This window comes from Humulus lupulus, chromosome 6 (assembly GCF_963169125.1).
Source record: "Humulus lupulus chromosome 6, drHumLupu1.1, whole genome shotgun sequence".
NCBI lineage: Eukaryota > Viridiplantae > Streptophyta > Magnoliopsida > Rosales > Cannabaceae > Humulus > Humulus lupulus.
The window spans coordinates 96,074,674-96,146,762 of record NC_084798.1 but is presented as its reverse complement, the minus strand read 5'-3'; the positions used below and the strand labels follow the sequence as shown (position 1 = coordinate 96,146,762).

The window sequence follows — 72,089 nt, the reverse complement described above, 5'->3', positions numbered from 1 at the left end:
GTGTTGTTACCCACAATAGATTGACACATAATAGAAGGCAAAAGAGTATATCAATTTTCATTAGATCTAAAACCTTCAATCTCACCATTCTTGTTTAAAACAAAACAATTCTCTTTATCAAAGTTAACAGTATAACCTTGATCACAAATTTAACTTATGCTAAGCAAGTTAGTTTTAAGTCCTTCCACAAGTAACACTCTTTTGATTCTAGGTAACCCTTCAAAGTTAAGAGTACTCATTCCAAGAACATTACCTTTAATTCCATTCCCAAAAGTAACAGATCCACAATGCATAGGTTTTATGTCTGTAAGAATAGACCTGTCACCTGTCATATGTCTTGAACAACCACTATCAAAATACCAAAAATATGAAGAAGCAGATCTATCATATTCACTAGTAAAACCAGCACAACAATTATACTTTTTTATCCATATTTTCTTTGATTGAACATTTTCCTTTTTTACTCTTTTGGAATTATCAAAATAATTTAATTTCTCAAAATATTCACTTTTGGAAAAATTCATAAGAGTAAAACACTTAGGTCGAATATGACCCTTCCTACCACAAAAATGACAGATTGGAATGAATTTTTCAAACTTTCCATTGCATTTACATGTTGAATGTGTACTTTCTGTTGGAAGCATCCGAGTACTGGAAGCAACAGATTTCAGTGAAGATGACATAGGAACATTAGACGATAGCATCCCAGCCGAGGTAAAGACAGTTTCCTTTGATTTTTGAGAACTTGAAGCACCAAGTCCCACATGACTTCTGTTATCCCAAAATTTGAAAAGGATGATGTGGCAATAAAATTGACACATGGCATGAATTAGTTGGGTGATCTGGCTTAGCAGTAGCCCAATGTATCAGTGAAAAATTTGGACTACTTGAGAGATGCCATAGTCAAGTCAAATACACCCGAGGAGAATGTTTGGGCTAAGGTGTGCTTGGCTCGGACCCCAATTCGAAGAGCCCAAGTGTTTGGCTCAAGCTCAAGTCCAAGGAGCTTAAAAGATGAGTTTGGACTTTGGCTCGAGGGACAAAAGCAGCAAGTCCGATCAGACCTTAGCATGAGGAGCCTCCCAAGTGTTTGGCTCAGATGTGTCCGAGGTAAGTTTCCTAGGTGGTTGGCTCGGGCGTGTCCGAGGTAGGCTTCCTAGGTGGTTGGCTGAGACCTATCCGAGGTAGGAGGATAAGGAGGAGAAGTCATATGCAAGCCAAAAGATGGACTTAGATTTTGGCCAAGGAAAGGCTACATAAGGTCCGATCGGACATAGTTGGAGGAGCCTAGGGCTTGCCTCGGACCTATCCGAGGTGAGATGCCAAAAGAAGTTGCCTCGGACCTATCCAAGGTGAGATGCCAAAGGAAGATGCCTCGGACTTGTCCGAGGTGAGATGCCAAGGAGGGTGGCTCGGACCACCTTGGTCCGAGGAGAAGGAGAGAGGAGAATGGCTCGGACCACCTTGGTCTGAGGATAAGGCAAGAGGAGAATGGCTCGGACCACCTTGGTCCGAGGAGAAGGCCACACAAGGTCCGATCGGACCTTAGTTGGAGGAGGTTGGCTCGAAGTTATTCGAGGTGAGAGGCCAAGGAAGTTGGCTCGGACCACCTTGGTCCGAGGAGAGCCAAGCATGCATGACCTTCGTCCGAGGAGAGCCATGCATACATCACCTTGAGCCAAGGAAAGCCTAGAGGAGTATAAATGACCAACATGCATGTGTTCAACCAGGAGACTACGTCAAAATCCCCGGAACGACTTCAGCAAGAATCGGTCTGGGCATCCGGGAATCTCTCATTCCTCACTCAAATTGAGGAATCGGTTGTATTTTAAATATTTCTTGTAATTTAAATATAATATGAATAATAAAATATCCCTATCTAAAGGGGATATTAGTTGAGGATCTCAGGCCTATAAATAAAGGGTTGGTGGGATCGTAAAAGGACTTTTGGAAAATTGAGAATTAATCTGTGTTCTAGAGAGAGAAAGTGTGTTTTTCTTGAGAGAATCCCTTTTTTGTATTCTGGAATATTTATACTTAAGAAACTCAGTTGACACTGGTTCATCTGATCTTGAGTGTGAATAGAGTAATAAAATCTCTAAGTGGATTAGGCTATTACCGATTATTGGGGCTGAACCACTATAAAATCTCGTGTTATTTACTGTCATTGATTAAACTGTCTGTTGTCGTTTACATTCTCTTGAAGGCTTGTCGTTATTGATGTTCTCACGTCGTTGGCTAAAAACACAGTCAACAACTTCTTTGACCTGCATTCTGTATATTCTCAAAAACAGTTGAACTGGAGTTAAGCATTCTAACATTTTTCTCAAGAGTATCCAAATCTTTAGATTAATTTCAACATTTTTTGAAATTATTTCTTTTTCAAATTTTTCATTTAAATCAGTAAGTTGTTTAATTTCAAAGGATAAATCTTTATTTTTGCTTACCAATGACCGATTTTCAGAACACACTTTCACCCATGAACCATACATCTTTTTGTAAGATTCACTCAAAGACTCATCATTCAATTCAGATTCATCACTACCAGAATTTTCTTCATCTTTTGAAACATTATTCAACCAAATAATTTTTTCATTTTCAGATTTAGAAAAAGGTAAAATAGAAGTGAAAGCGACATTACCTTCCTCATCTTCACTACTTTCAGAGTCATTATCACTCCAAGTAGCAATCATACATTTTTTGTTCTTTTTCAAGGTGTTTGCACATTCAGACTAGATGTGGCCAAATCCCTCACATTCCCTGCACTGAATACCTTTTTTATTAGTTTGAAAAGGTTTAAGAGAAGAAGGATTACCTTTTCATGGCTTGTCATTGTACTTCTTATTTCCTATCTTCTTCATATATTTTTTAAAATTCTTTGCAAGCATTGTCATTTCATTATCACCATCTTCATCATCTAATGCTTCTTTTTCAGTACTTTTGAAAGCTATGGTCTTCTCTTTCTCTTTGGAAGTACTCGGCTTGTCTTTTTGACGAATCTTTTGATTTAACTCAAAGGTACGAAGTGACCCCATCAATTCATCTACTTTCATAGTATTGAAACTTTTTGCCTCTTCCATAGCAGTGAGCTTAACATTGAACCTGTCAGGAAGAACTCGAACGATTTTTCTAACAAGAATAGAATCATCAAGTTTCTCACCAAGTGCAAAATACTCATTCGAAATATCAGATAATCTCTCATAAAATTCAGATAATGTTTCAAAATCACACATCCTAAGATCATCAAACCCATTTTGTAACATAATAAATCTAGATATTTTGACATCTACAGTTTCTTCAAACTGAGTTTGAAGAATTGTCCAAGCATCTTTAGCCAAGACACATGTGAAAACAAGTTTAATAAAACTTTCTCCAACACCATTGAAAATGGCATGAAGAGCTTTATTATTATAACTGGATAATTTTTCTTCAACTGTATCCCAAATAAGTTCAGATTTTACATTTATGCTTCCATCTTCACCTTTTTCGGTAGGAGGTGACCATCTAGACAAAATTGCTCTCCATGCTTTCTCATCTTGAGCTTTTATGAAAGCTCTCATCCTAACTTTCCAATATGGATAGTTTGAGTCATTAAGTAATGGAGGTCGAGACACCGAACTACCTTCTGCAAAGAAAGACATTTCACACAAAATAAATCAAACAGAAAATAACCACAAGATCTCACTAAGAGTTTAGTGGACCGCTCTGATACCAATTGAAATTATGTTTTTTCTTTTATGATTACCAACTTAATTATTCAAATTAAATAATTAATTGATGTACTGTTACAGAAATGTTTAAATGGACACAGAGACTGTTTGAACAGAAACCAGATATGTTTAAACAGTTTATCACCAGAAGATAAAAACAAACATAAAGTAAAGAACACACGAAATTATACGTGGTATCAGCAATCTTTGCAGAATCTACTAGTCCACGGGGCCACGCCTAGAGAATGAAATTTATTAGAAGAATATCTAAATGATTACAAAACCAAATTGACTTATACAAATAAAGACTCCCTCTTGAATTTGTTGCAACTGTTGTAATCTAAACTCCTAATCAAATTTCTGAAGTGCTAAGATCTTGAACTCCCTTCAAGTCATAACACTTGCACTTTTCCTCCCGAAAAGTGACTCACAATCAAGACTTCTCTCGAAGTTTGATGAACAATGTCCAAGTGTGTTCAACCTACACAATTAGCACAAAGAAAACAATACATAAGTACATTGTAATAAACCACTAAGAACTTGTTGGACTCAAGTTCTTCACACAATAAAAAACTCTTTCTAAAACTTGAAAAAATTTGGAAAATAATACACCAAGAGAGATAAGAAAAATCAATGACCTAAGGATGTCTATATATCCTTTAGAATCCATTTAGATTGTGGAAAACAAATCAGAAACCAATCAGACAATAAATGGAAAATCTTCCCAAAAAGGAAAGTCAGAATCTATTCAAACAGACTGGCAATTCGTTCAAACAGATTCATTGAAACTGGACAGTTTTTAAACCTAGTTTCCTTAAATAAATAAGGAAACAATATATACATTATCTCTGCAAGCTGTACATGGTTTCTAGACAAACAAATCAGATCAAGATATTAAAATAAGTACCAATAATTTTCATTTATACAAAAGTCAAGAAAATATATTCTTTAATAGGAAATTATATATTTATTTTATTAACATATATAGAATAATATTATTAGAAAATATTTCACAACAAAACAAGAACCAAACTATATTGAAAATACCACAAAATATATTTCGAAAATACATCCATAATTAATTTTGTCAATTTTATCAAATATGTCAATAAAGGATTTTACAATACTGTTTATACATGTGAAGGAGTAGTAGTGAAACATTGCAACCTAAATTGTGGCATCAATGTTTGTGGCATCAATGTTTGGGGCACATGAGTGAGAAATGTATGAATGAACTTTATAAACAAGGATTATTAAATTAATTTAAACTTTCTTTTTTACATTTTTGTGAGACATGTGTCAAAAGAAAGCAACACATAGTGAAATTGTGTGTTGGCGACACTAATCAGTTGGTATTGTTAAATATGTACACTCAGATTTTTTGGAGCTGTGTAGAGTTTCCACTCCAGGTGGAAATTGGTACTTCCTATATATTGTAGATGATATAAGCATAAAAGTGATTGCTTTGAAAAAAGTTAAAGGGTGGAAAAATATGGTTGAAAAATAAACTGGTTAACATGTAAAGATAATAAGAATCGATAATGGCTTGCAATTTGATAACGCAAAATTTTAGTCTTGGTGTAATAAACAAGGAATAATAAAACGTAAGACCATAACACACATCCCACAACAAAATGGAGTTGTTGACCATATGAATAGAGCACTATTAAACAAAGTAAGATGCATGTTAATAAGTTATGGTTTACCAAAACAATTTTGGGATGAGGCTATTACAACAACCACTTATTTGGTCAATAAAAGTCCTAATCGTTTTATTGGAATTAAGACTTTTGAAGAAAGGTGGTCTGGTCACCAACCTGTTGGTATTGATTGTGTAAATTAGAGTGTGCAGCAGAAGAGTGACTTTAAAAATTTAGTCAATACCAAAGTTAAGACGACATACATACCTATACATTAAATCAAGATTCACAAAAGATAAAATCGATATCTCTTGTATCCTATCAAGAATTCTTGCTATCTTTTCGTAAAATAATAACGAGTATCCAATCCAATGAGACGGGTTGAACCCGAACCCAGAGCTCCGAAGTACCAAAGGGTTGAATCTCAACCTATAACCTTTACTAAGGAGGATGCGTCCCATGTTCAATTTTCTCACAACAACCCACTAGTCATCACTCTTCAGCTCGCGAACAAGAGGGTTCACCGAGTTCTTATTGATAATGGGAGATCAGTGAACATTCTCTACAAGGCCACCTTAGAAAAGATAGGACTCGCGCTTCATGACCTAAAGGCATGTGCAACAATGTTGTACGATTTTTTAGGAGAAGGGATTTCCTGTATGGGGTCCATCGAACACCCTATGACCTTGGGAGACTTCCCAGTCTCAACAACCAAGATGATGGAATTTGTAGTAGTGGACCTGACATCGACCTACAACGTGCTGCTCGGGAGACCCGCCCTAGTAAGGATGGGGGCAGTCTTGTCTGTAAGGCATTTGGCCATCAAGTTCCCGAATTCTAGTGGCATCGGGACACTGAAGGGAGACCAGCTAGCCAGAAGGGAATGCTATAGCATTTCCATTAGAGGAAAGAAGCAGACGAGCACACAAGCACTCGTCATTATTCAAAAGAAGGACTGGGCAGTCTTCGAAATAGATGAAGAAATTGATCCAAGAATAGAGGAAAGAGCTGATCTCGAACCATTGGAAGAGCTCAAAGAAATCATGCTCGAAGAAGCAGACCCCCCAAAAACAGTAAAGGTAGGGAAAAACCTTCCCGAAGAAACAAAATAGCAATTAATTTGCTTCTTAAAAAAGAACCAGGATGTCTTCGCATGGTCGCATTCGGACATGATAGGGATAAGTTCGAATGTGGTGAGCCACGCATTGAACATCAACAAAAGCTTCCCTCTGAAGCAGCAAAAGTGAAGACTACTGAATGACGACAGGAAAAAGGCCCTTAAAGAGGAAGTCGACAGGTTGAAAGCAAACTGATTCATCAGGGACACTTTTTACCCCAATTGGGTGGCCAACCCGGTGCTGCTCCCGAAGCCCAATGGGACATGGCAGACCTGTATTGATTACTAGGACCTCAATAAGGCCTGTCCTAAGGACTACTTCCCTTTACCTCGGATCGACCAGCTCGTGGATGCCACAGCAGGGCATAGACTCATGTCATTCATGGATGCCTATTCTAGATATAACCAGATTTCCATGTATGCCCCTGACCAAGAGCATACGAGTTTTGTGACAGACAAAGGGTTATATTTCTATAACGTCATGCCATTCAGGCTCAAGAATGCTGGAGCCACTTACCGAAGACTCGTAAACATGATGTTCTCCGAACAGATAGGTAACAACATGGAAGTTTATGTTGATGATATGTTAGTTGAATCTCAACTTAACAATAACCATGTGGGTGACCTCAAAGAATGCTTCGACGTGTTACGGAGATATAACATGAAACTCAACACTCAGAAGTGCTCTTTCGGAGTATCTTCGGGAAAATTCCTGGGCTACATTGTAAATGCCCAGGGAATAGAAGCTAATCCAAATAAAATCCAAGCTCTGATTGATATGCCCTCACCTCGAAAGCATAAGGATGTCCAAAGTCTGACTGGAAGGATGGCGGCGCTAAGAAGATTTATCTCAAAATCTACAGACCGTTGTCTTCCATTTTTCAACCTTTTGAGGGGAGGCAAGAAATTCGAATGGACGGAGGAATGCGAGTTGGCTTTTCAAGAGCTCAAGAAACACCTCGCAGAACCTCCCATCTGTTCAAAACCCATCACGGGAGAAGTTTTATACCTATACCTTGCTAAGACCGAGCATGCCATAAGCGCGGTACTCATGCGAGAAGAACAAAAAGTGCAAAGGCATGTGTATTATGTCAGTAAAAAGTTAGTGGGGGGTAGAATCGAGATATCCCTTGATGGAGAAGTTAGCTCTCAGCCTAATCCACTCATCTAGAAAGCTCCAACCCTATTTTCAGGCGCACCCCATCCATCTATTGACCGATCAACCACTAAGACAAGTCTTGTCCAAGCCAGAAGCCTCAGGTCGACTACTCAAATGGATCATTGAACTCGGACAGTTCGAGATCACTTATCATCCTAGAACGACCATAAGAGGACAGGCCTTGGCGGACTTCATAGTGGAATGCACTGGTGTGACCAACGATGAAGTTATAACCCCGGCCCAAAAACTGTGGAAGCTTTACGTTGACGGGTCTACCTATGAGAATGGATCGGGGGCAGGTATGATTTTGATCACCCCAGCGGGAACCCGATTTCACTCTGCCCTGAGATTTGACTTCGACGTGTCAAATAACGAAGACGAATACGAGGCCCTACTGGCAGGACTCCGTATAGCCAAGGAACTCAAAGCCAAAGCGATACATTGCTACAGTGACTCCCAACTGGTGGTTAATCAAATTTTAGGAGAGTACCAGGCTCGTGGTACGAGAATGGCGGCCTATTTAGAAAAGACAAAATTAGCACTGGGGCATTTCGAGTTCTATGCGATAGAACAGGTCGCCCGAGAGCAGAACTCGAATGTGGATGCCTTAGCCAGGCTTGTGACCTCTATCGAGACTGACGAGCTGAATGTCGTGCCAATCGAACATCTCGTGACACCCAGTATTCACGAGCCTGAGCAGGAGGATGTTTGCATGATCAATTCTGAGCCAACCTGGATGACTCTGATAGTTGAATACTTTGATACCGACATTCTCCCAAAAGAACGGGCCAAGGCTCGAAAACTAATGTATCAGATCCCCAGGTATACCATTATAGATGGAAAGCTATATAGAAGAGGATATTCCATGCCGCTACTCCGATGTGTGACCCCACCCGAAGCTAAGAAAATCTTAGAGGAAATTCATGAAAGGTTCTGTAGAGACCATACTGGGGGGCATAGCCTATCCAAGAAGATCATACGACATGGGTACTTCTGGCCTACCATCAAAGCAGATTCATTCGACTACGTCAAGAGGTGTGATAAGTGCCAGCGGTTCGCCACAATTCCTCGAGCTCCACCCTCCGAGCTAGCTATGATGACCTCCCCCTGGCCATTTGCGGTTTGGGGAATCGACCTCATAGGCTCATTGCCGACTGGCAAAGGTGGAGTGAAATACACAGTAGTCGCCGTAGATTACTTCACAAAGTGGACCGAAGCCGAGCCTTTGGCGATGATAACCTCAAAGAAAGTCCATGACTTCGCAGTAAAGAACATCATATGCCGATATGGGATGCCAAGGAAGATTGTGTCTGATAACGGTACTCAATTTGACAGCGATTGTAACACCCCAAATTCTCCGATGTATTTAACGGCGTGAACAGTAGGCCGGGAGGGCCATACTTGCTTAATTATGTTATTAATTTATTAAATGCATGTATATGTTGATTATATTATGATATGATGTGAAATGCATGCATGTGAGTCCATATTTCTTTATATAGGGGTGTGATGGTAATTTGGCCCGTTGAGGGTAAATTGAATATTTATTCGCATGTTGGTGATATAATTTGAGACCACATTATGATGTGGGTTTGTTCGAGCCATTTGGCATGAGACGGTCAAGGAATGTTAATTATCGGTTTGGTCATAACGGGCTTAAGCTCGGGGCTCGGGGTGAGTCTCGGGGTGTTTTAATGATTAGAGTGTTATCGGGCATTAAAGGGTAACGGGATGTGAAATATTGGTGTTTGAGAATATTGAGATTAGCGGGAATTGGGAAGCGTTAATTATCATTAACGGTGTAGGTGGAAAATGTAAAAATTGCCCTTGAGTTGACTTTAGAGACTTTTAAAGACCTAGGGGTATTATGGTCTTTTGGTTTGGATTTATATGAAGCTTAGATGGCTGTAAAAACAGAACCCAAAATAGAGCTCTCTTCTTCTCCTTCCCGTACCTTCCCTTTCTTTCATCTTTCCTTGTTTCTTCTTTGGAGATTTTGAGCACAAGGGGTGGAGCTAAGCTAGGAAATCAAGGGGCTTAAGTTATAGTCTTGGTTCAGCCATTGGAGAGGGTTCAATACCAAGTTTGAGGTAAGCTTTGATCATTACTTTTCTGGTTTTGCCCTGTTTTAAAGATAGTTTTCAGCTCTTGATTTTGGTGTGGAAAGTTGGGATTAAGGGGAGTTCTTGAGGTGTTTTACTTGGGTTATGTTGAGGGATAGTTATGGGTGGTGTTTGGTGGTTTAAATGGGTATTTGAAAGAGGTTTGGGTGGTGTTTAAGTTGGGTTTGAAGGGTTGGTTCCAAGAGAAATCGTAGGGGAAGAAAAACAGGGGTTTTGGCTGAACTGGGCGTTGCGCCGCGGCATGGCCAGGGTGAGCCGCGGCCCTTGGTGAAGGCTGGGTTTAGGCGCCTCTGTTTGAGGGGCGGGCCGCGGCATGGCCAAGGAGGGTCACGGCCCTTAAGGCATTTTTGGCCAAAGTGAGCTTTTTAGCATGGGGATTCAAGCCTAAGGCCTCGGGGTTGAACCTACTACCCGTTCGGGTAGTGTTTGATGTCCCGGAGGTTAGGTTTTGGTTTGGAAACCTTTTATTATTCATTTTATTGATGGAATCCCATAATTTGGTTATGACCAGGTAATCGCTAAAGGACCAAAAGGTCGATCGTTCTCAGGTTCACTCTTTTATTTGTTCTAGCTCGGAACCCGAGGTAAGAAAACTGCACCCCAAGTGTGACATGCGTGGATATTTGTAAGGCATGTTGATTGTGTGATATGGACATGGATTGAACATGGAATGCTTAGCGTATGAAGATTTGGCAAAGGTGCTAGTACCAACTGTGAAGATGTGACTGATTAGTCAGGTTCGGCAGTGGTACTGGGCACTGGTCACGTTGCACTGACTTGTCAGACAGAATTGGCAAAGGGGTTAGTGTCAGCTGTGAAGCTGTGACTTATTAGTCAGGTTCGGCGGTGATACTGGACACTGGTTACTTAGAGTTGACTTATTAGTCAAGGATGGACTTAGCGTAGTTCACGCAAGCCAACGGAGATTAGATCTAATCGACCATTATCATTGAATGACTCAAAGAGTGTTAATGCCTGACCGACCCTGAGGGTCGATGAATAAACAGAGCTTGGAGGCTAGTGGCTTACCTAGCAGCCACTCTCCTGCTAGAAAAGAGAGCTTGGAGGCTAGTGGCTTACCCAACAGCCACTCTCCCGCTAAAATCATGTGATGTTCATTCGCTTGTTTGAAAGCTTTATGTTCAGTATGATTATAATGATAATCATTTGATAATGTTTATGAAAAGTGTTATGTTTTCTTGCTGGGCTTTGGCTCATGGGTGCTATGTGGTGCAGGTAAAGGGAAAGAAAAGCTCACCTAGCCTTGAGTGGAGAGCTGATGTGGTGGTGTGTACATATGCGGCCGCTTGACCACCACGGTCAAGGTGTTCTCAGAGGAACTAGGGGGTTTACCCTATTTTTGCCGCTTAGGTCGGCGGGATTGTAAATTTAAAACTGTAATGACCATTTTGTACTGAGAACCACTTGTAAATGTTTTGTTTAGCTCTGCAAAGCAGTTTGTAATAAAATCTCCATTTCCTTTTTATTGGTTTTATACCTTAACCTGTTAACTACACTTAGAGCACGTTTTTTACCAAAAGACTCAGGTAACGAGTCAAATTTCTGGTCCACCGTTCACCGTAACTGTTCTGGGGTAGCCAGAGCGTTACAACGATCTATTTACTAACTTTTGCGAAAAAAAAATGGGATAATAAAGAGCTTCTCAGCGGTGGCCTATCCCTAGGAGAATGGCCAGGTCGAAGCTGTAAACAAGTATTTAGAATATTAGGCTAAAATTAACAAAAAAAAAAAAAGGGGGTTAAAACTAAAAAAAATTATTAAATACACACATTTTATATATAAAGATATTTAGTATGATTTGCGTATGTATTTTATTTTATTTTTGTGTTCTTTGAATTTTTAGTATATATTTTTTTATATATTTTTGGTTGATCTTGAGTAATTTTTTTAGTATATGTAAAATCCTTTATTGGCATATTTGACATTAATGACAAAATTAATTAAAAGGGTATTTTCGAAATTAGTAGTTTCCTGTTTTGTAATATTTTGGTTCATTTCGAAAATTGTTAGTTTCCTGTTTTGTGTGATATGTTTTCTATAATCAGATTATTCTATATATGATTTCCTATAAAAGAATATATTTTCTTGAAATTGGTTTATATGGAAATTATTAGTATTTATTTTCATTTATCTAATTTGGTTGCCCAGAAATCGTGTACAGCTTGCAGTAATAAAGGATATATTGTTTCCTTATTTATTTAAGGAAACTGGGTTGAAAAACTGACCAGGTTCAATGAATCTGTTTGAACAGATTGCCAGTCTGTTTGAACAGATTCTGACTTTCCTGTTTTGGAAGATTTTCCACTTATTGGCTGTTTGATTTCTGGTTTGTTTTCCACGACCTAAAGGGATTCTAAAATGTATATAATCATCCTTAGGTCGCTGGTTTTTGATCAACTCTCTTGGTGTATTATTTTCCAAATATTTTTCAAGTTTTAGAGAGATTTTTATTATGTGAAGAACTTGAGTCCATCAAGTTCTTAGTGGTTCATTACAGTGTACTTCTGTATTGTTTTCTTTGTGTTAATTGTGCAGGTTGAACACACTTGGACATTGGTCATCAAGCTTCGGGAGAAGTCTTGTTTGTGAGTCACTTTTCGGGAAGAAAAGTGCAAGTGTTATGATTTGAAGGGAGTTCAAGATCTTAGCACTTCAGAAATTTGATTAGGAGTTTAGATTACAACAGTTGCGAAAAATTCAAGAGGGAGTCTTTATTTGTATAAGTCAATTTGGTTTTGTAATCGTTTAGATATTCTTCTAATAAATTTCATTCTCTGGGCGTGGCCTCGTGGACTAGTAGCAATCTGTAAAGATTGCTGATACCACGTAAAAATTCGTGTGTTCTTTACTTTATGTTCGTTTTTATCTTCTGGTCACAAACTGTTTAAACATATCTGGTTTCTGTTCAAACAGTCGTTGTATCTGTTTAAACATTTATGTAACAGTTCAACAATTAATTATTTAATTTGAATAATTAAGTTGGTAATCTTAAAAATCGGAATTTCAATTGGTATCAGAGCGGTTCACTAAACTCTTAGTGAGATCTTGTGGTTATTTTCCGTTTGATTTGTTTTGTGTGAAATGTCTTTCTTTGCAGAAGATAGTTCGGTGTCTAGACCTCCATTGCTAAATGACTCTAACTATCCATATTGGAAAGCTAGGACGAGAGCTTTCATAAAAGCTCAAGATGAGAAAGCATGGAGAGAAATTTTGTCTGGATGGTCACCTCCTACTGAAAAAGGTGAAGATGGAAGCAAAATTGTAAAATCTGAACTTGTTTGGGATACAGAAGAAGAAAAATTATCCAGCTATAATAATAAAGCTCTTCACGCCATTTTTAATGGTGTTGGAGAAAGTTTTATAAAACTTGTTTCCACATGTGTCTCGGCTAAAGATGCTTGGACAATTCTTCAAACTCAGTTTGATGGAACTGTAGATGTTAAAAGGTCTAGATTTATCATGTTACAAACTAGGTTTGATGACCTTAGAATGTCTGATTCTGAAACACTATCTGAATTTTATGCGAGATTATCTGATATTTCTAATGAGTATTTTGCACTTGGTGAGAAACTTGATGATTCTGTTCTTGTTAGAAAAATCGTTCGAGTTCTTCCTGACAGGTTCAATGTTAAGCTCACTGCTATGGAAGAGGCAAAAAACTTCAGTACTATGAAGGTAGAAGAATTGATGGGATCACTTCGTACCTTTGAGTTAAATCAAAAGATTCGTCAAAAATAAAAGCCAAGTTCTTCCAAAGAAAAGGAGAAAACCATAGCTTTCAAGAGCACTGAAAAGGAAGTCTCAGATGATGAAGATGGTGATAATGAAATGGCAATGCTTGCAAAGAATTTTTGAAAATATATGAATAAGATAGGAAACAAGAAATTCAATGGCAAGATGTCAAAAGGTAAGCCTTCGTCTCTTAAACCTTTTCAAGCTAATAAAAAGGGTATTCAATGCAGGGAATGTGAGGGATTTGGTCATATCCAGTCTGAGTGTGCAAACACTTTGAAAAAGAACAAAAAAGGTATGATTGCTACTTGGAGTGATAATGACTCTGAAAGTAGTGAAGATGAGGAAGGTAATGTCGCACTCACTTCTATTTTACCTGTTTCTAAATTTGAAAATGAAAAAATTGTTAGCTTGAATAATGTTTCAAAAGATGAAGAAAATTCTGATAGTGATGAATCTGAATTGAATGATGAGCCCTTGAGTGAATCTTACAAAAAGATGTATGGTTCATGGGTGAAAGTGTGTTATGAAAATCGGTCATTGATAAGCAAAAATAAAGATTTATCCTTTGAAATTAAACAACTTACTGATTTAAATGAAAAATTTGAAAAAGAAATAATTTCAAAGAATGTTGAAATTAATAAGTCGTCTAAAGATTTGGATACTCTTGAAAAAAATGTTAGAATGCTTAACCCCGGTTCAACTGTTTTTGAGAATATACAGAATTCAGGTCAAAGAAGTCATGTGGGACTGGGTGCTTCAAGTTCTCAAAAATCAAAGAAAACTGTCTTTATCTCTGCTGGGATGCTATCGTCTGATGGTCCTGTGTCATCCTCACTGAAATCTGTTGTATCCGGTACTCGGATTGTTCCAACAGAAAGGACACAGTCAGCAGGTAAATCCAATGGTAAATTTGAAAAATTCATTCCAATCTGCCATTTTTGTGGTGGGAAGGGTCATATTCGTCCTAAGTGTTTTACTCTTATGAATTTTTCTAAAAATGAATATTTTGAAAAATTCAATTATTTTGATAATTTCAAAAGAGTAAAAAAGTAAAATGTTCAATCAAAGAAAATATGGATAAAAAAGAATAATTGTTTTGCTGGCTTTACTAGTGAATATGATAGATCTGCTTCTTCATATTTTTGGTATTTTGACAGTGGTTGTTCAAGACATATGACAGGTGACAAGTCTATTCTTACAGACATAAAACCTATGCATTGTGGCTCCGTTACTTTTGGCAATGGAATTGAAGGTAATGTTCTTGGTATGGGTACTCTTAACTTTGAAGGGTTGCCTAGAATCAAAAGAGTGTTACTTGCGGAAGGTCTTAAAGCTAATCTTCTAAGCATAAGTCAAATTTGTGATCAAGGTTATACTATTAACTTTGATAAAGAGAATTGTTTTGTTTTAAACAAGAATGGAGAGAATGTTCTTGAAGGTTATAGATCTAATGACAATTGCTACTCTCTTCTGCCATCTATTATGTGTCAATCTGTTGTGAGTAATAACACTGATATGTGGCATGCTAAGCTTGGTCACATAAATTTCAAAACCTTGAAAAAATTGTCACATGCAGGGAGTGTTCGTGGTTTACCTAAGCTAGGTAAATAATCTGATGGTAAGTGCAAGATTTGTCAACTTGGTAAGCAATTAAAAATTACATATAAAAGTGTTTCTGACATAAACACTTCGAAAGTTTTAGAATTGCTTCACATGGATCTTATGGGTCCAATTCAAATTGAGAGTTTAAATGGGAAAAGGTATATTTTTGTTTGTGTGGATGATTTTTCTAGATATACTTGGGTGGATTTCTTGAAAGAAAAATCTGACACTTTTGATGCCTTTAAAACTCTTTGCTTGAAATTAAAAGTTGAAAAAGATTGCAACATTGGAAAAATTGTTCGTATAACAAGTGATCATGGTAAAGAATTTGAGAATTCTGTCTATGATGATTTTTGTAAGTCTGAAGGTATCTCTCATGAGTTTTCAGCTCCCAAAACTCCTCAACATAATGGAGTTGTAGAAAGGAAAAACCGCACTTTTCAAGAAATGGCTAGAGTGATGCTAAATAGCAAAAAATTGACCAAACGGATATGGGCAGAAGCAATTAACACTGCTTGCTATATCATAAATCGTGTTTTTCTTTGTCCAGGTACATCTAAAACATCTTATGAACTTTGGAAAGGTAAGAAACCAAGTGTGGCTTACTTTCATGATTTTGGATGTGTTTGTTACATTTTGAGAGATAGAGAAAATCTTGGTAAATTTGATGCTAAGAGTGATGAAGGTGTTTTTATTGGATACTCCACAAACAGTAGGGCCTATTGTGTGTATAACATGAGAACCCAAACTGTAATGGAGTCGGCTAACGTTGTTATTGATGATTCCAGGGATTTTTTTGAGTTTTCTACAGAGGAAGAAACTGAAAGGTTTATTGATGAACCTACTGAAAAACACGAAGAAGCTTGTGTCAGTGATACTACTGTTGCAACGTCTGGTCCATCTGTTCCAACAAATCGCGAATCCGATGAAACAGATTCTGGACAGACAGAAAAGAAATTTCCAGATATTATTTTGGATGAAATCCAAAAGGAGCCATCAACCAGAGTTAAGTTAAATCATCCAGCAGATTTAATACTTGGAAATCCAAAAGACAGTATGGTAACACGAAGAAGGTTTAGTAATGTTGTTCAATTTGTTTGTTTCTTATCTCTAATTGAGCCTAAAAATGTGAAAGAAGCTTTAACTGATGAAAATTGGATTAAAGCTATGCAGGAGGAATTGGAACAATTTTTTAGAAACAAAGTGTGGATTCTTGTGCCAAGACCGTTAAATACCAATATTATTGGTACAAAATGGATTTTCAAAAATTAATCTGATGAATTTGGTACTTTCGTGCGAAATAAAGCAAGATTAGTGGCACAAGGGTACACACAAGTGGAAGGAATAGACTTTGATGAAACATTTGCTCCTGTTGCAAGACTTGAATCAATTAGATTATTATTGTCTATTGCTTGCTTGATTGGTTTCAGGTTGTTCCAAATGGATGTCAAATCCGCATTTCTCAATGGGGTCTTGAATGAAGAGGTATATGTTGAACAACCCAAAGGGTTTGAAGATCCCCATGCACCTGATCATGTTTACAAATTGGAGAAAGCTCTATATGGTTTGAAGCAAGCCCCTCGGGCTTGGTATGAGAGACTCTCTCAATTTCTTGTTTCTCATGGATACAAAAGGGGTGGAGTAGATAAAACTTTGTTTATCAAAAATATTAAATCTAACATAATTATTGCTCAGATTTATGTTGATGATATTGTGTTTGGTTCTACTTCTAACAATGAGGTGCAGGTATTTGTGAAACAAATGAAAGAGGAGTAGATAAAACTTTAATATTTGTGAAACAATGAGGGGTGGAGTAGATAAAACTTTGTTTATCAAAAATATTAAATCTAACATAATTATTGCTCAGATTTATGTTGATGATATTGTGTTTGGTTCTACTTCTAACAATGAGGTGCAGGTATTTGTGAAACAAATGAAAGAGGAATTTGAAATGAGCATGGTGGGAGAATTGACCTATTTCTTAGGTTTGCAAGTCAAGCAATTAGATGAAGGCACATTTATTTCTCAAAGCAAATATGCAAAGAACTTGGTGAAAAAGTTTGGACTTGAAAGTTCAAAGATTGCCAAAACACCAATGGGAACGACTGTGAAGCTATCCAAAGATGAAAATGGTGTCAAAGTGGATCCTACACTGCATAGGAGCATGATTGGTAGTATTATTTATCTCATTGCTAGTCGACCTGATTTGAGTTATAGTGTTGGTGTGTGTGCCAGGTACCAAGGAAATCCCATGGAGACTCATGTTGCAGCTGTCAAAAGAATCATTCGATATGTTCATGGGACTGCTGATTATGGTATTTGGTATTCAAAAGAAACTAACCCTAATCTAGTGTGTTTTAGTGATGCTGATTGGGCAGGTAACACTGATGACAGAAAAAGCACTAGTGGAGGATGTTTCTTCTTGGGAAATAATCTTGTCTCTTGGCACAGTAAGAAACAGAATTCTATTTCTCTCTCAATAGCTGAGGCCGAATACATTGCAGCAGGAAGTTGTTGTGCACAACTTTTGTGGATGAAGCAAATGATGATGGATTATGGGTTTGATCTTGACACTTTAACTATTTTTTGTGATAATACAAGTGCAATTAATATTTCAAAAAATCCTGTGCAACATTCTCGTACTAAACATATTGATATTCGTCATCATTTCATAAGAGAATTAGTTGAAAATAAAGTTCTTGTCTTGGAATATATTGAAACACATAAACAAATTGCAGATATTTTCACTAAAGCTCTTGATTCGGTTCGCTTTGATTTCCTCCGAAAATCTTTGGGGGTTTGTTCTCTTTAAATTTTCTTGTTATGGTGTTGTCCGCTTGATCTAATGTGTGTTATTTCTGGTTAAGAAAATTGTCAATCAATTTGAAAATTTTGTTGTGTGTCAAGCTGGATAATCTGTCTTGTGTTTATGAATCTTTGGTTGTATATTCTTGAGAGAAATTTAATCAATTCCTCCTAGGCATATTCAAGTAAATTAATCAATGTTTAATGTTTGAGCTTCCTTTTGTGTAGCATTGTTTCAAGCTCCTGTGCAAGAATAGAGCTACCTACATCAGTGTGTGAAAGCCGTCTTTTGAGTAAGTTGGAACTTTGTAATTCGGAGTTATAAAGAGGATACGCTACCAAAGAAAAGGGCTACCATTGGTGTAGTGTGACAGCGTCTTCATGGGTTACAATTATTTTTAATTTCGAAAAAGACTTATTTGTCATTGGGCAATGTTCCCTTGCATACACTATCACACACTTATGCTTGAAACAATGCAATAAAAAAATCATACACAGTTTATAAAAAAAAAAAAAAAAAAGTGTGTAAGTCTCATACATGTTGATTGATTCACTTAAGAATATGTGCTTGTGACTGAATTGTGGCTTCTCTCGAATATTCTTTCTAATTGTTTATTTTCACAAGTGTTCTTATCCATGGTATACACCAATACTTATTTTCATTTGCTTGATTTTAGTCTTATCAGGATGACTCACATTGATCAAAGCATAATTTTTTTGGTTGAGTTTTATCTATGTGCATATTTAAAATGAAAATAAAAAAATAATACAAAAAAAAAAATACAAGTAAAATTCATGGTGGACCGAATCATTGTGGTGATTATGTGAAATTATGCATTTAATTGTGTGATTTAATATATTCTTTGTCTCCAAGGAATTTATTTTTTGTCTTCTTTCTCATTTTGGAAAACCATGATTTGTATCTTTATTGTCTTGTACTTTGTTTAGAATTGTTTTTTTTATAAAAAAAAAAAAAAGGAAAAAGTCAATAAGAAGATTGTGTGGGGTATTTGTTTCTGGTTACCTTTTTTGGATTGGGATTTTATAAATATTACATTTTTATAAACTGAAATTTTTAAAAGGGGTAAGTTGTATGAAGATCGTGTGTATTAAAGGTTGTTTCCTTTTATTGTTTAAATTATTTTTTTTTTTTTTAAAAAAGAGGAAACCTTTTGTTGCCGTGGATATCCATTTTGGGTAAGTATTGTATTTAAAAAAGGCATGCCATTACCCTATTTCTTCTCACCCACGATTTCACTCAGTTATCTCTTCTCCTTCTAATTCTTTTTTTCTCTCATTTTCTTGTAAGTGTTTCTGTTTTTCAGAGAAAAAATGGTGAGAACTCGTGGTGCTTCCTCCAAGAATATCCCTGTTTCTCAATCCCGAAAGGTGCCATCTCCTTCGCCTCCTCCGTCTGTGTCAACGGCGCCTCTTTCTGTTCCAGCAGCTGCCACATCTGTTGGAAAATCTTGCAAATCCAAGGCACGTAAGAAAGTGTTTTCGCTCTCTCATGAACACCCCATGGTGTTTCCAGATATCTCTGCTGACATTATCGATGTTGCACCACCATCTGAAGTGGTGGTGCCCACTCGAGCCAAGGACCATTCTCCTCTTCTGCTTGATTCGTCTTTGGCGGTTAGGGCAAATTCAAAAAATGTTTCATCTTCTTCCAAAGCTGCTGCTGGTGGGTTGCTCAAATTGCCCTTAAAGCCGAGCCAGTCCAAGAAAAATTCTGTGACTCCCAAAAGGAAATTGGGAATGGACAAATCCTCTTCTCCCTTGACTGCTGCCAAGAAAAGACTGAAGGCTCATCCTCCTTCTCTATCTTCCTCCGAATCTGATCCTGAGGAAGAAAAGTCTGAATCCGAAGCAACCTGTGATACCACATTGTCTGATGAAACAGTTCCTGACCATGCAGAATCAGAAGCGGAGTCTGATGAGCAAGAAAAAGAAGACGTTGTTCCCTCTGAACAAGAAGCTGAATCTGACTCAGAACCAATTGCAACTCCTGTGTCATCCAAGGCTAAAGGAAAGAGACCAATTTCTGAGCCTACACCTTCTCCAAAACGTTCAGGTGTAAATTTCAAACCTTATTCTTTAAATTTTTTTTATAATGATAATGCTCGTGATATGGTTCTCTAAGGAAATTTATCATTGAGAGAAATTTTGTTCTGAGTGATCATCGACCTTATGGTGTGCTCACAATGCTTCAAGATCGAAATTGGACAGGTTCTTTGGTTAAATTTACTGGTTTTGTGGATAGAATTGTCAAGGAATTCTATGCCAATCTTACTCATGAAATTGTAGAACCTAAATCTTCTCTGTATCATAAAGTGTTTGTTAGGGGCCATTGGTTCTCTTTTTGTCCTCGAGACATTGCTCTTGCTTTGCATCTTCCCCTTGCTGTCGAGGATGATGTTGATGGTGCCTCTCTTGATAAGGACATGGTTATCACTGAATTGGTAGGTCAAAAAAATGGTATGGCCATCTAATACAGTCATCTCGGTCTCCAATCTCACCTACACTTATGCTGTTCTCCATAAGTTTGCCACAACAAATTGGAAGCCCATTTCTCACACCGCCACTATCTCTTTTGATATGGCATCATTTTTGTACAAGGTGGGGACCGGTCTTGGTATAAATTTGGCTTCGGTTATTCATGATCAAATCATTGGGTTTCACAAAGGTAATAGGAAAAACTTGAATCTTCCTTTTCCTCAAGTTATTTATAAAGTGTTGAGTATGCAGAAAAAACGATCTCCAACGTGATCAAGAAGACTTGGTGGCACCCACTACTGCTGCTTCCTACAAGGCCTCTGCCCCTCCTACTAAAGCCACTGCTGCTCCGTCCTCCAAGAAAGTCAAGCCCCAATCTCTGAAGATTGCCTCGGATGACATTCCTCATGCCTCCTCCTCTGTTGCCACAGATTCAGGACTTGTTGCAACAGAAATAGCTGCTGTTCGAGCCTCTGTTGATTCTTTGACTGCTCGAGTGATGTCAATTGAAGGACTGCAACGTTCTGTGTTGGAGGCTCTTCAATCTCTGTCCAAAGCTCCAATTGTTTAGTTTTATTTTAGTTTTTGTCCATTAAACATTGGTACTCTTTTTTGTTTTATGGTTCTTTGGCTTCTTTGAAAGACACAAAGGGGGAGAGTAGTTACTACTTCCAAAAACCTGTTTGTTTGTTGTTTTGTTTAACTCTGGACCTTCTTATTTTGAGGGGGAGTTAAGTCTAGTTTATTTACATGATTGTTATAAGTTCATGCATGTTTGCAGGGGGAGTTCTTTCTCTTTACTTATCACTAACATTTGTGTTGCAGGTTTTTGAATTAATTTTGTCTATCAAATTGCCAAAGGGGGAGATTGTAAAATATTTTATTGGCATATTTGACATTAATGACAAAATTAATTAGAAGGGTATTTTCGAAATTAGTAGTTTCCTGTTTTGTAATATTTTGGTTCATTTCGAAAATGGTTAGTTTCCTGTTTTGTGTGATATGTTTTCTATAATCAGATTATTCTATATATGATTATAAAATAAATATATAATTTCATATAAAAGAATATATTTTCTTGAAATTGGTTTATATGGAAATTATTAGTATTTATTTTCATTTATCTGATTTGGTTGCCCAGAATTCGTGTACAGCTTGCAGTAATAAATGATATATTGTTTCCTTATTTATTTAAGGAAACTGGGTTGAAAAACTGACCAGGTTCAATGAATCTGTTTGAACGGATTGCCAGTCTGTTTGAACAGATTCTGACTTTCCTGTTTTGGAAGATTTTCCACTTATTGGCTGTTTGATTTCTGGTTTGTTTTCCACGACCTAAAGGGATTCTAAAATGTATATAATCATCCTTAGGTCGCTGGTTTTTGATCAACTCTCTTGGTGTATTATTTTCCAAATATTTTTCAAGTTTTAGAGAGATTTTTATTATGTGAAGAACTTGAGTCCATCAAGTTCTTAGTGGTTCATTACAGTGTACTTCTGTATTGTTTTCTTTGTGTTAATTGTGCAGGTTGAACACACTTGGACATTGGTCATCAAGCTTCGGGAGAAGTCTTGTTTGTGAGTCACTTTTCGGGAAGAAAAGTGCAAGTGTTATGATTTGAAGGGAGTTCAAGATCTTAGCACTTCAGAAATTTGATTAGGAGTTTAGATTACAACAGTTGCGAAAAATTCAAGAGGGAGTCTTTATTTGTATAAGTCAATTTGGTTTTGTAATCGTTTAGATATTCTTCTAATAAATTTCATTCTCTGGGCGTGGCCTCGTGGACTAGTAGCAATCTGTAAAGATTGCTGATACCACGTAAAAATTCGTGTGTTCTTTACTTTATGTTCGTTTTTATCTTCTGGTCACAAACTGTTTAAACATATCTGGTTTCTGTTCAAACAGTCGTTGTATCTGTTTAAACATTTATGTAACAGTTCAACAATTAATTATTTAATTTGAATAATTAAGTTGGTAATCTTAAAAAACAGAATTTCAGTATATTTTTGGTAGATATTTGTCAGACAATTGAGACAAAGACACCATGTTTCTGTTGTATCCAAAAGATGGTGTTTTAATATTTAAACTCGCAAGTGCACGAATCGTTTCAGAATATAATGTTCATGTAAGTACGAGGTCGAACCCATGGGAGTTGACTAACATCAAAAGAAACTATTTCAAACAAAGCAAGAATATTCTAACCTAGTTCCAAATATTTGATGAGATTTTGTTTTAGAAAAATAAAAGACAAGTAATAAAAATATTAATGATAAAACTGGTTTTCAAATGAGATATGTAAAATAAGATTATTAAGATTTTAGAATCCACAAAATGCAAGTTCAATAGTATTTATAAGTATATTGATTCTCAAGTTTTGATATAGTTGAAATAAATCACACTATATATTTTTTTCAAAATATATTTTCTATTCAAGCACAAGTTACCCTTTAAAAAATGTAGGATTTTTCTTTACTTATATAAGATATAATTTCTAAGCATTAGCTGTGTTACAACCTAATGAAACTACAAAAAATCAAAGAGATTATGTTTAGGCAAAATATGATACTTATGCTCTAAGAATTAGATGTGAACAATTTAATGAAAAACATTTAATCAAAGAATATCATATTTTTTTCATAATGAAGAACTAAGTGTAATATGCTTTAACAATCAACATTAGATGAAAAATGCATATCTTTGATAGAAAAATCCATAAACAATGTTGTACAAATGGGAAATCAACATACAACAAAAAATACTATCTAGTTACATTTTGCTTCATCATCATCTTAATAACCTTTGAAAAAGATTAGAAGCTCATAACTAGATAAAAAATACAAAATAACATACTTGACGTGCTCTTCAAAAGATGAAAATGGTAGAGAGAAAATAGTGAAAAGAAGAGAGAAAAATATGTATAGAAGATGTTGAAAAGATGAAGAAGAAGAGCTCCCCAAATGGTCTTACAAGACTCTATTTATAGGCAAAATATGGAGATTAAATTAATCAAATTAAAATAAATAAATTGATTAATTTAATTGTGTTGGGAAGTGGTAGGATAAATAGAGTAAGTGTAAGAGTATTGGAAAGATGAAATGTTTGGTTGGGTAAAAGATTAGTGAAAAGCTAGGGTAAAAAAATCAATTAGGAATGTTTATTTAGGTAAGAAAAATAGGGAAGAGTGAATTGATATTTGAGTGAAAAATATTGGGAATAAAAATGTGGTTTTTGGCCTTTTGGTGGTTATTGGCAGCTTGGTTGTCTTGGCATGGGACATCATGTCGAATTGGGCCTGTGTTGGGCAGCTGCTGGGAAGAGGCAGGGAGATGATGGGCATTGGGCCTTGGCTATGGCGTGGGCCCAGGAAGGAGATGGCAGATTGATGAACTTGTTGATGCTGGGCGTTGGTTGCTTCAGGATGCTATATGCTGAAGAGTGTTTCGGTTGGAAGCATGATATATGTTGAGGAATCAGCTGGACAGGTGGTGGCGGCTTATGTTGGCAGCTGGAGCTTCAGGCGTCAAAGTGCTGAAGGAGAATTGGTGAGAGCAGAGAGAAGGCTGGACTCATTTGGGCTGAAGGGTACTGTAGCAGGCGGTTTGGGCCTTGGAGCTGGTGGCTGTTTTTATTTCAAAAATACCACTTTTCTTCCTTCTTTTCCTTACTTTTCAAAGCTAAAAATTGCATTAACTTCCCTACAAAATAAACATAAACTAAATCATAATAAAATATTTTCAACTATAAAATAAATCAATTTCGTTTTTGTGAAAATATTAATTATAACTTAATTGATATTTAACATTTAGTTTCAATAAAACAACATTTTTTTTTACCCCAAATTAAACAACAATAATTTAAATAATTAGCTATAATATTTTACAACAAAATAACTATAAAAACACACAAAAATCTATAAAATTAAATTAAGCCTAATAAATTCAAAATTACTTAAAAACTTAATAAATCAATTAAAAACTTAAGGATTAAGCAACAATTAGTACATAAAAAGTGGTAAAATAACTCTATTTTGTAGAGTTATCAATCACGTAAAAATTCGTGTGTTCTTTACTTTATGTTTATTTTTATCTTCTGGTCACAAACTGTTTAAACATATCTAATTTCTGTTCAAACAGTCGTTGTATCTGTTTAAACATTTCTGTAACAGTTCAACAATTAATTATTTAATTTGAATAAGATATTTATCTGACAATTGAGACAAACAAAGACACCATGTGTGCTAAAAATTAATTAAAATTTATATATTCCCTTTCTAAATCCAAGACTGTATATTTTAAGAAAACTTTCAGACAGTAAATAATTTTTAAAATGAAAAAAAAAGTTAAAAATGGGCATATAGTATATCTTCTTAATCCCCTCATCATCGAGAGCCAATTACTGTATATACTCGTAATCTTATCAACTTACCATAAAAAATCTCAGTCCATTTAGTCAATTCAATTCTTGATCATATATCTTTCGGATTCGTGTTGTCTTATTCAAATATAAATAGTACTATACAAATATTAAATGTAAGAGATATCTCTATTGGGTTTCTCCCCTCAAATAATTGATTGGTGTTTTTGTCGTAATAATACACCATTCATCATCACCATATGGTAGTTACATGTAGCGTTCATTGTAGGACCCACCGCACCACAAGCGGACGGCACCGCACTGGATACCAACTTCTCCATTTCTTTTTATGTCAGACCTGATCAACCATAAGTTTAACTTGTTTTTTTTGTAGCTTTAGGAGGAGGAGTGTCTGAATTCTGAATATCTGTCAGTGAAAGAGAAGTGAAGACAGGAACAAGAACCTGGGAGGAAACTGAGAGTGATGAGCTGGCACATTTTGATTGGATTACATAACAGATGACCAAGAGAGTCAACTAAAACATTGACTCCTTCCTTTGGCCACAAAGCAGCTCTAATGCATGTATGTACGAATCCACTCAAGTACTCAACTTTTCCCCTTCTTTTCTCTCTGTTTTGTTTGTTTTGTATAGTAAGGTGACTTTTCAATTTTATGCTTGCAGCCTAAGTTTTTTTTTTCTTTTTTCTTTTTGAGATTATTTTAATTGTTTATAAAGTAGGTCTTTCAAATATTAATTTCTTTTTTTGAAGCTTTAGATATATTATGTTATAGCATGTCTCTTTCATAGTTCACCTAATAAGCTTTCTTTGTATACATATAGTATGTTTTTGTGCTGTGCTCATATTAGTATTGTTTTTAGTTATTTGTGTCTATTGGAATATACCCATTTCATATATTTAAGTACTTAGTTTGGTTTCTTAGAGAGAAGGCTTTGTTTTGTGAATATGATAATAATTTGGAAGTTCTTGACTTGTGATTGGTTGTAGATATCTTCTGGGCTCAGAAAGAAAGTATGGTTCACTTATAAGGTGTGTTCTTTTTCTACTTTCTGGCAACAAAAAATCAATCATCAACCATCAATAATCAATAATCGATCTTGAGCTTAATTTTTATTTAGCTTTCATTCTTTTGGGTTGACTACCTCTGACTTTAATTGCTCGTTACCAAAACGACTTCTGGGAAAATATGGGGAACTATACGTTGCTTTTCATCTAGTATGTTAATATTGTTTTATTTGAAAAATATAATTTTCACACTAGTCAATTGTTGAGCAGTTTAGTTTCCGAGAGAGAAAAAGGAATTAAGAATACAAGGACCCAATTTACATCTTGTTCTGTTGCTTTAATGTTTAAATACCACTGTTCCATGGGACTTTGAACTTTAAACTTTAAACTTGAGTCAGTCAAAGTGAGGAATAGTGTTGTTATAGATTCATGGAATTTAGGAGTCCTTAATTAATTTGGAGTTTGTATTTTGCTAAAGAAAATATAGAGGGAAAAGACTAGGAGAAAAAACGAAAGAAAATGCTTTCCTATTGTTTAATAAAACATTTCTTTTGCAAAATCTCTTTTTTCTAATATATGTTTATGAAAAAAATTCAATATTACATCAAATTATATTCTCAGGTTTCCTATAAAATAATTCTCTTATCTTTTGTTTAAATCCAAAAAAGAAAAAAGAAAAAAAAAACAAATTCCAAGAGATTTTGTTTTATTTTCCTCCTAAAATCTAAATTCCAAGCATAGCCTTAATGTTTGATGCTTGTTGGCTTTCAAATTTATGATTTTGTGAAGGAAAGCTTCCGTAATTCCTCTTATTCTAATGAATTGTTCTTTTGGGTGTTGGCAGTTAGAGAAGCAAGCAATTTAAGCTAAATATTACAGACTCAGTTGTAAAAATGGCATACAGTAGGCGGTCTGATCAGCCCACACAGAGACTTCAGCGGGCTCAGACAGCCAGGAATATACTGGAGCCAATGCTGGACAGTGAAGTGGTGCCTTCTTCACTGGCGGATATTGCACCAATTCTTCGGGTTGCTAATGAAATTGAGGTTAAAAACCCAAGAGTTGCTTATCTCTGTAAGTTTGTGTAGTTGTTGCATTGTTTCTATTTCAAAGTACAGTTTTGATTATCAGTCATAGCTAAAAAAAAAACACTAATGTAACTTATGTAGGGCTTGACATAGTTTTTTACCATGCATCATTTAGTAGGAGAATGCAATGAATATTATTCTGATCTCTCACTTTAATTAGCTAGCATTGCTATTTGATTATTGATCTTGTCTAATTGTTTAGTGGATAGGTGGTTACATTATGATGGTATCGTTTTGTTCATTAAAATCTATAGTTAATGTTTCTAATGTGTTATTCATTTGCTAAATTTACTTTGAGGAATTTTAAATCAGTCCATAATTACATGTTGAAATCAGGTCGGTTCTATGCCTTCGAGAAAGCTCATAGACTAGATCCCAAATCTAGTGGACGTGGTGTTCGCCAATTTAAAACTGCACTTCTTCAGCGTTTAGAAAAGGTAAGCTTCGCCTATGAGTTCACTTGTTGCATACAGTTTTATTGGGTCATTATAGTATGCAAATGTTAACCGTATACCAATAATGAACTGCATGGATGGTGATGATGATTCACATTTTTCCATTCATACATACTCTCTAGTATGATGTTGATCACAAGCCATGACAAAAGGAGGCCTTCACCTTATGCTGTGTTGCAGAAAAGGAGGCAATGACTTTATTTCATTTGTGCTTGTGTGTCACAAAAATATGGGGAGGCAATTTTATTTGGTTCATTCATTATTATTCAATTGTTGGAATTATTGTAATTTGAATAACAAACCTATTCATATGTTGTGATGCTCAGTCCATGCTATTTTATTGACTATTTATCTAAACTGAAGAATTTATTTTGAATATGTAAGGGGAATGCCGTGGATGGAATATTTTTTTGGGACAACAATAGGTTTTGGATATATTTATCTATGTTAGATATACATTAGCTGTATAATATTAGCTGTATAATTAGCTATAAATTAGGACTAATTAGTTTCCTTTATTCTCCTAGTTTCCTATAATAGCTTCCCAAGTTTGTCTATAAATACATGTTATTTTCTCAATCAAACCATTGTTTACATGGTATCAGAGAATAATTCGAAATTTGAAATTAGGGTTTATCACAAAATTGGGTTTTGCAATTAGAGTTTGTTATTTATCTTTCTTAGGGTTCCATTTTTCGAAAATCCTATTTAGAGAGTACTTGGACGCTCACCGCCAGCACCATCAGACTGCCCAGCTGTCGATCGACAAAACCTCGGAGTTTGGTCGTCGGAATCCTAGCGCGTGAGCCCCACACGCCGCTTGAAGAATCGGCGACAACACCCACGTGCCGACGCGTGCACGCGCGTGAGCCTCCTTTTTCCGACCTTTTTTCTGCTAGTTGCCTTTTTCGGTGTTTTTGACTCAGTGCTGCATTTGTTTCTACCATTGCTTTCTTGTGTTTGTGATTGTTGAGGTTTGTTCGTCATCCTTTGTGGTTCTTCCTTTTCTGTGCTCGCTGTCCTTGTGTCGTTGTTTCAGCATCATGGCAGACAATAAATCTTTTATTGTGACGGATGTGGTGCCGGTAACGTCTAAAATCACCGACCATAAACTCAATGGTTCGAACTATTTGGATTGGAGCAAGACTATTCGCCTTTATCTATGGAGTATTGACAAAGATGATCGCTTGACTAGTGATCCTCCAAAAGTAGATTCGACAGAGAAAGCTGATCTGACATGGCTTAGGGAGGATGCTCGATTATTCCTTCAGATTCAAAATTCTATTAATAATGAGGTAATTGGCTTGATCAATCACTGTGAATTTGTTAAAGAACTGATGGATTATTTGGAATTTTTGTACTCTGGAAAAGGAAATCTCTCCCGTATGTATGAGGTGTGCAAAATATTTTATGGTGTGGAAAAACAAGATCAATCCCTTATAAACTATTTTATGGCATTCGAAAAAACGTATGAGGAACTTAATACTTTGTTGCCCTTTAGTCCTGAAGTGAAGGTTCAACAACGTCAGCGGGAGTAGACGGCTATCATGAGTTTTCTAGCGAGGTTCTCCCCTGAATTTGATTATGCTAAAACACAAGTTCTTTCTGGGTCTGATATCTTATCTTTGCAAGACGTCTTTAGTCGTGTTCTCCGCACTGAAATGACTCCATTTGTTCCACTTACTGGAGCTTTGGTAAGTCGCAGTAATAGTAATTGGCCTGAGAGTTCTTCTACCTCAAGTGGACACAAAGGGGGATATTCACAAGGATTTGACAATTAAACATCAGATTCTGGAGGCATTTTTTGCAACAATTGTAAAAAGCCCGATCACACCAAATTTGAATGTAGAAAGTTGCAGTTTAAAAATCAGCAAAGACAATTCGCTTAATGTTGCAAGCACTAGTGATGCATTTGACAAATCAGTTGTTATTTCTGCTAATGCATTTGCCAAGTTCGCACGGTACCAGGAATCACTTAAGTCGTCATCTCCTTCTGTCACTGCTATTGTTGATTCTGGTAAAACTAATGCATGCCTTATTTCCACATTCTCAAAATGGGTCATTGATTATGGTGCCATAGATCACATGACAAGTAATTCTAGTCTCTTTTCTACTTTTCAGTCTCATAGTTCCACTTCTACTGTTACCTTAGGTGATGGGTCACCATCTTCTGTTTTTGGATCTGGCCCTATTACTCCTACTTTGCCATCAGTCTTACACTTACCTAATTTATCCTTTAATTTGCTTTATGTTAGTCAACTCACTCGTAATCTCAATTGCTGCATCTCATTCTTTCCCAATCATTGTTTATTTCAGAATCTTATGATGAAGAAGAATATTGGTAAAGGACATGAATCTAGTGGCTTGTATGTTCTTGATCCACTGCCACCAACTTCTATTGCTTGTTTGAGTGTCGCTTTTGCTTTTGAGGCTCATTGTTGGTTGGGCCATCCATCCCTTCCTTTGCTCAAGAAACTTTGTCCCCAATATAGTAAGGTGTCTTCATTAGATTGTGAGTCGTGTCAGTATGCCAAACATCATCGTCTTAGTTCTAGTCCTCGAGTCAATAAACGTGCTAGTGTTCTTTTTGAATTAGTTCATTCTGATGTTTGGGGTCCTTTACCTATTTTGTCTAAATCTGGATTAAGGTATTTTGTTAATTTTGTAGATGATTATTCTCGTGTAACTTGATTATATTTAATGAAAAATCGTTCCGAGTTGTTTTCTATTTTTGTGCATTTTGTGTTGTGATTAAAAATTAATTTCATGTTTTTGTTCGTACTTTGCGAAGTGATAATGCCAAAGAATATACATCTGCTTTATTTCACTCATATATGGTTCAATAGGGCATACTTCATGAAACTTCTTGTGTTGATGCTACATCCCAAAATGGCGTAGCAGAACGTAAAAATAGACATCTTCTTAAAACTGCACGTGCCCTCATGTTTCAAATGCATGTTCCAAAACCTTTTGGGCTAATGCAATTTCTACAGCATGTTTTCTCATTAATTGCATGCCATCCTCTGTTCTTAGTAGTGAGATTCCCTATAAAGCTCTATTTCCCGACAAGTCATTATTTCTGATTGATCCGAGGATATTTGGTAGTACTTGTTTTGTTCGGGATGTTCGTTTGCATGTCACTAAGTTAGATCCCAAATCATTGAAGTGTGTTTATCTTGGTTATTCTTGTCTTCAGAAAGGATACAGATGTTATTGTCTTAGTCTTAGTAAATATCTTGTTTCAATTTATGTTACCTTCATGGAAGAGACACCATACTTTCCGTCCTCACCTGTTCTTACTAGTTAGGGGGAGGATGATGATTTGTTGGTCTATTCTATCACATCCTCTGAATCTATCCCGACACCAGCTCCTACTAAGCCTCCTATCATTCAAGTCTACTCCAGGCGTCCACCTTATGATTTATGTCCTACACCTGATCCTTCATCATCAGATCCAGACCCAAGTGATGATCTTCCTATTGCATTGCGCAAAGCTAAATGCCAGTGTACTTATCCTATTTCTTCTTTTGTTTCGTATAACGGCTTGTTGTCTTCTTCTTGTTCTTTTATTGCTTCCCTTGATTCTATATCTATTCCTAAAACTATTCGTGAAGCCATCTCTCATCCTGGTTGGCATAATGCAATTATAGAAGAGATGAATGCTTTAGATGACAATGATACTTGGGACTTGGTAGATTTACCCTCAGGAAAACAAGCTATAGGATGCAAATGGGTGTTCGCAGTTAAGGTCAATCCGGATGGATCAGTGGCTCGATTGAAGGCTCGTCTTGTCGCTAAAGGCTATGCTCAAACCTATGATGTGGACTATTCAGATACTTTTTCTCCTGTTGCGAAATTGACATCTGTTCGGTTATTTATTTTGATGGCAGCTACTCATAACTGACTTTTGCATTAACTTGACATTAAGAATGTTTTTCTTCATGGTGATCTTCAGGAGGAGGTGTATATGGAGCAACCTCCTGGTTTTGTTGCTCAGGGGGAGTATGGACAGGTTTGTCGTCTTCGAAAATCTTTATATGGTTTGAAACAGAGTCCTCGTGCTTGGTTTGTAAAATTTAGTCAAGCTGTTGAGAAATTTGTTATGATAAAAAGCAAGTCGGACCATTCGATGTTCTCAAACAAATAGATGCTGGTATTATTCTGTTAGTTGTGTATGTGGATGACATTGTTATTACTGGAAGTGATGATACATGAATCTCATCTCTCAAGTTTTTCATTTATACTCAGTTTCACACGAAAGATTTGGGGGTGCTGAAGTATTTCTTGGGTGTTGAAGTTTCGAGAAGTAAAAAATGTATCTTTCTATCTCAGAGAAAATATGTCCTTGATTTGTTAATTGAGATAGGAAAACTGGGACCAAAGCCTTGTAGTACTCCAATGACTCCGAACTTGCACCTTATAAGAGATGGGGAACTATTTGAAGATCATGAGAGATATCGAAGATTGGTTGGGAAGTTGAATAACCTTATTGTGACTCGTCCATATATTGCATATTCAGGCAGCATTGCGAGTCAATTTATGTCATCTCCAACAGCTCTTCATTAGGCAGTGTTAGAGCAAATTTTGTGTTACTTGAAAGGAGCACCTGGACGTGGTATTGTGTATACAAATCATGGACACACTCATATTGAACGTTTTTTGGATGCAGATTGGGCAGGTTCCAAAATGGATAGAAGATTCACTTCGGGTTATTATATCTTTGTTGGAGGGAATTTGGTCTCATGGAAGAGTAAGAAGCAAAACGTTGTGTCACAATCCAATGTAGAGTCAGAATATCGAGCTATGGCACAGTCTGTGTGTGAAATAATGTGGATATATCAACTGTTGACTGAAGTAGGATTTAAAACTTCAGTACCAGCAAAATTGTGGTGCGATAGCCAAGCTGCTCTTCACATTGCATCTAATCCTGTATTTCATGAGCGAACTAAATACATTGAAATTGATTGTCATTTTGTTTGCGAGAAAATTCAGCAAGGTTTAATTCCCACAGGATATGTGAAGACTGGAGAACAACTAGGGGACATCTTCACAAAAACTTTAAATGGGGTGTAGGTTGATTATTTTTGTAACAAGCTGGGCATGATTAACATATATGCTCCAGCTTGAGGGGAGTGTTGGATATATATTAGCTGTATAATTAGCAATAAATTAGGGCTAATTAGTTTATTTTATTCTCCTAGTTTCCTAAAATAGCTTCCCAAGTTTGTGTATAAATACATGTTATTTTCTCAATGAAATATACAAGAATACAATTCTTTTCACCATTGTTTACAATCTAAAAGAAGAATTTCTCTTTTTCCTGATTTATAGGAACAGGAGGTTCTTCTAGTTTTGGGCAGCTGTTTTTGCTTTGTCTGTGTTGTTCTTTTCTTGTATTACTTGTTTCCTCTTTCTCAGAATTATTGAGCTTTTCTTGAAAATGTTGCTTTTATTTTGTAGCTCAGAAGCTGTGATATTTTTCTTAACTGGCTTCCGTCTACCTATTGTCTCTGCTTGAAATTAGGCACAAAACTTGATAATATTGGTTATTTTCAGGAAGACAAGACAACATTAGAAGGAAAGGTAAAAAGTGATGCTCGTGAAATGCAAAGCTTTTATAGAAAATATTATAAGGAATATATTCAAGCTCTGCAACAAGTTGATAATGCTGATCGGTTAGTTCTTATTTTCTTAAAATGGTTGTTAAAGTATTTTGCTTACTTTGTCTGAGAAGTTTTGATAATGAGATTGGTTATATTTTCTAATCAGCACCCGACTGACAAGAGCATATCAAACTGCTAAGGTGCTGTTTGAAGTTTTGAGAGCTGTCAATCAGACAGAGGCCGTCCCTGAGGAGGTAAAAGGATATTCTTGTAACTCCTGTATGATATAACAATACTATGTTGTACTACTTTTTGCTAAGATTACTTTTCTTTGGGAACCTCATTGGATTATGACTACAGATTTTGGAGGCTCACACCAAGGTTGAAGAAAAATCACAGTTATATGTACCTTACAATATTCTTCCTCTTGATACTGAAGGTCAAAATCATGCTATCATGAATTATCCTGAGGTTTGTACCAAGTCTGGTGATTTGGTTTTATGTGTTTATCTTTCAGTTCTACTATGTTTCTTGCTCATGTGTTTTATAGATCAGAGCAGCCGTTTCAGCGCTTCGTAATACTAGGGGCTTGCCATGGCCAAGGGGGCACGAAAAGAAAGCTGATGAAGACATTCTAGACTGGCTCAAACTCATGTTCGGTTTTCAGGTAATTTGACAGAGAACTAATTTTTATTCACTACTTGGGTTTTTGAGTTTTTTTTTTTTGACATGTTATCTTCAATTCCTTAATATGTAGGAGGATAATGTAGGAAATCAAAGGGAGCACTTGATTTTGTTGCTTGCTAATGTGCACATGCGACAATGGCCAAAGGCTGATCAATCAAAGGTTTTTAATCTTGTCGTCCTATATTTCAGATTTTATAGTAAGCCATCTTTTTTACTGCTGGCATAGACTAATATATTCAACCTGTTTTCAGTTAGATGATCGCACGCTGACAGAAGTAATGAAGAAACTTGTCAAAAATTACAAAAAGTGGTGCAAATACTTGGATCGCAAAAGTAGCCTATGGTGAGGCTGTATACTTAGATTCAAGGACTTAAGTTTATATTGATAATCTGTCTGTAGTGGTGACACGTTTATTCATTCTTAATCATTACAAATGTAGTGTTCAATCCATTTTAGCTTTCTTCTACTCTTCTTGGTAATCATCCCAGAATATACTTCAAATCATTTTCCTGTTTTTACTTTTGACCATATTTTTTGGCTGTTCCCACCGGCAGGTTGCCAAGTATTGAACAGGAAGTTCAGCAGAGAAAATTACTATACATGGGTTTATATCTTCTAATATGGGGAGAAGCTGCTAATCTGAGATTCATGCCAGAATGCCTTTGCTATATATATCATCATGTATGCAGTAGAAATTGTAGAATGTTACTTTCAGTTTTGTTTCTTCTCTTATCCTACTTGCGTCTGATTGATATGTTTTCTTCAGAAAATACATTTTTATACCATCTTTTCTTTTTGTGTGTGTGAAATCTTGAACTTGTTCAACTTAAAAAAAAAATAAACTGATTTTTGCTTGATGTGAAACTTTGAGGTTGAGCTTTCATAAATGATGTAGCAACATGATGAAGAAATCTAAAGGGATGTGGGTTAAGTAGTATCTGGAAACTGATACGAGTTTTTTTTAATGTGTGTTTCTTTGTTTTCTCAGATCTTGATCATAACTGTTATCATGCTATTTGCTCTATTTGGGTTGAGCCTTTGTTGAGTATTATAATTTTTTTTTTAATTGTTGTTTATCTGTTTTGTCTATATTATCACATTGTAGTTTGTCTTCTTCTTACTTTTATTGATTTTTGGTTTACATATATAATATAGATGGCATTTGAAATGTACGGGGTGTTGGATAGTACTGTTAGTCCATTGACTGGGGAACACACAAAGCCAGCCTATGGTGGTGAAAAGGAGGCTTTTCTCAAGAAAGTTGTGACTCCAATATATAATATAATTGCACAGGTAGAGGATTGTAATAATATATTTGGTTTCATGTATGTATTTCTTTTTCTTTCTTTCACATATCCTATTAAATTTATTGATTTCATTGCATAGGAATCTCGAAGAAGCAAAGGAAAATCAAAACATTCTCAGTGGAGAAACTATGATGACCTGAATGAATACTTTTGGTATTATTACGTCCATTGTTTCTTAAATTACATGCTTGAGTAATAATGAGATCCACTATCATAATACTATGTTTCTGTAAAATTGTAGGACTGTCGATTGTTTTAAGCTAGGTTGGCCTATGCGTGCTGGTTCCGCTTTCTTTTGCTGTCCTGATGATAACAAAGTTGAGACTCATGATAGAGACAAGGTATGTTATGATATTGGAATTTGGACAAGACTCATACAAATATTGAATCTAAATCTTGAACATTGATAGATGTCTTAGAGTAGTGTATTATTAACCCAATACAATTCAATATATCATATTTTGACAATTCTCTCTAACACTCAAATCCAGTTGCAAGATTCCCAGAACCAAACCTCTCACTGCTTATAGCTTTCTTCTTTCTTGTTCCAAAATTCGATAATAGAAACCTCTCCCCTTTGTAGAAAACAAATGTAGGGTAATAATTACGTCATTTAAGAGGAACCAATGAAACTTTGCTGTTATTGGAGATGGTGAAATAGTAGTTACATTAAGACGTTGTTGTGAATCAGTGATTCTTATTTACCTTTGTAGAATGTTAGATGCTGTAATTACGCCTAACTTTATTTTGATTCAATAGTTTTGTTTTGACTTATGAAAATTCATCATTTCTAGGAAAGAAGGCACGCTACTAATGTGGATCGATGGATTGGAAAATCGAATTTTGTTGAAATTCGCTCATTTTACCATATTTTTAGAAGCTTTGATAGAATGTGGAGCTTTTATATATTATGTTTACAGGTATATTTCTCCTTTTTTTCTATCATACACCCTTTTCTCATATTATGCCGTATATATTTGGCCTAATAAATTGTCTGTATGCTTTTCTAAATTAAGGCCATGATCATAGTTGCATGGAATGGGTCTGGAGAATTAAGTTCCATATTTGAGGCTGACGTTTTCAATAAAGTTCTGAGTATCTTTATTACTGCTGCCATATTGAAGCTAGGACAAGGTATGCATAAAGTACTTGATCATAAGATTATTTGATATTATCCACACAACTTATTAGTCAAAATTGCAGGAGGTTTCTCTCAATACTCCTAGTATCCCATGAGTAAGTTCTAGCGATGTTATTAACCCATAAGTACATTGAATTTAACCCAAGTCTTACATATTTTTAGCTGAAGAAATTTCTAGAAAGGAATGTTATTTTAATGTGAACATGAGAGCATTCAGATAAGTAGGTTTTTATACCATGTTATGCTGATATGTCAGCAGACATACTTTATTACAGTTGTTTAGAATTATGTTGATTTGATTTTCAGAGTAATCATGTTAGGATTAAATGTTTGCTAAAATCAATAGAGACTAATCACAAGAAGATTAGTCCAAACACTCCATTAAATTCCTGTTTATACATTTGAGACACATTCAAAATTTATCCAGGGAGAGAATAACATATTGGTTCAGTTATCTTCAAAGCTGGATTTAACATTTACTTTGAACTCTGCACATTTATATATTAACATGTACCATGTTTTGCGAAAATAACATTTCATCTCGATTGATTTGCTCTAGAATTAGAGAAGATGCTATATTGTCATGGATTGTCAACTTTTAGTAATCAAACTGAAAATGTTGTACTATCAAAAGTGAGTTGTGCTTGTATATATATAATATAAATATTTGTCTTTATCTTGCAGCCACTCTTGATATAATTTTGAGCTGGAAAGCTCGGAAGAGCATGTCATCTTATGTCCAGCTAAGATATATTTTAAAGGCTATATCAGCTGCAGCATGGGTTATCATTTTACCCGTGACTTATGCATATGGTTTGAAAAATCCTTCTGGGTTTGCACAGACGATGAAGAATTGGTTTGGAAATGGTCCAGGCTCATCTTCTGTGTTCATTATGGCTGTTGTCATTTACTTATCTCCAAATATGCTGTCTTTATTGCTGTTTCTATTCCCATTCATTCGCCGACCTCTTGAAAGATCCAACTATAGTATTTTGACAGCCATGATGTGGTGGTCTCAGGTATTCATACAGAAGTTGTAGAAGATTTTTTTTTTATTATCAATAAAGTTTTATATTGATTAAACAAATTCTCATATACTTACCTGTAGATATCCGTCCAGGAATTTGTTATTTTTGTTATCAAATATATTATTTTATACAGTATATATATGTATGATTTCTTTTCTCATTAGTTTAATTTTGGTTGTCTTGCAGCCTCGGCTCTATGTCGGAAGGGGAATGCATGAGAGCTTATTTTCACTTTTTAAGTAAACATGTGAATTTGAGCCTATTTTTTTTATTTTATTTTTTGGAATGGCTAGAGCAAGAAATTTATGGATAGATTTGTACAATTGCTTTGGTTTGTAGGTACACCATGTTTTGGGTTCTCTTGCTTATATCAAAATTAGCATTCAGTTACTATCTTGAGGTAAATCTCTGATCCATCTTTGTATGTTAGAATCATTACCATTCGTGGTAGAAAAAGTGCATATAAATTCCATCTTGACATGATTCTATTTTGGAATATTATGTGTAGGTGGGATTTGAGGTTCAATGTTTGGTGTTGGTCCACTTTTCTTTTTGTCTATTTTTTTTACAGTCCTTCATGTTAGTTATAGTGTACAAAATTGATAATTGAATAGATTTCACCCTATTGATCAGCTTAAAAATATTATATTCTAGATTGGTCCCTATAGTTATTTTGTTAAACCTATGCTGCCCAGAGGCAAGATTGTAATTTCATACAATGATGTAGGTTTCTGAGATAAAAACTCTCACATTGACAAACGAAACAATACATTATATGTGTATACACAAGAGAAAGAGATTTTTAAATCTAAACAAACCCTAGCTTATAGTAAATGTTATTAATTGCAAACATATTCCCACAATTCTCCTTATGCTATTTGGAAAATATTCATCATTCCCAACTTGCAAATACATGAAAGAAACATAAGTGGAGTCAATCCTTTTGTTAATACATCAACTAGTTGACTTGTACTTGTGGGAAATAGAATACAAATTTTACCACTTTCAATCATCTCTTTGATAAAATGTTTGCCAATCCCAATCTGCTTAGTTCTATTATGAAGAACGAGATTGTGAGCAATGTTGATGTATAGCAACTTTGACGTGGCAACACGTAATTCTTGTTAAGATTTATAGGGTTTAAAGTCTAAACCAATTGGTAATAATTGGAGTAGCCTATGGTCTTATAAATGTATTAGTGTTTTCTCTTCTATTTAATACGAGACTCTTATATGCCCCCTCGAGATCAATTCTTTAATTAGATCTCTAACAAATCTATTGGCTCAATATTATTCTAAACCAAATGTTTGCTTGAGTTATTAGGCTTTGATACAATGTTAGCATTTATAGGATTCCAACTTAAAATTAATTGACAATGAGTGGAGTAGTCTATGATCTTACAAATGTATTATTGTTCTCAATTCCATTTAATGTGGTACTCTTTTAATTCTTTTAGCAAAATTTTCGACCACAACACAGATTTATGAGTTCTTTGTGCCCTTGGCTTGTCGATCTAGATACCACATATTGTTTCCTACTTCTTCAATAAACTAAATTTACACTATATATTATTGAACCTGATTTTATTAATGTCAAGTTCATTCAATTTGGCAATCATAGAAAATTCTCACATTTCTCTTTCTCTCTCTCTCATGGTTGTATGTGCAGATCAAGCCTCTTGTAGGTCCAACAAAAGCCATTATGGATATTCATATTTCAACCTATCAATGGCATGAGTTCTTCCCCCATGGTAACAACATGACTGCAACACATGACAATTTATTTTTCTTATTAAAATTAAAATAATTATCATTTTGTTCTTGCAGCCAATAATAACATTGGAGTGGTGATTGCACTTTGGGCTCCTATTCTCCTTGTATGTGTCTGTTCATTTTGGTGTAACATTTGTCATTAATTTCTTACTTTTGAACTTATTAACCTTGTTGTTGGTTCACTGTAGGTCTACTTCATGGATACTCAAATTTGGTATGCTATTTTCTCTACAATATTTGGAGGTATATATGGTGCATTTAGGCGTCTTGGCGAGGTTGGTGAATCTTTGACTTTCCTAAAATTGTTTCATCTGGTGAAAATGCTCCAAAAGCTTCATGTTATGATGTGTCACTTAGACCTAGATTTTACATGGAAATTTTTCTCTAAATTTATGATGTGTCAGCCAAGTAAAGAATATTTGACACTATAGCAGTTGAGGTTCACAGTTCACCAACTTGAAGTTGCAGTTTCTTGTTTAGCTATCACTACTTTTAATCTCTCTTTCAATTAGGTATTTGTTATAATAATTTGTCACGTGATGCATGCACTTTTTATGATTTGAATACATTTAAAAAATAATGTTCTAAATTATGTGTCGAACAACCAAGATCGTGGTTTATACAAGTTATGCCTTGAACGGACTAATTGTATTTTATCACTTAGCTAAGTGATCTCCAAGTAGAAGAGCTAATTTCATTTTTATTTATTTAAACAGTGCTTCACATCAAGCTTTCTTTGTTTAAAAAATAGAATATTGTCTCTTTTATTGCCATTTACTTGCATTGATTTTTAAATGGTGAATCTAAAGTATTGAACTGATAATTTTCTTTATTTTTTTTCTCAGATTCGGACTCTTGTCATGCTAAGGTCTCGATTTAAATCGATACCAGGCGCTTTTAATAATCTCTTAATTCCAAAGGAGAAAACTGATCATATCAAGAAGGGGATAAAGGCTGCTTTCTTTCGCAAAGATGAAGAGGTTTAGTTATTGCTTTGCATTGCCAGATATCCTAATTGATACTGTTAAAACAATTTGGCATCTGGACATATATAGATACTAAAAGGTCATTGTTTTAGTCATAACCAAGTTGGTGGTTGTTTCAGGTCCTATCTAAAACGGACGAGGCAACAAAGTTTGCCCAGTTATGGAATGAAATAGTCAATAGTTTCAGAGAGGAAGATCTTATAAGTAACAGGTAAAGGTTGGATGCTCTATTTCCACACATACACCCCCTTCATAACCACTTCAGATAGTCTCCTTTGTGTTTAACATAATGAATTTGAAATCTTATCTCATAAGATAATAAAATTGTATTTCAGGGAGATGGACTTATTACTTGTTCCATACATGGCTGATCCAGATTTGAAGCTTATCCAGTGGCCTCCCTTCTTACTTGCAAGCAAGGTTGGACATTATCTTTCTGTTTTCCTCTTTTTTGGAAGGGATCCTGATACCCAAAAAAAAAAACTTACCTAGCACTTTCTTTGCAGATACCAATAGCACTGGACATGGCAAAAGATAGCAGTGGACAAAGGTCACAAGACAATGAGCTCAAAAAGAGAATAAATAAGGACGAGTATATGCTTTGTGCTGTTCAAGAGTGTTACTTGTCATTTCAAAGTGTCATTCGTTTTCTGGTTCTAGGACACCGTGAAAAAATGTAAGTTCCCTCCTACTGTCTGGCTTTGGAATACATATATATGGTTGAATGACATTCTGATCATTATTTCCCTGATCATTTTTTGTCTCTCCAGTGTTATAGACAATATTTTCTTCTCAATTGACGAGCACATTAAAAAAGAAGATTTGATAGCAGAACTGAATATGAGTGCTCTGCCTAACCTTTATGAACAATTTGTTATTCTGATAAAATATTTGGTAACTTTTTTTTGAGATTTTTTCCCCTACTTATATCTGTTCCAATATAATAATTAGCTTTAATAATATTGGTCGGGTACCGCAGTTAGATAACAAAGAAGAGGACAAGGATGAGGTTGCAATCATCTTGCTGAATATGCTAGAGATTGTTACCAGAGACATACTGGAGGATGAAACACCAAGGTAAGTGATTTGGAGAAAATGTTGTTCGAAATACATGCGTATGAGTCTTATTGGTTTGCATTTCTTGATTTATTGTGCAGCTTGCTAGAGTCAAGCCATGGTGGTGGATCTTATGGAAATGATGAGGGCATGATGCCGCTTGATCAGCAATATAAGTTTTTCAGTGAACTTAGGTTCCCTGTGACCTCACAAACCGATGCTTGGAAAGAAAAAGTTAGTATTATGTAGTTTAAGTGAATAAAAATCATATATTTTACTAATATGTCAATTGGCATATTTAGGTTACAGCATCTAACATATTAAACATATTAACCCCATAAAAATAGGAACTAACTAAAACTAACTCCCAAGTCTAAGGAAACACCTTACGACTAATTCTTTCTACACTTTACACGGTAACTTACACTCCTCCTCAAGTTGGTATGTAAATATCAAACATACCCAACTTGTATACAAGTAGATCAAATGTAGGTTTAAACAACCCTTTTGTAAGAATATCTGCAGTTTGATATTCAGATTTTACAAACGGTATACAAATTATTCCTATTTCCAGATTCTCTTTTATAAAGTGTCGATCAACTTCTATATGTTTGGTCCGGTCATGTTGCACAGGATTATGTGCAATACTTATGGCAGTTTTTTTGTCGCAAAACAGTTTCATAGGCATACCCACTTGTAGCTTCAGTTCCTTAAGCACATGGTTTATCCACAAAATCTCACATACCCCGTTAGCCATAGCTCTATATTCTAATTCTGCACTACTCCTTGCAACCACACTCTGTTTCTTGCTTCTCCAAGTCGCTAAATTTCCCCAAACAAACGTGCAATATCCTGAAGTTGACTTCCTATATGTGATCAAACCTGCACAATCAACATCAGTAAATGCTTCAATACTTCTGTTATCACTCTTCTTGAAGAGAAGACCTCTGCCAGGACTACCCTTTAGATATCTTAGAATGCGATAAGCAACTTCAAGATGTTCCTTGTAAGGAAGATGCATGAACTGACTTACCATACTCACAACGAAAGCAATATCAGGTCGAGTATGAGATAGATAGCTAAGCCTCCCAACAAGTCTTTGATAGTGTTCCACATCTACTAATCTTCCTTGGTAAATCTAACCCAGCTTCTTGTTCAGATCAATAGGAGTGTCTATTGGACAACACTCACTCATTCCTGAACCTTTTAACAGATCAAGAACATATTTCCTTTGGGAAATAACAATCCCCTGTTTGGACTGTCCCACTTCCATAGCCAAAAAATATTTCATCTATCCTAGATCTTATATCTCAAACACCTTGGAGAGTATTTTTCATTGCTTCTAATTCTTCTAGATCGTCCCCTGTTAGGAGAATATCATCAACATAGACAATTAGAGCTGCAATTTTTCCATTGTTTGAGTGACGAGTGAACAAGGTATGATCAGATTGTGCTTGAGAATAGCCTTGTTTTTTTACCACTTGAGTAAACTTCTCAAACCACGCTCTTGGTGACTGTTTTAACCCATAAAGAGCTTTTTCCAACTTACAAACTTTCGTGTTGTTCTCAAAACCTGGTGGTGGAAGCATATACACTACCTCTTCCAATCTTCCATTCAAGAAAGAATTCTTCATGTCGAACTGTCGTAAAGGCCGGTCTAGATTAGCTGCGATTGACAACAAAATTCGAACAGTATTTAGCTTGGCAACTGGAGCAAATGTCTCGGTATAGTCAATATCATAAGTTTGTGTAAATCCCTTGGCCACCAGCCGAGCTTTGCACCTTTATAGAGTCTCATCACTGTTAAATTTTGGTGTAAAGACCCACTTACAACCCACGGTTGGAGTTCCCTTAGGATGGTCTACAAGCTTCCATGTTTGATTCTTCTCCAGAGCACTCATCTCCTCAAAAACAGCCTCCTTCCACTCCAGAATAAGTAAAGCTTCCTATATATTATTTGGAATCTGAGCACTTGAAACATTATTGGTGAAAGTGACAAAAGAAGATGAGAGTTTTGAGGTAGAAACAAACTGAGATATAGGATATTTGAGACAAGATCGCTTACCTTTTCTTATAGCTATTGGAAGATCTATTTCAGGAATAGAATCAGTAGAGATTTGATCAGAAAAAACAGGATTAGAATTGTTACCTAACTCAGTTTCTGGTCTTGGTTCAGATGTTTGGCAGTGTGTTGGTGATGTTGTGACTTCAGCTCTTCGATGAGGGAATTTTCGTGCATATACCTAACCATATTTACCTCTGTTCTGGCCGTTGCACCCTTGCTCATCAAGCTGCTGAGAATTAGCGTGTGGCACAATATTTTCAATATTTATGAGATTTCCCTACTCATTTTCTTGTTGATTTTCCTGCTCATTTTCAATATTTATGAGATTTCCCTGCTCATTTTCTTGCTGATTTTCCTGCACATTTTCTTGCTGATTTTCCCTCACATGAACCTCTCCAACTTGCCTTATATTTGCGTTTCCTAAGTCATATCCTAGAAAATCTTAGTCTAATGAAGGATCACAAAACTATCTGGCAATATTCCTGAGATTATAGTATGGATTAAATCTATTATTGGTAATTTTAAACTTCAAATATTTATTTTTTTCCTTAATTCTCCCCCCGAAGATTAGAATTAAAGAATGGAATGTTTTCAAAAAATTTAACATCCATAGTGATAAATGTTTTTTTCAGAATAGATCAAAACACTTGTATCCTTTTTGGTTTGGAGCAATACCAATGAAAACACATTTTTTCGCTTTTGGGTCAAGTTTACTCGCAGCCCTATTGGGATTCTTAATAAAAACAGTGCAACCAAATATTTTTATAGACATTTCATAAAATAAATGAGAGTTTGGAAAACACTTTTGAAGTACAGAAATAGGCATTTTGAAGTTTAAAAGTCTAGAAGGAATTCTATTGATCAAATAGGTAGCATCTAAGCTAGAATCCCCCAAAGATATTTAGGTACATTATTTGAAAAAAGTAAAGCTTGACTTATCTCAAGAAGGTGCCTATTTTTCCTTTCAACAATGCCAATTTGTTGAGGAGTGTTGTTAGATGAACTGTGATGAACAATTCCTTTTTCAGCAAAAAAGTACCTAAAACTTGTGCAAAATATTCTCACTCATTATCACTTCGTAAAATCTTTATACTTGTTTTAAATTGATTTTGAATTATGTTATAAAAATTCTTGAAAATACTTTCTACTTCATATTTCTCTTCAGCAAATAAACCCAACTCACCCTAGTGTGATAATCGATAAGTGTAATAAACCAGCATTTACCATTACATGTAGAGACCCTTGATGGCCCCCACAAGTCACTATGCACAAGAGAAAATGGTTGCGAAGGTGTGTACACACGTGGAGGATAAGTACTCCTATGATGCTTATATAAAAAACAAATTTCACATTGAAATGAAGAGGGATTTTTATTTTGAAACAAATATTTTAAATAATGAAAACTTGCATGTCCCAATCTAAAATGCCATAAATAAATCTCATCATCTTTGAAATCAGATGCAACTTGAAGGCAAGAACTTTGTTGGGTCTCTTTATTTACGAACGTTCTTTCATCTAGAATGTAAAGGCCACCACACTCCCTAGCACTGCCAATCATCGTCTCCAAGACCGGATTCTGAAAGACACAGTAAGAAGAAAAAAAATTTGCAGTGCAATTTAGTGTAGAGGTTAGTTTACTAATAGAGATTAGACTGCCATATAATTTAGGGACGTGAAGAACATTAGACAAAGTTAGTGTATCAAAGAGTTTTACATTTCCTTCACCAACAATAGCAGAAAAAGTGTCATGAATGAATGATCATTGAGATTCTTACTATCATTCCCTTCTTAAACAATAGATGAATTCTCTTATATCCAATTTATCACCACCCTACTGATTTTGTATACCATGCATCTCATCTTTCAGTTTAAATAAAATTGCATAATTATTTATTGTAACAACTTAAACTTTGATCAAATTTGAGTATACAGATTAGAAGGATTCATCTCTTGCTTACAGAGAAGGAGTCTGCCATGGATGTACCCTCTAACTTGGAAGCTAGAAGGCGCATTTCATTTTTCTCCAATTCATTGTTTATGGAAATGCCTCCTGCTCCCAAAGTTCGAAATATGATATCCTTCTCGTAAGTTTGTTCCATCTTAGAAGTTTCTTATTACAATTGCATGCAATTTATGGAAAATTAAAACAACAGTGCTTAATTGAAGGATTTGTATAGAAAGTAATCAACTATATAGTAAATTTATATACACAAAAAAACACTTCTCGCAAATTGAATGCAGAATTTTTTTATTTTTTTTTATTATTGTTTTTCATGTATTTGAAAGAAAAAACACGAGATTATATAGAAAATGAAGAAAATAATATAAGAGAAATTATTTTTATTTCTGTATTCTCTATCTTTTACAACATAGAACTAGGCTATATACACAACAAACAACTAAGACCCTTCATATTAAAAAATAAATACATTAAATAGAAATTCCTATAGACTAGGAAGCTGAAACAACAATTGGAAACATAAATTCCTTGCTGCCAATATCTGACAACCAATAACTAGCTTGATTTCCTACACTCCCCCTTAAGCTAGATGATATATGCTAAACATTCCTAGTTTGGAGCTGAGTTCACTGAAATTAGGGTGATGGAGAGCTTTGGTTAAGATGTCAGCTGTCTGTTGTCTTGAGGGAACATGCTTCAAGGTGATGATCTTGCCTTCAATCTTCTCATTGATGAAATGACGATCAATTTCAACATGGTTGGTTATCTCATGATGGACTGGATTTTTTGCAATTGCTATAGCAGATTGATTATCACAGAAAAACATTTACAGGGCCTTCAAGGCGGATTCTGAGTTCATCAAGTAAGTGTTTTAGCCACATTCCTTCACAAATTCCATGTGCTAAGGCACAAAATTTTTCTTCAGCACTCCTGCGAGCTACTACCTGTTGCTTCTTGCTGCGCCAAGATATGAGATTTCCCCAAATATAGGAGCAGTATCCGGAAGTGGGTCTTCGGTCAGTGAGAGAACCTGCACAATCTGCATCTTTGTAGATTTTAAGATCCTTGTGAAAAGCTTTTCTGAACATTAGCCCTTTTCCTGGTGTTCCTTTGAGGTACCTAAGAATCCGATAAACAACATCCATGTGTTCCTCTGTGGGACTGTTGAGAAATTCAGTAACAACACTTACAACAAAGCTTATATCAGGCCGAGTGTGAGTTAGGTAGATAATTTTCCCATGAGACGTTGGTACCTTCCTTGATCAACTTTTATTCCGTCTGTCTGTGCTCCAAGTTTGGTATTAGGATCCATCGGTGTGTCAACTGGCTTGCATCTAATCATCCCTGTTTCCTATAAGAGGTCGAGAACATATTTTCGTTGAGTGACTGAGATGCCAAGACTAGATCTTGCTACTTCCATCCCTAGGAAGTATCTTAATTGTCATAGATCCTTTAACTCAAATTCACTGGAGAGGAGCTGCTTGAGATGAGTAATTTCCTCCATGAAATTTCCTGTAACCACAATATCATCGACATAAACTATTAACACCATTAGTTTCCCCCCTGCTGAATGTTTTACAAACAGGGTGTGATCTGACTGGCATTGAGTGTAGCTATCTCCCTTTAGAACTTTCGTAAACCTGTCAAACCAGGCTCGAGGGGATTGCTGAGGCCATAAAGGGAACGTAAAGAACAGAATTTAAAACAAGACTTGGTGTGATTGTTATGGTCCCAATTCCGTCTAATCTCGAACACGAGCCATCTGCTATGTGGACAATGCTATCATTGGAGCATTTGCTAAAATATGAAAATAGTGATCTATCACCTATCATGTGGTCTGAAGCACCGGAATCCACAATCCAATGGGTATGAGGGGTTTGAATAACCTGGAGTGCATGAGTGTTGCTTTGTTGTGCAACTAAAGAGAAATATTGTGAAGAGCTTTGTGCTGCCGTAGAGAAATACCACCAGAGACGAGGCAAAGGAACATGGATGAGTGTTGTGCAACTAAAGAGAAATATTGTGAAGAGCTTTGTGTTGCCATAGAGAAATGCCACCGAAGACGAGGCAAAGGAACACAGATGAGTCGTGCGCTGGAGACAAGCAAGACGCCGAGGAGGATGACGACTGAAAAAGAGGTCGTTGGAGGCAGTCACGCACCGGCGTGTGGCGTTGTTGGCAGAGGATGACGGAGGCGCGTGGGGCTCACGTGCGGCTTTGCTGGGCACCGGAGTTCGGGGGTTTGCCGATCGGAAGCTGGGCAATCTCCCTGGGCCGGAGGTGAGAATAGAATAACAATCGAAAATGGTTTTCTTGGATTGAACCTCAAGAATACCAAACCCTAACTTTTTAAGAGATGGCTGAAGAAAAATTGAAAATTAAATCCCAATTTTGAGCTACTATTGCTCTGATACCATGAAGAAAACAGTATGAGAGAAATTATTTTTATTTTTGTATTCTCTATCTTTTACAACATAGAACTAGGCTATATATACAACAAATTGCTAAGACCCTTCATATTAAAAAATAAATACATTAAATAGGAATTCCTATAGACTAGGAAGCTGAAACAGCAATTGGAAACATAAATTCCTTGCTGTCAACATCTGACAACCATTAACTAGCTTGATTTCCTAATAAGTAGAGGGAGAGCTGAACAAAGAGAGTGTACTTTATTCCTCTCATTTTCTTATTCTTTCATAGCTGAAAACTACAGCTATATATTACTGAAACATTACACTATTATAAAAGGAAAATACTAGATCCTAGTAAATGAAAAGAAAGTCACGATACAATACAGAAAATATACATAAATTAGAATTGGGTTATAACTATTGAATCCTTTTATTTGAGGAAATAAATATAGATACAGATACAACTGTAAATTCAATTTTTCCCCATTCCCCTTCATGCTAGGTGTAGATATCAATCATTCCCAAAACATTCCCAAAAATAGTATCTGCTAGCACCCCCTCAATCTGGAGCATAGGAAACTAAAATAATTACAATTAATCCTAATTTATAGTTAATTTACACCTAATATATTCTAACACTCCCCCTCAAACTAGAGCATAAATGTTAATCATGCCTGATTTGTTACAAAGATAATCAACCCGCACCCCATTTAAAGCCTTTGTGAAAATGTCCTCTAGTTGTTCTCCAGTCTTCACATATCGTGTGGAGATCAATCCTTGTTTAATTTTCTCACGAACAAAATAACAATCAATTTCGATGTGTTTAGTTCGCTCATGGAACCCAGGATTAGGTGCAATTCGAATTTCGTAAGCTAAAAGCTTTGATACCATGAAATAAGAGGTGAAGGAAATTTTATTTTTTTATATTTCATTGAGAAAATAACATGTATTTATATACAAACTAGAGAAGCTATTCTAGGAAACTAGGAGAATATAGGAAAATAAAATAATTACAATTAATCCTAATTTTAGCTAATTTACAGCTAACATATTCTAACACAGTATAACAATTATACCTTTTGGCAGAGTTTTAACACCATACTACAAGGAGGAAGTAACATTTTCTGTTTCTCAATTGGAAGAACAAAATGAAGATGGAGTTTCCATCCTTTTTTACTTGCAAAAAATATTTCCAGGTTTTTTTTCTTGGTTTCCACCTCTTTATATTGTGTACTTAGTCTTTGTAAATTACATGCTAATTTTATTATTATACAGATGAATGGACAAACTTTCTTGAACGTGTCAATTGTTCAAGTGAAGAAGAACTCATGGCCACTGTAGAACTACAAGAAAAACTTTGTCTGTGGGCCTCGTATAGGGGTCAGACATTGACAAAAACAGGTTCACGTTCTCTCTATCTATATCTAGGTTTCAGCTCTGGCTATACTTACGCATGTGTGTTTGACTACATTAGATACTATTGTTGCTTACTGTAAACTAGTTTATTATATTGTTAGTAGTTCTGCTGACTTGTCTTGCTGCACTTACATTTTAAGTTCGAGGCATGATGTATTACCGAAAAGCAATGGAACTTCAGGCCTTCTTGGACATGGCTAAGGATTCTGGTAGTCAATTTTTTTTGTATAAAATACCTCATCTCTTTTGTTACATAAATGATTACTTCACTAAATCTTATTTGCTTTTCTTATGTAGATTTAAAGAAAGGCTACAAGGCTGCTGAATCAGACAATGCAGATCTAGGTGAAAGGTCATTAATGGTACAATGTCAAGCAGTAGCTGATATGAAGTTTGCATATGTTGTGTCATGTCAGCAATATGGCATTGACAAACGAGCAGGCGAACGTCGTGCTAATGACATCTTGAAACTTATGAGAACGTATGTTATCTATAGTTTATCTTCTTGTGTATTTCTGATAGGAACTAGATAATCAAAGAGAACTAAGGCCAAAATTGGCTTTGCAGTATGGATAATCAATCATAGCAACACACCAAATACAGATAGTAGGAACTTCAAGTGGCCTAGAATCTCCTAAGAGAGAATCTAACTCTCTACAATTTCACTCACTTATTTTACATGCTTCCCTCAGGCCCAAACACTAGTTATATACCCATCTGTCTCATATCTTATGCTATCTACTAACCTATAAACTTGCCACTTTCCCTCTCCAAAAATTCCCCTAACAACTAAGTAATTTAGTCTAACTGCTAGCTGTCCACACTTATAATTCAGTCCTTACAAAGTAATGTCAAGTAGTAGCTGATATGAAGTTTGCATATGTTGTGTCATGCCAAAAACATGGCATTGACAAACAAGCTCCCAAACATCGTGTTAATGACATTTTAAAACTTATGAGAGCATATTTCATTTAGAGTTTATCTTCTTGTGTATTTCAAACTATATAAGATATTCATGGTTTTATTTGCTTTCTTTATTGTGCGGAAGGTATCCATCTCTTCGAGTAGCTTACATTGATGAGGTTGAAGAACCAGTTGGTGCAGATAATTCTATAGAATCAAGTAAAGACAAGTCCATTGGGCCGAGTAAAAATAAATTTAAACCAGAAGTTCAGAAAGTCTATTATTCAAAACTTGTGAAGGTTCCAGCTAAGCGTAGTGATTCTTCTGAGCCAGTGCAAAATCTAGATCAGGTTAAGTCTCAAGTTCAAAAGCTTAGAATCTTTTATTATTATTATTATTATTATTGAATCAGAAATAATGTGCAAGTTCTCTTACCCTTTGTTGAGACCGGGAATTAAACTTTATGAGATCTAACCTCCAGTTGTTCCTCAATAGCTCAGTGGTAGAGCGGTCGGAGAGAAGGGATTTCATAATTGGGGTTTTGAATAAGACGACCTTTTCATTGAACAAGCATTTCTTACACTATGATCTCACCAACATTAATTAGCAATTTGCGACTGATTTAATGAATCTTGTGCAGTTAATATATCAGATAAAGCTCCCGGGACCTGCAATGTTGGGTGAGGGGAAGCCTGAGAATCAAAATCATGCCATTATTTTCACGCGCGGAGAAGCATTGCAAACTATAGATATGAACCAAGTACTATTTTACAATACTTTATATGTTTGGTACATCATCTAGTTATAGTTGTAGCATTTGAAACAACATATGCTAATCAGATTGAGATATATATCGCGCAGGATAACTATTTAGAAGAAGCCTTCAAAATGAGAAATTTGTTACAAGAACTCCTTGCAAAACATGGTGATGTGAGAACACCAACAATATTGGGACTGAGGGAGCATATATTCACTGGCAGGTATTTACCGGTGTTAATCTCAATTGTGATTTTCACCACCTTGCTGTTGAGGCTGGTTAACAAAGACTTGATACGTGGGAGTTTGTATTGCTAATAATGTCTTTTGTGAACTTTTGCAGTGTCTCATCTTTGGCCTGGTTTATGTCAAATCAGGAGAATAGTTTTGTTACTATTGGGCAGAGATTGCTGGCTAATCCTCTAAAGTAAGAATTTCATTTGGTACAACATAAAATTGTTTTATGAGAGCATAAATGTATTTTTTGCTTCCAAATGAATTTCCATATTTGGTAGTCTTGTTTATTGATCGTGTTACCATAGTTTTTCATCATATGTTTTATTTTGTGTACACATGATATGGTGAGAATATTCTGTTATCCATATTTGGGAAGGAATGATTGTTTGTCTGGGCCATAAAACTAGCTAAAGAAACAGAATAGGTCAAAGCATCATAGACTATGAAGCTGAAAATTTGTTGATTTTGAAAATAAAATCTAATCATAATATTTTGTTGATTTTGAAAATATTCTTATTTAGAGGCTATTAAACAGCTGTAACAACCTGAGGTTGTGCTATGTTCATCACACAAATTTATACATTTAAGGAAGAGTATCATTTTGAAGTAAAATAAAAAAAGTAATGCTAAGAAGTACGTGGTGCTACTAATACAGGTGCGAGTCCCTTAAAAAGTGATTCACCTGAAATCACCCTGGAGCAGGATTTCTGATTTGTTACTTGTCAAACATATTTCGTCATCAAATTGATAAATTGTAAAATTTGTGGAAAGTTCTGAGAGAAGTTTCTAGAAGAATCTATATTATACTTCTAAGTTTGAGACCATAGAAATTTTAGCGCACTGTCATTACCTACATGTCTATCATTTTTGCACTTTCACAAATATAGGGGTTCACTTGTTGAGGTTTTGCAAACAATAGAGTTTACATGTTTTATATCACATCATGCTATTTTTTTCTCATTCAGAGTTCGCTTCCACTATGGTCATCCTGACGTCTTCGATAGGCTATTCCACCTCACAAGAGGAGGTGTTAGCAAAGCTTCCAAAATCATCAATTTAAGCGAGGACATATTTGCAGGCAATATTATTTTTCTGCAGATATTCATCTGTCTCCCTTGATCAATAGGCGGTTTTTGTCATAATTACACAATTACTTTGTTATGTGCAGGATTTAATTCTACACTGCGTGAAGGCAATGTTACTCATCATGAGTATATCCAAGTTGGTAAAGGAAGGGATGTTGGACTCAACCAGATCTCAGTGTTTGAGGCAAAGATAGCTAATGGTAACGGTGAGCAGACTATAAGTCGTGATATATATAGGCTTGGGCATAGATTTGATTTTTTCCGGATGTTGTCATGTTACTTTACCACAGTCGGCTTCTACTTCAGCACCTTGGTAGGTTTTTAAGTAGATATCTGTACTTCTTAACCTCTTTTGTTTTTGTAGCATTTTTAACTCTTTGGCTCTTGTCTGGCAGCTGAGTGTGCTCACAGTCTATGTGTTTCTCTATGGCCGTCTTTATCTTGTTCTTAGTGGACTTGAAGAGGGGCTGCGAACTCAGCCAGCTATTCGAGATAATAAGTCTCTTCAAGTAGCTCTTGCTTCACAGTCTTTTGTCCAAATTGGACTTTTGATGGCCTTGCCTATGGTGATGGAAATTGGTTTAGAAAGGGGGTTCCGGAATGCTCTAACTGATTTCATATTAATGCAGTTACAACTAGCACCTGTGTTTTTCACATTTTCTCTTGGAACAAAGACTCACTATTATGGAAGGACTCTGCTTCATGGAGGGGCTGAATATAGAGGAACGGGTCGTGGATTTGTAGTGTTTCATGCCAAATTTGCTGAAAACTACAGATTCTATTCAAGGAGCCATTTCGTCAAGGGCATTGAACTAATGATTCTGCTTCTGGTTTATCACATTTTTGGTTATTCATATACGGGCGTAGTTGCATATGTCCTCATCACAGTATCAATGTGGTTCATGGTAGGAACATGGCTTTTTGCTCCTTTTCTCTTCAATCCATCAGGATTTGAGTGGCAAAAGATAGTTGATGACTGGAATGACTGGAATAAGTGGATAAGCAATCAAGGAGGCATAGGTGTCTCTCCCGATAGAAGTTGGGAATCTTGGTGGCAAAAGGAACAAGAGCATCTACGTCACTCTGGGATCCGTGGTGCCATTGCTGAGATACTGTTAGCGCTCCGCTTTTTCATTTATCAATATGGCCTTGTGTATCATTTGAGCATCACTAGGAAAACCAAAAGCTTTCTGGTATTCTTTTTTTATGCTTTTCTTAATTGCTATTTTTCTGCACTCTCTTTTCCTACTCAAGTATCTGCAATACAATCAACATGAAGTAGTGCAAATAGGCTACTAAAATGATTCTTTTGTGAGGCATGCAGGTTTATGGTGTTTCACTGCTTGTGATTGTTGTAGTTTTACTTCTGACAAAGGTGAGTAAGACTAGTGGAATCTTATAAAACTCAACTAAAATTTCTCTTTGAATTCATTGGATCAATTTATCCTGAATATTTCTTTGTACAGTTTTTAATGAAAAGTTGTAAGGCTAACTTTCATTTTAGTTTTCTCTCGTTTTATATGTTGTTACAGTGCCAAATACCAAAAACATTAAGATAACAAACAAAATAAACACAGAAATATGCATAAGCACCTTTTTTGCAAATTGGAAATTCGTATAAGCACCTGTTTTGGAAAAACCTAGAAGCCAAGAAGGGAATTTGATTTACTTGTCTTAGATAATATATCAATTTCGCTGCAGATTTCTCTTCCTCTTGAATTTTATTCTAATATCTTGGTAAAAATCTTGTAGGTTGCATCTATTGGAAGGCGACGATTTAGCGCACAGTTTCAGCTATTGTTTCGACTTTTCAAGGGATTTGTTTTTCTATCATTTTTAACTCTTTTCATCACCTTAATTGCACTCCCCCATATGACTCTTCAGGATGTTGTGGCAATCATTCTTGCCTTCATGCCAACTGGATGGGGATTGCTCTTGGTTAGTTCAATCTTTTATTTCTCCATCGCCTTTATATATCCCAAAGATGGCTTAGATTGTGTTTATGCTGTTACAGTTTGAAAATATTGTTTTAGTTTGCTAATCATTCTTTTCTCAATACAGATTGCACAAGCTTGTAAGCCACTACTTGAAAATACTGCATTATGGGGTTCAGTTCGAACACTTGCACGTTATTATGAAGTAATCATGGGAATGATTCTCTTTATTCCTGTTGCATTCTTGGCTTGGTTCCCTTTTGTTTCAGAATTTCAGACACGAATGTTGTTCAACCAAGCATTCAGCAGAGGTTTGCAGATTTCTCGTATTCTTGGTGGACAAAGGAAGGATCGCTCATCACGAATAAAAGAATAGTTCATCAAAAGGACTAGAAAATCTGTTTGAACTGAAGTGATTGATATAAGTTGTATATAAGTGTATATAACCTTTTGTTGTATGCTTTTGATTATTCTAATATGGAAGCTGAATAAGCTGTCCTATAGAACCTTTGAATTGCCAAGATACTTACAATACATAGTTTTCTTTTATAGATGTATATTATATTCAGATACTTTGAAGTGATTAATAAATGTACATCTAGTATGTTGGACCTGGAATATGTACACGTACCGACTCTAATGATTAAGTCAGTAAGGAGCTCTCCAACAATTTCAACAAAGCGTGTGCCTAGAAAGCGCAGTGTCAAAATGAAACCAATTACTAGTATATTATTCAGAGGTTGAGTTTATACTTGAGGAGAGCAACATAGCCCCCGTTTCATGTCAAATATAAGAAGAATGTCCTTGTTTTTTTATTCTTTTTTTGCAAAATGGCCTAATGGATTAATGTATATATTAATTGACAAACCTACTAATATTGGCTCTTTTTTTTCTTTCTATTACATGTTTTGACAATCCAGTTGTAAAAACAATTGATTTTAATAGCTGTTATAGTATAATTTTTTTGTTTGATGGTATATGATCTTTTTTAAATATTATAAATCATTTTAGGTTATTGATTATTGTTTTTTTATTTTTGTTAAAACAAATATTTTTTCTGCTGACATCTCCTCTATTCGTTTTTGATGCCAATCTTCTGCTTGTTTGAATCTAGCATCATCATGTTCTTTCATTTGCTGCATAAATTGCATCACCTTGTGCAATTCTTGCATATAATCCACTAGCGATGATTGGCTCGCACCTTCTTCCATCTGTGTTTTTTATTGCAAATTTCTCTTCTCTTTGCTGGTCACCATCCAATTCTACAAAAGGCACAATAATCTTTTGCTATCGTCAAAGTATTCTCTTTTTCTCCACGTACATAGTAATATATATAAGTATTTTCATCTCTCGGCGACTAATCATCGTAGTAGTTTGCACATCGCCTTCTTGTTAGTTTCCCACAGACAGTGTCAATTATTTCAGTCATAATCTTCCATACAAAATTTCCCCTAATTCCTTCGCTATGAATAATGAAGAATAAACTACTTCATTGCTACTGATCCGTAATAGTTAGCACATTTCATTAGAGAATATATTTGTAATGTCCTGAATAGCCTAGACCGCTACACTGTGTACTTATAAAGGTGCAGGACTTGCTAATCAAGTCATTTAGTGAAAAATGTGATATAGAAACCACTAATGAACTAGGGTTAAAATGTTTTGGTCTCAAAATGGTACATTTCATACAACTAAACATTTTTACACATGGGATCCCAAAAAGGAACATCGTTCAAAAGTCAGTTTACAAAATTTCCAGAGTTCAAACAACCATTAGCCACTCTAAGGGCAAAACAGACGTTTCTGGTTCTCCTGTTCCTGTCTCCCTCTCAATCGTGGCGGCTGAGTAGCTGATCGTGTACATTCTGCTCTCAAAGCTTTCCGAATCAGGGCTGATCAAACTTGCTCTTTCCTTTACCTGCACCACGAAGCACCCGTGAGCCAACGCCCAGCAAGAAAACATATCATATTATATAACAAGCAATAATAACATTTGGATAACCCCTTAAGCATGTTCATTTAACATACCACAATAATCACAAAGCATGAAGATTCAGCTTATCAACACCCAGCTATGCGGCATAACAATCCACCAATCAATAATAACAATCAAATCACATGATAATCAAGGTCGACACCTTAGGTCGCACCCTCTGTTTACCCCACTGACTCCGGCCCACTTAAACCGAGCTCAGTGCATAATAAGCTGTCCTCAGCTACCAGTGGCCGAGCTGCGCCCTGTGCGCTAGTGTAAACTTCAGCACTCTTAGGCCGTTTGTTTACTATTTACATGGCATAATACCATCCTTCACAAAGCATACAAAACAGGGAACCCTTAGTCCCATTATAAATCCACAACCGGGTGCAGTTTTCTTACCTTTAGTTTCCAAATGTACTGGTTACGTGAGATGCCTCTTGAGCACGATCCGTTTCTCGAGCCCCTAACTTATACCTAGTCACAACCAAGATAAGGGATACCATTAATAATTGTAAAAGGGCTTCTAAATAAGGTTCTAGTCTTTGGAACATCGAATTCCACCAAACACGGTAGTAGATTCGATCCCGAGCACCCTAGGTTAAATTCCCATGCTTAAGATCCCAAAATCCCAAATTCCCTTAAGGGTCGCGGCTCAAGCCTCCCATGCCGCGGCATAGCCCCCAAACAGAGCCCATCCACACTCAGAACCAGACACGGGCCGCAACCCTACCTAGACCATGCCGCGGCCCGCCCTCCATCTCTCACATCCATCAGCTTTAGAGGGCCGCGACTCACCAAGAACTATGCCGCGGCCCGACCCCTTCGAACTCAGAAAAACCTCCATTTTTTACTCTCAAACCTCACTCAAAACCATCCAAAACTATCCCAATTCCACAACTCAATTATCACAAAGCTTCTAACATAATTCCAGCAACACAACCCAACAAAAACTTAGCCTAGAAACTCACCAAAATCTCACTTCAATCTCTGAAACTTAAAAGCTTAAAAACATCAAAACCAATCAAGGAAACATTAACGTTCAACCATTAAACCATAAATTCGAGCTTGCCTTCTTTGATGAACCAACTCTCTAAAAGATTTATGAGCTAACTCTTAGGTTCCAAGCTTCAATTCAATCCTTCAATGTCAAAACCCATAACACCTCAAAACTCAGCCATAAACACAGAATTTAACCCCCATGCATAAAGCTTTTAGCTTAGCTTAATTTCTAGTTTGAGTCCCTAGCTTCCATGAGTTAATCCTCCAAGACTCCAGCACAATCCACTGAATTCCAGCTAAGTTTTCCTTAAGTTTTCTGCAATGTTCTTTGAGAGAGAAAGGGAGAAAGAGGGAAGGTCGGTTCTTTTGTTTCCACCGATTTCTGAGTTTTTACTCAGTCTATCCTTGGGTAATTAAGTTAATCCCGAGGCTCGAGGTGCCGGAAACATCCTCGAGGGCAAAATAGTAAAATTTCCCAGTATTCCCACCTAAGCTTCCTAACTTCAAATATATCTCCAATTATTTATTTCCATAACCCGATAACCTAAATAACCATCTAATACCTGAAATACCCCTTGACTTGCCCAAAGTCAAGCATTAAGTCCCGTTGTGACTTTCCAACTAACTAGCTCCCTAGGATCGCCTCAAGTCGCATGCTGCAGACTTACCAACATAATAATGTGGTTCTCACAAATATAACATATAATCACATTAACATTTATATAACCATACAAGCATGCTTATTATATAATCACGCATTAAACTTAATAAATTCACACATCAACCATTTATGCCCTCCCGTCATACTAATCAAGGCCCTTAAGCCTTATTAGTGATTTTGGGTTGTTACAATATTCGTTTGAACTCATCCAATCTCGGATTGAATAAAGAAGTCAAAGTGTAAATACCTGCAAAAAACACTCCAACGTCAAAGTCAACACTTTGCTTTCTCTCCCAATCCTTAATCTGAACAAGTTTTGACTAGATTTAGGTCTGGTGGTCCCAAATGTGGTCCCTCCGTCATCTATTTATAGAAAAATAATGAAGGGTATGGTTAAGAGCACTTATCCTTATTGTCCACGTGTCAGAGTTAACTCACCCTTCGTTCTTTTTTCTCTTCATTTCACGTGCTGAGCTTAGTTAGCTAATCAATCAGTTGAGCGCTGAGCTCAGCTAGCTATTCAATTTGTTGAGCACTGATCTCAGCTAACTATTCAATCAATTGAGTGCTGAGCTCAACTAACTATTCAATCTGTTGAGCTATGGGCTCATCTAACTATTCAATCAATTGAGCGTTGAGCTCAACTAACTATTCAATCTGTTGAGCTCTGAGCTCAGCTAACTATTTAATCCATTGAGCACTGAGCTCAGCTAACTATTCAATCAGTAAAATGTTGAGCTCGTAGCATTTTTCTTTGTGTCCACCTACAAAATCACGCCACGTCAATTATGGTGAAATTATCCTCATACAATTGCCCCTTGCCTTTTTTTTTTTTTCACTTAAGATGTTCGATAATGGATAAGGACAACACCTTTTATTTTGGCGGTCACTTTGTTTTCCTACACTCAATCATCCACTTCCACGCGTGTGCGAAACCCCTGCCAATATTTAATACCGGTCCCATCTTTCAAATTCCAAGCGAGTCATGTAGGAAAATTTTCTCTCTTATAACCGTTACATATTCCTTCATTTCATTTCTCCTCTTCATTTTCCTTCCTCTCCCCAAACCTTCATTCTTTGAGTTTCAATCAGTTTTCTTTCTTTCACCTTCTTCGAAATTGGTTTGTTATCCTCAAAATTTCGTTCAATAAAGACGTGGCAATCAGATGGACAAGTGGTAGGGCATGGTCAATAAATGACACATTAATAGTCAATAAATGTGTTATTTAAAGAGGTGAAAATGTTGAGAATTTAGCTGAGGAGTTGTGATATTACTGGTTAGGAATAAGTTTAGTTGACCGGTGGTGTGATTTATCATGCTCGACCGGTGGTGTGCCATGCCCGACCGGTGGTGTGCCATGCCCGATCGGTGGTTTGCCATGCTCGACTAGAGATGTGGCATTCCTGACCGGTGATGTGTCGTGCCCGACCAGCCACTTCGGGGAATGGATTTGGTCGATCGACGGATCAAAACCTCAGTAACAACTTCAACCCGAATTGCTCGTAACTACCGCGAGAATCTCTCAAATATCCTGAAGTAATAGCTATATTGTTGTAATTTAAATTTGTTTATTATTTATTAATTATATTTGGTTGAAACAACCAAGGACCCCGTCAAAACGGGATATTTCTCATGTACGATCCATGAGCCTATAAATAAATGGGTCATGGCATCATTTGGGGGAATCTGATTTTTTTTTTCGACTTGGAGACACTCTAATTTTGAGACTTTGGGACTGTTACTTGGGGCATTCTTGGGGCATTTTCTGAGAGAGCTTAGAGAGAGAAAGCTTGTATTCTCTAGAGAGAGAAACTCTATATTTTTCTACTTACACTTAAGAAACTCAGTTGGCTCAGGTTCATCTGATCTTAAGTGTAGGATACATATATCACAACTCCAAGTGGATTAGGCTATTACCAACAAATTGGGGCTAAACCACTATAAAATTACTTGTGTTATTTATTTTCTATTCAAGGTTTATTGTCGTTTTTGCGTCTACTCGCAGTTGGCGAAAATTGTGGTCAACAGGTTCGTTTTTCCTTTTATGCTCCCATCATTTTTCTGCCCCAAATCTTCCTTTCCTCTTGCAGATCGTTCAAAAATTGCTTCCAAGCGCTCCAACAAATATTCTTCTAAAGCTTCCTCCTCTTCTCCAGCAATCAACCCTGTCAAAGCCCTAAAACTCTCAAAGAGAAATACGATGAGGCATTCGCATATTTACAATGCAAGGGTTGCATTCCCCCCACTATTACTCTCCGCCATTTATCGGAGGAAGAAATCAAGAAATGGCGCTTCAAGGACGTTTGAACCCCAGACGAAATCATCATGGGTTCTAAACACTTGGTATTTATTTGTCTCCCTCTTCCTCCTTTTTTAATCCACTTACTGGTGATTACGAAAATCCATCTGATGCAACTTGTTCCTGATACCATACAATCAGTGTGTGGCGCTGCCATGGTCGGTCCTCTCTTCAAAACGTCTATTAATGTTCAAGATATCTTCTCTTGTTTTTCGCGTACTGTTCATCCCCAGAATTTGGATGATCATCCCCTCAACACTTACTACCTTTCTCCAAGGAAGAAACACTTCATGCTCAAAGACTGCACAGCGTCCAACAAACAGTGGGATGAGCTTCCTTTCGCAGTTAGCGAAGAATGGTTCCCCCACTACTACAAAAAATGTTTCTCTCTGCGGTTATTGGGAGTACCAAGATCCGCAGTGTTTACGGCCGCAGAGAAAAGTAATAACAAAATGGTAGAGAAAAATGTTCCTTTTCTCTGCAGTTTTGTTAACGTAATCGCAGAGAAAGATATTCTTTCTCCGTGGTTTAGTTAACAAAACAGCGGAGAAAGATAATCTTTCTCCATGCTTTTGTTAACTAATCTGCGGAGAAATTTGTTCTTTTTTTTTTAAATTTTTGGACGTGCTTCTTTATATTTTCAATTCAGTTTATATCACTTAATTTTATTAATTATTATTATATACCTAAATTTTATATAATAATATAAAATACCTAATTTGATAAATTATTTTCTAATTAAAAGATAACATATTATTATATACATTCACATATCATACATGTAGTTTGTATATACATAATAAGAACATACAAATATCATTTAACATATAAGTCAAGTTAGCAAGTTACATATATGAAAAATTAGACTTCATAAATAAATGACATTAATCTTGCTAACCAATCGCTTTGTAGTGGGAGTAGATCGTCTTTGACATTTTATTCCTTTTTGTCAAACCACTACAAAATTAAAAAGTTAATATAGATTAGATGATTAAATATTATATCTAGTTTTTCTTACGCAAAAAGAGCATAAAATATAACATACTTTCTTCTTGATAACTTCTACCGGATTCAGTGCATTTACAAGATCATAAATGTATATTAGTATATAATAACCGCATTCATGACTTTCGGGCTATTTTGGACAAGAATCTCTCAGCAATTTTGTAAATATGCCAATGTATTCATTTTTCGAACATTGCGCGTATGCTCTAAAAAAATTAAAATTAATTAAATACATATTATACTCTCGACTCTTAAAAATTAACAATGCATACATTAGAATTGAAAAGCTTACTTTTCCATAACCTCCTTCATTATTGGTGGAGATTTATAATTTTTTAAAGGGTTCAAATTTATGGTTATCCTCCGCATCATCACGAGCACCAACATCCAATGTCGACTAAAACAATAAATTTTAGATTAAAATCCAAACATAGTAGTGATAATATTTAGGTAGTCCGTTCTTACTCAACAATCCAAGGAATGAAATATATTTGTCTTCGTCTATCCATAGTCATCATCCATTTGGCTATAAGATCCACCGTATTATTTTTACTTTCATCATTGCCAATAGAAAGATGTTCGGTGTGAAAAAATTTGTATACCTATCGTGAATTTGGGTGCATGCTTTCCCAAATGCATCTGTAGAATCAATCATGCATATTATATTTTCAATTAATATCATAAAAAAATGGCCAGAGTTTTCTTTATTTCTACAGCATATAAAAAATTATTAGTACCTATAAATTCAATTCAAACAAAACATACAACAAACAACATGCATGTTCTCAACCATAAGCCATCGCATCACACAGAATTCGCAGAACCTACTTCACTAAGACACACATGTTCTCAACCTTCTGTTATCTCCACAGCACACAATTTCATCTCAGAACCTACTTCACTACAGATGAATATCTAATATATTCAAACTCCTCTAACAGTTTATTATTACATAATAGTTTGAGTTCAATTTGAATTGATACATACCTCATACCAAACAACATAGCCAATGATCCGATATTATCCATGGAGGCTGCTTGATAAATGTCTTCCGATGTGATGAAGATAGCCTCGCAATCTCTTATAAACTTTGGGTCAATGGAAACTTGTACAACCCCATCTATTCCTTTAATGGAATAGTACTCATTCACTATAAATTATGTCCCATTGGTCATCAATTAACCAATTTGAAGGTTCTGATTGAGCTATTTCAGCAGGGACAACTATGTGAGATCCAACTGATGATAAATGTGGGCTTGGTGATAGGGATTTGCGTTTGGATGTCGATGGGCCCTACATAATATCATTTAACATATCAATATAGTGTACCCATGTATAAATAAAATTTAAACATCTGAGCAAATAATATTATACCTGACAAGTCACGATTAAATTTTTTGGCCAAGGCAGGAATGTGTCTTGTGCGTCCCCAACATATCGTATGTTACCAAAGGGAATAGGGATCTCAACGTCTTCTTGTAATACATCTATAAGCCAAACCCTCGCAACTGAATCATCAAGTATAATTCCATGGATGGTAAGTTGACTACCCATGTTTGGTACAATGATAACACCCTTAGCCACTACATTGTCAATATTGTCGGAACACAATTACACTTCATAGCTCGACGGTGGTGGGAACTCATAAATTGATTGATCATCTTCATTAAAAGCATTCGTTGTGGTTTGGTGGACAGTTTGATAGAATTCACCAATAGGATAATCTTCAATTTGTGGGACATGTGAATATACTTGATGAAAATGATCATCTGCGTAGGAGGTAGGTCGATAGACTTCATCATTTGGATTCTCATAGCATTGCCCTTCGTTATGGTTTGGATTCTCATAATATTTTCCTTCCTCATTTGGATTCTCATAGTATTGTCCTTCATCATAGTATTCCCACTCATCGTTTTCCTCATTATATTCCTCATTTTGAGCTAATTCCTCTTCTGTTGTAGATTTTTGTCTTTTTTGCTCTTCAATATCAACTTTTAGCCGATCAATATCCTCTTTTGCAATCATTTTCTTCGGGTTTTTTCCAAACATTTTGGACACGGTCGCAATGAACCTACAAAATAATCAACCAAGTCAATCAATAAATCAAGCTAAATAATTCTTTAAAGAAAACAACTATTATAAAGTATCCCTCGCCAACTCGAATATGACCTGGGTGTTCCGGTGTCCCTAATGCTTGAGTCAAGATGTCATCTCAACCTTGAGCTGTAATTTCACCACGACTCAATTTTTCTTTGACCTCCTCCTACTCAAGATATTGGTTGGTCAAATTAGTTTATATAAATAAACAAACATGTTGATTATAAAACCGTAGAAAACTATCTTATTGGCGATTTGTCGCTCCAACTCTGTCACGAGAACTTTATTTTTTTCACACGATCTAAGCCAAACTTGATACCTCACTGGATTTTGAATATTTCGTTCTTTTTTCTACAATGTACAAGATAATTATAGTTATATGTTGCGATAATATCAACCATTATTTAAACTTTAATATCAATTATACTTACCAAATCTCCTCTTATATTAGCCATTCCTCTATGAGATGTTCGACGCCTTGACTTCATTTATAATGCACGTGCTTTTTGTTCTTGATGCATTTTTTGAAACTCTGGACTTAGACGACTAGTTACAAATTTTAACCATTATCTTTCGTCAAGTATATCACTATACTTTTTCGGGAAAATTTGAGTTCTTCCATCATACCCATTTCAGCCAAAGGTTTGATGTACTCGGTAGTGAGTTCACTTTTAAAATCCCTCATTATATGACCTGCTTTTTTCAAAATCTCACGTTTGAAGGTTTGAGGAATGTTGTGACAACCCTGAGAATATAAACAAGAAAAGTAATTACTAAATTTGGATATCACACAGAAATAAATAATATCATAATGATAATTTTTTACAATGATATCCTCCCATAGATTGTCTTTCAGATCTTGTGGGACCTTCCTCCAATCACTTGAGTTGATAGAAATCATGGCTCATACTCTAGATCCAATATATATTTGTATACACATCACCTATTGGTTGTCCCAAATCGTTCCATTCAATATCTTTCTTGGTTCCTTTGGCTTATTGTTGGGTCATGTAACTCATTCTTGTTTTACCACGACCTTGATGTTGCTCATTGTCATCTCTTTTATCTGTCATCTGCAACATATAAATCAATTAGTATTATTTTAAATTAATGTTTTACAAAAATAAATAATCACAAGTATTAATGCATTACACAAATAAATAATCACAAGTATTAATGAACTACACAAATAAGTAAACATAGGTATTATATAACTTACTAAACATGTTTTCTTATTCTTTTTTTTTTTATTTTCTTTTTTGGTTGATTCACAATCGATCCATATTCCTTCTTCAATGTCATTTCTAAGATAATCACGATCATCAGTATCGCTATCACTATCATTATCCTGAATATTCTCAACTTGTTCATGTATCAGTTGTCCAACAATGAAACAATCATTATATAAATCACCATTTTCATCGTCATCTTCTTTTTCTGAGAACTTCCTCTCGAGAAGTGATAAAATGATTGACCATTTATCATTAACTGGGTCAGTTATATAAAACACTTATTTTGCTTGGGTAGCCTTGATAAAAGGATCATCCTTGCTTCTCTTCTTACTTAAATCAACCAGAGTGAATCCAAGTTTGTCAGTTTTAACTCAAGTATTGTTGTCTACCCAAGAACATTTAAGAAGAGGAATATGAAATAATGAATAATATAGCTCTCATATTTCTTCAACAATCTCGTAGTATGTCATTGTGCCTGAAATTTGGTTATTATCTTTTGCACTGGAAAAATGTATAGCTTCTGCAACTATACTTACTCCACTATTTTGAACCAGTCGAGCATCATCTCTTGACTTAGTATGAAATCATTTCCCTCGACAATGTAAGCTTGGTGCTTTATTACATCAATGCTTGCTCCAAGAGATATGTGCTTTAACTCAGCCGACACTCCATGATTTTGTTCTCCCAACTTCGTCGAAATTGTATTCTTCAACCACTGACAAAACGTTTTATTATGCTCATCTATAACCCGTTTCTATTTATTTTTAACCTTGTTTGGAATCATCGACTGTAATAACTCCATGTGATCACTAAAACATAAAAAATAGTACAAAGAAGTTTAAACAACAAAAAGAAAATCACTACTCTAATATATATGATTGAAATATATTTTTTACTTGCATTATATGCGATTGAATCTCATGATTATTTTGCATCACAACTAATTGAGCTTGATCTAATTCTGCCCTAGATACGGCGATCACTGTTCCATTCCCTCATAGTCCTTTATCAACCCCATCTGAGTTATTCCGTGGTTTGCTGATTTTGATTGCCTCAACCCCACTCACGTATTCTAAGAAAAATTCTACTGCATTTTTTGATATATAACATTCAACCATACTAGCTTCAAGACGATAATGATTACACACATAACTTTTCAATACATTCATACTCCTTTCAAATGGATACATCTGTCTTGCCAAAACTTGTACACACAACCTGGCCTCCTTTACTAGATGAACCATTAAATGCATCATAATGTCAAAGAAGGATGGTGGAAAAAACATTTCAAGGTTGCATAGAGTTTCCACTATCTTACAATGCAATGCATCCAATTTTTTCATTTCTAATTCTTTTCTCCATAAAAATGATTGAAGAATATACAAACATTTGTCAAACAATCTCGACCTTTTTTTCGGTAAGACTAATTGGATAGCAATCAGAAGTAATTGTTACATTAACATATGAAAATCATGTGATTTCATACCCATCAGCTTCAAATCCCCCATGGATACCAAGTTTCGAATGTTGGATAAATATCCATTAGACACTTTCTTCTCTGCAATGATTTACATACAACTTTTTTCTCTTCTCTGGACAACGTGAAACAATAAGGAGGTAAATATATGCGTTTACCTTTCTCTTCAGGTGCTAAATTAGCTCGTATTTCCATTTCAACAAGATCTAAACAACTAGTTAAAGCATCCTTAGTTTTATCGGTAATATCAAGTAATGTACCTATAATACTATCGCACACATTTTTTTCTATATGCATGACATCCAAATAATGTTGAACAAGTAAATCTTTCAAGTAAAGGAGACGAAAAAAGATTGATTTCCTTTGGAAACATCCATTTACTTTCTTATTTTTCTTCATTTTTCCACACTTGAAATCAATTTTCTTTACTTTAAGACTTTGTTGCCCCGAAAGTGGTAAAGATTGTTCTTTATCACCATCAAATGCTTTTTTTTTTCCTATAACAATGATTTAGGGGAAAGTATCGTCTATGACCCATGTAACACATTTTGTGCCCTCTCGACAAATGAAGAGCCCTTGTGTAACGCCCTGCTAATTAGGGTCTATTACACGTGTGTTTAAAATTAGTGCTGAACTCGCTAAACGAGCCATTTGGACTAAAACATGTGATTAAGCCACTAAGTGTTCAGGTATTAGAAAATTTTGGTCAAGAAGTAAACATTTCCATTAAAAGAAAACTTTAGTCTTTACATGAGATCCCAAAATACAAGTTTAAAAGTTTGTTACAACTCAGGGATTACAAAATAAGCCAGCCTAAGCGGCAAAACAAGGTCCAACCCTAGTTCCCCTGCAATATCTCGACTGTGGCGATTGAGCAAATTGCATATGTATAAATCACCTCTAATGCTCTCCAACTCATGGCAAGCGAAGCTTCTCCTTACCCTTATCTGCATCACAAAGCACCTGTGAGCCAAAAGACTCAGTAAGAAAACACATCAACACATTCAGATAGTCCACAAAACATAACAACATGCTCAACAATAATAACCGGAACCAAGCATACACACTGTACAAGTAAGTGACCATAGGGTCACACAAGTGCGTGTCGCACTCCCGTTCATTCATATGGCATCTGATCTAGTTAAGTGTATAATGCACTCCTGGGGTATCCTAGCCATAATGGCCTGCGCTCAACGGGCATAATGCCGATCACGACTTATAAGTTGAGCCTTACAGACCCTCAACTTATAAGTCGAGCCTTGGAATCCCTCGCTTATAAGCTAAGGCCCCTTTTAACCAAATATACCCTCAACTAGCAGGTCGAGCTTTAATCAGATGCAACAGACAAATTCTCGACTTATAAACCGAGCTTCCTAGTTAGAACAAACATTCACATAACACATTCATCATACAGTATACTAAAACAGATATACACATGCATAATTATAATCATGCTCATTAGCTGGGCCCTCGCCCTAATCACGTTTATATTTAACAAATGGGCCAAGCCCCAATCATATTACATTAATAGCTAGGCCAAGCCCCAATCATGCATCTCACGCATTGGGAGTAGTTTTCTTACCTTTGGTCCGAGTGTAAGCAATTAGGCATGCAAGTACGACTCCCGAGAATGACCTTCTTCTGAGCCCTAGCGGTAACCTAGTCACAATTGACAAATAACATTCTCATAACTATTCAATTTCATACTTGAACCCCGAGACCAATCACGTACTCTCAGGACATCCAATTCCTCCACATAGGGTGGTGAAATCGTCCGCCGAGCCCCTAGGCCTATGCCCTAAAAATGAAGGCCCCTGAAAATGGCCTAGCGTCGCAGCACAACCTTACAGATGTTGCAACACACAGCCAGAGCCCTCTGCCCTAGAACATCCCAATGTCGTGGCTCGGAAGAACAGCGTCCCAGCTCCCTTGCGCGAAACCAGAAAAACTGGGTTTTTCCACAATTTGTCCCCGAGCCAAGGCTCTCAAATCTCGCCCCAAACTTGCCTAAAAGTCCCAAATGAGTTTAAAACCCTAAATAAACATATCATAAGAAATACCAATACCTCAAAAATAAAACTAAATCTCTAACCCAAATCAAAACCCATCCCTTGGTTTAAAATTCTGTAAAAACTTAAACCATGGCAAGAATCACCAAAAAAAAAAAAAAAACAGAATATAATCTTACCTCACTGAAGAACCACACCCCTTATCTTCCTCCTACTTGAATTCCAAACTTAAACCTTCAATTTTCAAGCCTTTCCTTCTCCAAAAATCAAAACCTCACCAAGTGAAAGAGAGAGAGAGAGAGAGAGAGAGAGAGTTACTCTATTTCTTTGTGTTACTTTATTCTGAAAAGCTTCAAGTGACTAAGTCAGTACCTAGATAGGAAATGTAACACCTTGGATAGCCAAGACCGCTACACTGTGTACTTATTGAGGTGCAGGACTTGCTAATCAAGTCATTTAGTTAAAAACGTGTCACTGAAACCATTAATGAGCTAGGGTTAAAAGATTTTGGTCTTGAAAGATACATTTCATATAACTAAATATTTTAATACATGGGATCCCAAAAGGAACATCGTTCAAAAGTCAGTTTACAAAATTTCCACAGTACAAACAACCACTAGCCACTCTAAGGGCAAAACAGACATTTATGGTTTTCCTGTTCCTGTCTCCCCCTCAACCGTGGCGGCTGAGCAGCTGATCATGTACATTCTGCTCTCAGAGCTCTTCGAATCAGGGTTGATCAAGCTTGCCCTTGCCTTTACCTACACCACGTAGCACTCGTGAGCCAAGGCCCAGCAAGAAAACATAGCATTATATAACAAACAATGACAACAATTGAACAACCCCTTTAAGCATGATCATACACTTAACATACCACATTAATCACATAGCACGTAGATATAACCAAGGATTCAACCAATCAACACTCAACTATTCAGCATGACAAATCCACCAATCAATAATAACAATCAAATCGCATGATAATCAGGGTCGACATCTTAGGTCGCACCCTCTGTTTACCCCACTGACTCCAGTCCACTTAAACCGAGCTCAGTGCATAATAAGCTGTCCTTAGCTACCAGTGACCGAGCCACGCCCTGTGCGCTAGTGTAAACTTTGGCACTCTTAGGCCGTTTGTTTACTATTTACATGGCATAATACCATCCTTCACAAAGCATACAAAACAGGGAACCCTTAGTCCCATTATAAATCCACAACCGGGTGCAGTTTTCTTACCTTTAGTTTCCCAATGTACTGGTTACGCGAGATGCCTCTTGAGCACGATCTGTTTCCCGAGCCCCTAACTTATACCTAGTCACAACCAAGATAAGGGATACCATTAATAATCATAAAAGGGCTTCTAGATAAGGTTCTAGTCTCCGGAACATCGAATTCCACCAAGCACGGTAGTAGATTCGATCCCGAGCACCCTAGGTTAAATTCCCATGCTTAAAATCCCAAAATCCCAAATTCCCTTAAGAGCCTCAGCTCAAGCCTCCTATGCCGCGACATGGCCCCCAAACAGAGCCCATCCACACCCAGAACCAGACACGGGCCGCGGCCCTACATAGACCATGCCGCGACCCACCCTCCATCTCCCACATCCATCAGCTTCAAAGGGCCGCGGCTCACCAAGAACTATGTCGCAGCCCGACCCCTTCGAACCCAGAAAAACCACCATTTTTGACTCTCAAACCTCACTCAAAACCATCCAAAACTATCCTAATTCCACAACTCAATTATCACAAAACTTCTAACATGATTCCAGCAACACAACCCAGCTGAAACTTAGCCTAGAAACTCACCAAAATCCCACTTCAATCACTGAAACTCAAAAGCTTAAAAACATCAAAACTAGTCAAGGAAACACGAAAATTCAGCCTTTAAACCACAAATTCGAGCTTACCTTCTTTGATGAACCAACTCTCTAAAAGGTTTCTGAGCTAACTCCTAGATTCCAAGCTTTAATTTTGTCCTTCAATGTCAAAATCTATAAACACCTCAAAACCTAGCCATAAACATAGAATTTAATCACCATGCATAAAGCTGATGACTTACCTCAGTTCTTGATTGAATCCTTAGTTAATCCTTGAGCTAATCTTCTAAATCTCAACTCTAATCCTCTGAATTCCAGCCAAGTTCTTCTAAGTTTTCTGTGGGCTCCTTTGAGAGAGAAAGGGAGAAAGAGGGAAGGGTCAGTTTAACTTGTGTTCTACTATTTTCCAAAGTTTCTTTAGTCTATCCTTAAGCAATTAAGTTAATCCCGAGGCTCGGGGTGCCGGAAATGTCCCCAAGGGCAAAATGGTAAAATTCCCCAGTATTCTCACCTAAGCTTCCTAACATTAAATATATCTCCAATTATTTATTTCCATAACCCGATAACCTAAATAACCACCCAATACTTGAAATTCCTCTTAACTTGCTCCAAGTCAAGTATTAATCCCCGTTGTGACTTTTCTGCTAACTAGCACCCTAAGATCGCCTCAAGTTGCATGCTGCAGATTTACCCACATAATAATGTGGTTCTCACAATTATAGCACATAATTACATTTACATTCATATAACCATACAAGCATGCTAATTATATAATTACGTGTTGAACTAATAAATTCACACATAAACCAATTATGCCCTCCCGACACACTAATCAAGGCCCTTAAGCCATATTAGTGATTTTGGGTCGTTACAACTATCCCCTCCTACTGAGAATTTCGTCCTCGAAATTTACCTGAATAGCTCGGGATACTGATCCCGCATCATTGTCTCAAGCTCCCAGGTCGCTTCCTCGACCTTGCTATTTCTCCACAATACTTTAACTAACGAAATCGTCTTATTCTGTAGAACTTTGTCTTTTCGATCTAAAATTTGAACCGGTCGCTCCTCATAGGACAAATTTTTCTACAATTCTAGGTCCTCATACTTCAGTACATGCGTCGAATCTGAGACGTACTTTCACAACATGGAGACATGAAATACATCATGAACTCCCGACAACGACGGTGGCAAGGCCAACCTGTAAGCCACCTGTCCAGTCCTTCATGGATCTCGAAAGGTCCAAGAAACCGATGGCTCAGCTTGCCCTTTACTCCGAATCTCCTCACCCCTCGCAGTGGTGAAACTCGCAGAAACACGTGGTCCCCAACCTGAAACTCCACGTTCCTACGCATGGGATAAGCGTAGCTTTTCTGTCTACTTTGCGAAGCTAGCATTCTGGCTCGGATCTTCTCAACAGCTTCATTTGTCTTCTAAACCATATCTGGCCCCAAATATTTTCTCTCCCCCATCTCATCCCAATGAATGGGCGACCTACACTTCCTTCCATATAACATCTCATAAGGAGCCACTCCAATCCTAGACTGATAACTGTTGTTATACGAAAATTCAATCAACGGGAGATACTTACTCCAAGATCCCTCAAAATCAATCACACACGCCCTAAGCATATCCTCCAACACCTGAATCGTCCTCTCAGACTGTCCGTCGGTCTGAGGATGGAAGGTTGTGCTAAACTTCAACTGAGTCCCCATGACTCTCTACAGAGCTCCCTAGAACTTGGAGGTAAAGATATGGTCTCGATTAGATATAATAGACTTAGGAACCCCATGGAGATGAACTATCTCCCTCACATACAACTCTACATACTGTTTCACTGTGTAAGTCGACTTCACTGGCAGAAAATGAGCTGACTTGGTGTATCTGTCCACTATCACCCACATCGAGTCATGAAGTCCCACTGTCCGGGGTAGACCTCCCACGAAATCCATGGTAATGTCGTCCCACTTCCACTATGGGATACCCAAAGGCTGAAGTAACCCCGCTGGTCGCTGATGCTCAGCCTTCACTTGCTGACATGTCAAACATCTAGCTACATACTCTACCACATCCTTCTTCATCCCGAGCCACCAATATAATGTCCATAGATCCTGATACATCTTCGTGGTACCCAGATGAAGTGAGTATGGCGTAGTGTGAGACTCATCCAGTATCTCTCGTCTGATCCCTTCATCTACCAGAATACAAATCCGTCCCTGATATCGAAGCACACCAGTCTCAGAAACAGAAAAGTCCTTAGCTACCCTTACTAGGGGTGGCAATTCGTGTTATCGTGTCGACACGATTATGACACGACACGATTAGAGTAAACCCGTACACGACACGATTATTATTCGTGTCAGAAATCCAAACCCGTACACGACACGATTATCTTAGCGGGTCACACGTGTCGACACGATAACACGTTTAATAAATTTGTCATTTGACACAAATCTAAAACTGACACGATTAATACACAATTAAACGTGTAATGACACGACACGAAATTGACATGATTAACATAATATAAATAAATTAAAATGTTTATATAATCTTAAACGTGTCTTAAGCGTGTCATTTTCGGGTTAAGCGGGTTGACCCGAAAATGACACGTTTAATAAATGTGTTAAACGTGTTGACACGATTATGACACGAAAATTAAACGTGTCACCCAAACCCATTTATTTCGTGTCATTTTCGAGTCGTGTCATCGTGTCGTATCGAAAATTGCCAGCCCTAACCCCTACTAAGACTTGTTGTCTAACCTCCTGCAGCTGCACGTCTACCAACTGACCCTCCTTGATCCGCTCTAGTAAGGTCGACTGCAAAGTAATAT

The 72,089-nt window shown here is 36.2% G+C and overlaps 1 protein-coding gene across 1 annotated transcript; it reads left to right on the top strand.

The window, feature by feature from the left end:
- Positions 1-25,555: 25,555 nt before the first annotated feature.
- Positions 25,556-54,300, top strand: LOC133782374 (callose synthase 1-like). Its single transcript, XM_062221661.1, has 43 exons — positions 25,556-25,812; positions 26,633-26,862; positions 27,213-27,313; positions 32,888-33,006; positions 33,101-33,188; positions 33,295-33,405; positions 33,485-33,601; positions 33,692-33,781; positions 33,873-33,964; positions 34,177-34,303; positions 34,778-34,915; positions 35,009-35,082; positions 35,171-35,270; positions 35,724-35,849; positions 35,946-36,063; positions 36,755-37,089; positions 37,285-37,337; positions 37,438-37,498; positions 38,767-38,848; positions 38,925-38,974; positions 39,059-39,145; positions 39,716-39,850; positions 39,976-40,067; positions 40,192-40,276; positions 40,363-40,532; positions 40,627-40,750; positions 40,836-40,933; positions 41,014-41,146; positions 44,910-45,061; positions 48,438-48,547; positions 48,627-48,752; positions 48,908-48,976; positions 49,065-49,248; positions 49,816-50,020; positions 50,311-50,430; positions 50,532-50,650; positions 50,770-50,853; positions 51,629-51,741; positions 51,832-52,061; positions 52,144-52,941; positions 53,073-53,123; positions 53,501-53,686; positions 53,810-54,300. Exons 2-43 carry the CDS (start codon positions 26,682-26,684, stop codon positions 54,056-54,058), a joined length of 5,883 nt encoding a protein of 1,960 aa, XP_062077645.1. The 5' UTR covers positions 25,556-25,812; positions 26,633-26,681; the 3' UTR covers positions 54,059-54,300.
- Positions 54,301-72,089: the final 17,789 nt, after the last annotated feature.

Bases quoted from the DNA above. Each gene is read 5' to 3' on its own strand.
- LOC133782374 (XM_062221661.1), top strand. From the start codon at position 26,682: ATGGCATACAGTAGGCGGTCTGATCAGCCCACACAGAGACTTCAGCGG. The intron at 37,090-37,284 runs GTATTCATACAG...GTTGTCTTGCAG, and splicing joins CCATGATGTGGTGGTCTCAG to CCTCGGCTCTATGTCGGAAG. The intron at 40,751-40,835 runs GTAACTTTTTTT...CGGGTACCGCAG, and splicing joins TTATTCTGATAAAATATTTG to TTAGATAACAAAGAAGAGGA.